Consider the following 72,089-nt stretch of genomic DNA (forward strand, 5'->3'; position numbering starts at 1 on the left):
GTCAGTTCAATAATAGAGTATGTAATAAAATTCTTAAGGGGCCGTCTTGTCCCTCCTACTACACTTCTAAAGGTTTACGCGACTAAAGTAATTTTGCGAAATAAATTAACAGTAGACCGACCAATAATTAAATCGCCTTCAAATCGACATTCTACCAGTTAATATTCTGAAATACCATCACTCCTTCTCTCTCTCTCTCTCTTTCTCTCTCTCTCTCTCTCTCTCGCTCTCTCTTTCTAACGCACACACACACACACGCTTGCCCCATTCTCTTAATGTCTCGTCATCACATTCTTACATGCGTTTAATTCTCCTCAAAGAGTAAAACTTCCATTACATCGTCACTAACTTTTACTAAAAATTTTTTAGGAACGAATTTACAAACTTTTACAAAAATCTGTGATTATTACTTAAATTTTGTCTTTTCATACAAACAATTTTTGTTTTTTTTTTTTTTTTTATCAAATAATTTTTCTCTAATGACTATAATTTCATTTAACTTGCTTATGAGTATTTACAAGTTTATTCTTTGTTTCAGCTCAAGTCTTTTATTTTTATATATACAAAATAAAGAAAAAATAAAAATAAACAAATAAATTCATACATTCTTTTGTTTCATATTAAACTCGTTTTGGAGTTCATTTTATTTTTCTTTAGTTTTAGGGAATAAGACAAATGATTATTTTTACTGAGTTCGTAGAAAAACCTAAAAACTTTACGGTCAGATATAATTTTAATTTCAAGAACCTACTATATGTGAATTTGTAGTTGAGAACTAGAATAAAACTAAATAAATAACTTGAAAAGTTTCTTTAAAACTATTTTTTAACAGATTGTTTGAATGTGAAATTTAGAAAAATAATGTTAACTTTAAATAAACATTGTTTTTTCTTTAGATATTACAAACAAATTTTTTTTTTACATACTTAAATAAAAACATAATGATGGCGTTAATATAAATATTTTTTATGAACGGAAAGCTAAAAATAAACTCAAAAAAAAATCACCGCAGGAATTTATGACAAACGGAAATATAAAAGATAAGATTGTTGAATAAAAAATTTTGATATTGAGTTAAGCTTGAATATTTTTATTTAGTTTCATTTCCCTTGTGCATGAGTATCAGACTGCATTTTCTCAATAAATATTTTTTTATGCTGTACAGCAGGAACCAGTCATTATTGATACTGCTGCTGAGGTTTCGTGTTCTCTTCTTCTGTTCACTATTGTTGTCTTCACAAGGCGTTATATAGAGAATAAAAAAATCAGAGAACCAGAAAAGAAGATAAACGAGCATTACTATGCGACATTCAAAATTTTAAGACTACACAAGTATTTTTAGATATTTTCTTAAAGTTATACAATTTATCTATAGTTATTTTTGGGTATTAAGGTTTGTTCTATGCATAGTTTTTCTACGAATCTTCCAGTAATTACATGTCCATACTTAAATTGGGGTAGAGGAGGGGGCAAAAGGGGTCAGGTAGGTAAAACGGGGTACTCCGAAAATTTTATAAAAAAAAATTTTATTTTTTAAATGTCTTTCAAACATTCCAAAATCACTTTTGTAAATATAATTAAGTATTATTTTGAATATTTTTTCTTAAACTTTTTCAAAAATCGAGTTTTAGTCAAAAAATGTGGATGGCTTTTAATTTATGATAAAAACCAGTAAAATTTTTTTTCTTCTTTTGCATCCAATAATTATGTAAAATGTAATGTTTCTTTATGTAAATTGCTCACAAAAAAATTTAATTAGATCGATTTTACTTACTATGCAGAAATTTTTTTTTTTGTTTTTTTTTAGAGTATACCCCATTTTATCCACGAAAGTGAAAATTTTTTTGTTCCAACGGCAGCTGAAATTTTTGTTTATTTACTTCGCATAAAATAAAAAACAAGAAGATATAGCATATTTGAGTCTTCGGAACCATAGTATTTCCTTAAGTACCCCGCTTTGCCCCCCCCCCTTCCCCTATATAAGGTAAAAGACCTGGTTACTGACCTTTTCAACTCTTTTCTAATTTACCTAAAAAACTATAACTTTAATAAAAAAATCAATCTTTTCTTAATTTATATTCACTTAATTTGAGTCTAATTAATGGAAATTTGATAAATATAAAAAATATTAACTGAATGAAAAAAAAATATTTTAGCTATAAGTGGCTGAGGAAGCCTCTTTTTAAAGTCGATAGTTTAAAAAAGACAACGAGCTACGGTGAAAAACAATGAGAATAGGCGCTAGTCAAAGTGACTTTAACTATTTATATTTTAAATATTGACTAACTATGTTTTTGTGACAATAAATATTTAATTTATTTATCTAAATAATAATTTTAGTTTAATCAAACTCAGTAAGTGCTTCATAACCTAATCATGGTTTATGTAATTTGAGGCCCAGAAACTAGGCCACTGTGAGGTCCAGAAACTGTGACCTAAAAAATTCTGAGGGTCAGAAACTGGGTCTCTGAATGTAAATTTTTAAAACATCAATTAAAATTATCAATTCAATTTAAATAATTATGTTACGGACGTGACTTTATTTGTCAAATTCTAAACTAGTCGATAAAATTATTATTTTTCTCATTAAGATAAATCTTACATTAATTATTACAATATAGTATCAACCGGCACTCTAAGAAAGCCAGAAACTGGGCCTCTTACCTTATAATTTGAATGAGAAGGGATAAAGGATTCTAAAATTTAATTTTTTACGAATTTTGTATTTTTAAATTCTAATTAAAAATTTTACTTGCTACATTTTTATTTCTTTCCAACATCTCCGGTTATTTTTAAGGTCCGAAATAATTATTATTATTCTTATAAACAGAAAAATAAGCAAAAATTGAATTACAAATTTTTTTAAAATTTGTGCCATGAGTTCAACTTGCTCTTTATAAACCCATGCAGGAGCTGCCAGAGTTGAGCGAAGGGCCCCTACTTGGCCCAGCATTGAGCAACCTAGCTTTGGCACACCTATATTAGCCCATGCTTGGCTCGAGATAAGGCACTTAGTCCTGACCGTTACAATAAATACCTGGGCTAAGGCCAAGACTGGGTAACCTAGCCTTGGCCATCCAATCGCAAGCCAGACTTGAGCCAAGGTAGGATTACCCAAGTTTGGTTATACTTATAGTTTAATAAGTAGATCACATTAATGTAGCAGTTCAACATTAGTAAGTTCGTCCAGTAGCTATCGTTCGGACCCAGCAATCGGACGGTCGGCAGTTCGCGCCCGAAACACAGTAGAATTTTCACCGAGTTGTTTTCACATCGTTTACCTCCTTTAGATAGTTTAAACATTAATTATCATAAATTCTGCGAGGTTAATAATAATCAAATTTTTTTTTAATTAAATTTATCTGTTTCCTCAATGCATGGGCAAGGTCTGGCAACAAAGTCTGGGCCAAGGCTGGCTTTCAAGCTTGGGCCAAGCCTGGTTGTACTTTCCTCTCTGGGAACATGAAAATGATAAAATAAAATGTTTTTTAGATTATGTATTTTGGAAGAGGAGCATTTCGCCCCTTCGGTCCTATTTTATTTCAACTGCGGCAAATGATTTAATGGTAAAAGATATATTTTCATAAAGTAATTTCTTTTTCATTATTTTTAAAAATATTATTTTCTTGTTCTGTATAAACGTTATAAAATAAAAAAGTAACGAGTATGACTTGGAGACGAGTTATAAATGATATGAGCCAATATGAATGATAATTTAAAAATGAAAAATTTTGCAGTAGATTAATATTTTTTCCTGTTATTGTATTTTTGTTATTGTAAGGTGAAATATAAACAAAGATGTTCATTCTTTAGTAAAAGCTCATTACTCTCTGGTAATGTGTATGGGGAGAGACGTTCATTCAGTGTTGTGAATTCTTGCATCACAACAAAATATTTGCTTTCTCGAGACGAGGTTGTTTGTATAGGTGCACAGGGTCCCAAGGTCTCTTACTTCTTTTCTTCTCAACTCCACGAGTTCTTCTTTCTCCCGGCGCGGATCTTTCATCTCCGGTCGGCGTCCTCCTCCTACTGGCATTCCTAAAAACGTTCGCCCAAAACAACACGTGGTCTTTTACTCTATAGAATTCATGCTGTTGCCAGCTACGCAATCTTATGCATTTATTCTTTGTCCCATTCTTTGTTTTTCCTCTATACATTCATATCTACATACATATTCGGGTATATAAATACTAGAGTGTATCGATGAAACTTTTATTTTTCACAGTCTTTAGAACAAAAACTTCTCATTCAATCATTTTGAGGTATTTCATATCACTATACACTTTTCCATCAAAATAATTTTAAAAAAATTAATTGATAAGGATTTTAGAACAGTATTAATTCCATACAAATATCTTTTTTTCTCTTGTGCAATGCCGATGTTTGTATCGTTTTCTGTTAGCGTATAAAGAGTATTCAGTAAGTTTTTTTCCGTATGCATTTTTATAAAAAACGAGGAAATACAACGATAGATCTTTGAAATAAGAGCTCTTGAGTTAAAACATTTTTTTTTTTTTTTTTTTGTAATAGTATATCAGCATTTTTTTTTTTTTCACACAAAGAAAATAATTAAGCACTTTACAAACGACGGGAAGGGCACTTGTTTTGTGTTGTTTTTCACTTAAAATTGAATCTGATAATAAGATCTTTATATATTAATAACAAAATACAATTGAATTTCTTCTGTACAAATAAGGACTCCAAATTGTAATAAAATTGATGAAACAAAAATTAATAAAAACAAGGATTTAATATTTTTCTTGTTAAGGTTAGTCGGACATAAACTGCGTACTTATGAAAGAGAAATTTTTTAAGTGGAAAGAAAAGGCGCCAAAACACGATCGCTCATATAAGGAAATAATAGATTATAGTAGATTTGAATATACGTTGAATCTTTGTTTTTTTTTTTTTGACGTTAATTTGACCAAATGGTTATCAAACTAAATTTCTAGCTGCTATAGAGAAATTTTTTTTTTCCCGGATAGGCCAAATGGACCGCCCCTAAGAATCAGTATTTTTTTTATTTAAAAAAAAAATGACTATAATACAATTGTTTTTATCTAAACAATGATAAAAGCCGTAAATGACCATAAGCACTTTTGGAAAAAAAAATTAATTACTATATTTTTTGAGACGGCCGATTTCGTCCATCCTTGCCCTACAGATATTTATTATTGATCTCAAAAGATCTAACAAAAAGTTATCACTAACTAAGATTAATTATTTAAAGTTATCATTTATTCAAGATTATTTTTAAAATTTATTAGAACTCAAAAATAAATAAAATGAAAAGACCTTTATTTTTACTATTTTTCAAGTGACTATATTGTCCCAATTCACTCGATAATTTAGTAATAATTATTTGTATTAAAGTAAATGCTTTGCATGATAAATTGAGACTTACCTAAGAAACGGTTAACAATTGTCGGAACAAAAGAGACTTTGAAACTAAATTGTTAGATGAAAGCTACAAGAAGAAACATGTGCTCCCACGTGGTGAGGGTAAAAGTGCAACAGTCGTAACACCGTGTGTGGTTTGTTAACACACGTGGAAAACCATCAGCTATTGATCTTTAATTCGGGTTCAAGGAAAAGGGGTCCAAGTGTTATAAAGTAATTCACCTCAAATCACATTAAAAGCGACATGTAATTTTTTTTCGTCACATTCGCGACTATGGGGCGGTAACCTGTAATTTATTTTTTCACCCTGTACGAAGGGTGTGTCTCTTGTGACGTTGGATGAAAAGAAAAAGAGTTGGATAAAAAGAACTACCAGAATTTACCCCTGAGATATTGGAAACTCTAAGGAACAAGAAACATCTTGTTACAATTTTTTATTTATATATATATAACATTTATGACAAATACATGATTCACAACCATCAAATGATTTTTTTTTCATTCACTAAAATAAAAATTAATATTTTATTATTAAAAATATGACATCAAAAATGGGGACAATTGAAATAATTATAAGAACTTAGAAATAAAAGCTAGTATTAAAATATATTTAATGATAATTTATTGCACACCTCAAGCGCGAAAGCGCTGTACTTTATATGATCGCTCTAAATTTTTTGACTCATTCACTCACATTAAATTTTCTCTATACTCTTTTGATTACAATGAAATTGGTCAAATTGTATATTAACATGAAGACGATTTATTAAATAATAATTTCGACCCAATCTTAAGTCGATTGATTATACCATTAATTAAATATAAATTATTTTAATCCCAGTGACACGAGTCGTCAATTTTCCTGTATGAAACTTAGTAAACCAAATAACTCTCGATAGACATAATTAATCGGCCTAACCTTTTTATTTTCTTTGTATTATTGACCACAAGAACCCTATTGAAAATCATCATCTAAATCCGTCTAGTTTAATTGTAATTAAGTAAAATAATAAAACTCATTTTTCACGGAAAATTTAGCTGCCATTTTTATTTTTAATATTGTTATTGTTACAAAAGTTAATTTTTTTTTCTCCTTATCAACTACTGGGAGCAGCACTAGCGTAAAACAGTAGGATTGAAAAAAATATCGACATCTACAACAAAAATGCGGGATATTTAGAAAAAATTTAAATAAATAAAATTAAACTGGAATTAAGAAATAAAAAAATCAAGTTAATAATTTAAAAGTCGAATAAAAATTCATAATGAAAAAAAAATCAACGTAATGATTAAAAATAAAATGAGCGATTGAGGTGTGCAATTTTGAATTTTCTAACATTTTTTAATTAAATGGTTAATTAAAAACATTAATTATTTATTCGATCAGTATGATTTTTAAATTAAATTGATTAAAAAAAAAAAAATCCGGGCGTCGGTTGGCCCTGCGGGCTAGCCCCAAAACTTCCCGCTGTTTTTGAGCTCAAGGAGCTTGAAAATATTAATGTGACTATATTTTCGAGCTCGAAAATCTTATTGCATGTGACAGTTTTTTTATGAGCTTTTCAAACTCTTACAAGTTACGCTCTATGCTAAAGTTTAAAAGTTCAAGAATCGAAAATCATTAATGAACAAGCGGTTTTTAAATTTTAATTTCCGATTATGCTCAATAAACTAAATAAATTGAGGCAGAAATCAATGTCAGTGATCGAAATCAAGATTTGAATGAGTTTTGGCTTAGGTCAGAGCAATAATATGTAAAATATAAGAGAAAATTATTAAAATCTGTGTTTTTCCGATTTTTTCGTTGATAATATGGTTGAAACTAAAGAACAAGTTTGATGGCATTATATGATGATCAAATTATATGAAAGCGATCGATTCAGCCGTCTTAAAGATATTTGAAAAAAACGGTCGTTTACCATTTCTTTCTCCAACGATATCTCTCGAACAAATTAACCGATTGAAATGGTTAAGGCGGTATTTGACGCGTTTTATTGATTTCTAGAGCTGATTAGATTTTGGCGTCGATCGTTCAATTCGTTTCTGAGAAATTAATGAAAAACTAAAAAAAAAAAATTGTTTTTTTTTCGTAATTCGCCAATATTTTCGAGTCTACTCGATCAAATCATCTGAAATCTTCAAGAAAGTTGATGGGCAACAAGCTCTTTCGATTGCCGCCTTAAACATCCAAATCGATTTATTAGTTAAAAAGTTATAGACCATTCACACACATACATACGTACATACATACACACACGCACATCATTCTGAAAATAGTCAGAATAGCTTCCTAGGATCCCAAAACTTCGATATCTGATGAACACTCGATTTTCGAAAATCGGTGTGAAAACAATAACTTTCCGAAATTTTTGAAAATCATCGATTTTCTGAACGGGAAGTTAAAAAAAAAGTTATTCAACTCCACACCCATGAGATACAATCATTGTCAGTATATGCTAAGCAATTATTAATGGAATAATTCAAAATATAAATAATAATTTCATATTCATCTCTATATATCATATATATCTCTATATATCATCTCTATAGAAATGATATAAAAAACCAACAAATAAATATTAAGCTCAAAATTGTCTGATAGTTATAGACATAGAATATATTACGACTGTGTGAGACTACCGTATATAATTTGTTCGTCTTTACATCACAATAAAAAAAAAAAGAATATATATGGGGCATTCCATAGCAAATCACTGGATTTCAAAAATGATATTTTTTTATTTAGCTGAATTTTTGACATCTTTTCGTATTCATCTCAAGACCATTATCCGTAAATTTTTAGCCGGTAACCTGCGGTAATCTTCTTAAGATATGAATTTTTGAAAATTTCCAAAAAAATATTGGTATGGCAAGTTTAAAAAATTCAGTACTCTTGATCAGTCTATTGTAATCTAAAAGTAATGGGGGCAATTTTTTTGTCTTGAAATGCAGTTTTCGAAAAAAAATATGAAAAAATCAAACTTTTATTTTTTCAACTTTCTTTTTTCATTTGACACTCGAATTTTGAGTTTTTTTGAAGAGCGACATTTTTAATTTTTTTTTTTTTTTGTAAAAAGATATGTTATACTAGACTAAAAAAAATAATTTTTTTAGCTGTTAGTCAAGATGAGATTCGAATAGCTTCGATTTTTTAACCCACTTTTTATTATTTATTTTTTTTTTTTTTTCGAAAGTCCGCGATTTTTGCTAATACATAAATATTTCGCGAAAATTTATGTTTAAAAAATTATAATTAATACCAATAGTGCCAATTATCCAAAGTACTTAAATTACTCGATATGTTTATTGCGAAAATATTATTTTTTTCTACTTTTTAACAGTTTTGATTAGTTTTGCTATGGTATTTCATCTAAATGTCAAATTCACGGATACAATAAACAAAATATGTTTCTAGTGAGTAAAAAAAACAAAAAAAAAAAAACATTTGATATGAATTATATGATAAGAAGGATGTTGTAAATTAAAATAGATAGAATTACAGAAAATAAATAACATGCATCAGTGAGAATTTAAATGCTATAACAATTCCTATAGGAATCTTGAAAAAAAATTTCAGAAGTATCCAGTGTTCAGCGATCAAGCAACCAATACATATGTTAGTAGTGAAATAATTTAAAGGAGTAGGAGCGGTCAAAATAAAAAACGAGGAAAGAAAGAGGGATAATTCAAGTGAGTTACCCCGATTGGACGACGCTCGCCGATGTAGATTTTTCGGGGGTGTAAGACAGGTTCAGTATTTTCAACTTGTTTTTCAAGCCAAAAGGCAACTGAAAGAAAGAAAAAAGAATAGAGAAGAATTCTTGGAAGCGAAGATTTATTTTTCTGAAGATACTCTAATAGTACACCTAACCAGAGAAACTCGCCTTGTGTCTTTTAAAGTAGCTGAGTTATGAGCTTGTAAGGGTGGCTCCAATGACTCGAGGGTCGATTACTTTTTTTTTATTTTTTCAGTACTCCTTCATTCGTTTTTTTTTCTTTTTTTTTTTCTTACTGAAAATCCAAAAGGGTTGTGAATTTCCAATAACTCAAATTATTTCCATATTTATTAATTATACAGCTGTAACGTAAATTTCTAATTTTTTAAATATGTTATCGACGTACATATCACGGTATATATAATAGTATGACGCAGAGATAAGCGTGGGAAGGAAACGTGAAACTGCCTTGTAATTTTGAGAGGAAAGGAAGAAAACCGGTTTCCCGCAAAACATTCGACGCTGATGCTTCTTACCAAACGTCTTTCTACTTCTTCTACTCGAATAGGACCTCATAGTAGTGGGGGGGACAAAAATACACGATTCGAAGCACTATGTCGTCGACTAGTAAAGAAAAACTAATGTTTTCGGAAAAGTCCATATAGACTAACAGTAGTAGATTTGGGTGGCGTGGCTCATGTCGGGGATGGAAACCTGTTGCCAAAGCTTCTCTCTTGCCCCGTCGACAGTACATCCTCTTTTTTTTTATCTCAATCTATCCCATTTATTTTCTTTTTTCATTTTACTTTATTTTTTTTTTTTCTTTTAAATCATTTTCATAAACTCAAACAACGCGATTCAACAACATGGAAAACTTTCAACATATAAATCATTTAGTTTTTGAAAAGAAAATGGAAGTATATAATGGTATGGAATGTAAATTGAACGAGCGAGATAATTACTGGATCGTTATACAAATGTATATATGAACTATAAATGCGTTTTACGAGCAATGATTATATGCTATGGAAATATCGATAAAGTATTTTTTTTTTATTAATAACTGAAATCGAAATAATGAATCGGCATCGAATAAAACATCTTTTCAATGTACACGCGAGATCTTGACAACACGATTGCAGTCCGAGAGTATATGTGTTACCTGTTATATGTCTTTTATATCTCTGAAGGTCATCCAGAAACTTTAATTATAATCGATTTTATTATTTATAGGATTTCATAATCACAAGTAAATCTTTAACACTGTGAAAAAATGCCGATGTGTGTCTAACCAGAGTATAGTGTATTAATCCGTGCAAAAAAAATTCGACTGGTCAAACTTCGAAATTTGAGACTATTTTAAACTTGTGTAAATAAACCTCAATATTAAAAATAATACAGCAATAAATAAATTATGAGATAGAATTTTAGGGTAAAGTCAAAAATTTTACAACGACGTTTCAAAAAAATGTAAGGGAAGGGGGGGGCCAACATGGGCCTCCTAAAATTTTAGATGCCTCGAAATATATGAGGGCCACATGAGCCCCCCAACATTTTTAACACGAAAACTGTTTGGGGGAGGGGGAGGGTAATATGAGCTGCCTAGACTTTGAAAACCGACGAATATTTTTTAGCCAAACGGGTTCCTAAAATTTTTTGAATTAATCGAATAGTAATTCAACAGAAAACTTTGAATTGAGATATTTTAAGATCCAAATCTACACTATCAACTCTTTTATACTAAATAACTAGCAACAAGTTTCAAAACATAAAACAAGTGAGAAACATACATTGAGTTTTGTTGGGGGCCCGTTTTACCCAATTTTTCAGGATTTTTTAATTTTGATAGACATAGCAAATTGACACCAAAAACTCAGCAGAAAGAAAAAAGAGAGAAATAAGCTGAAAAACTCACATTATAAAAATTTATTGAGAGCCCATTTTACCCCACATTTAAAAATTTTTTATTTTGAATGGAAAGAACAAATTAAGGTCAAATATTTGGCAAGAGAGCACTTATTCAATCAGAGGTATACTTGGGACTGTTTATGCAGTGAATATTCACTGACTGCAGCACTTTTCACTGATTCATTTTAAGAGAGAATTAAGTAATTTGTTTTTTATAGTTTAAATAATTTTTGTATTTAAATAAGAAATGTACTTTTCCATTCTGGGTAAGGCTGGATAGCTCTTTTTTTTAACCGGTAAATTTTTCGGTGTATTATACAATTTAATTAACTTCACATTCTGCTCTTTTGCGGGAAAATACGGAACAGAAAAAATTTTCATTTAAAAATTATGCTCCAATGTTATTATATTTTTTTCGTTACACTGTGAAAAATTTCCTACAAATTTTACTATGGGTGCATTGTAACCCCGGACCATAAGAAAACTGGTACAGAATTTACAATTGTCCCATAGTAAACGGTATGCGCAGACGACACGATTGGGACCTATGCGCATACGTTTACTACGGGACACTTGTAAATTTTGTACCAGTTTTCTTATGGTCCGGGGTTACAATGCACCCATAGTAAAATTTAATGGGAATTTTTCACAGTGTAGAAGAACTTAGTTGTTATAATTATTAATAACATAAGAAAAAATGTATAGTTGATAAGTAAATATCATTAAAATTTATCTGATTAAAAGTAATAGTGATTAAATAACTTCGTGTTAACTTGGAAATTTTTGTATAATTTAAAATTGCGTATACGCAACTTATTATTGAATTCAAGGAAAGCAATTAAGCTTTCACTTGATTTATTTAAGACATAAATAATTTGGTGAAGTAGTAATTATCGCCCTGAGGCTCAACAGAATCTATCTCTGCGCATTTCTCCCTTTATATACTCACGTGCTTTGCCCAAGAGATGAAAGCATCCGCTCTCTTCGGCGCAACTAAACTTCCCGTGAAGCGATAAATTCTAGAAACAATAGGAAATTCTCATGCTAGACAATAGAAGAAATATACTAGTACCGTCGCGCGTAGACGGAAGTTATTTTTTTTAGATTATTTTTAAAAGTAACCCAAATTTTATTTTTTAGCATAAATAACAAACAATTTTTTTTTTTGTTAATATATTGTTGTACCATTACATATTACGAAATCTGTTCAGGTAAAAGGAAACGCTACTAGCACGAAATTTAATACTAATATTGTGTACTATTTATATATAAATATACATATGTATTTTTAGATTTGATCTTTCGCACTTTTAAATGAATCCCTCCAATAAAATCCTGTTTTGCACCAAACAAAGTTTTAATATTTTTTTTAAAGGTGATTCTATTCTTATGACGCGAATAACAGTGCAGATTACTGACAGTTGAATGAAATTAGATTTTTTAATATGACCTTTTAAATATAATTATTTTAGAATTGAGCAAAAATTACTTTTAAAAAAATATTTACGTAGCGTTGTTTATTGTATAGGGTAGAATTTGTGGCCACTGCTCTTTTTTGTGCATTTAATACTTTCTTTTAGTTAATGAAAGAGTATAAAAAAAAAAAACATTCATTGTATGATGAAAGTATTTTCAAACACATTTAAAAATTAATTATGGTATCGTGTATTTTACAAATTATTTCAATTAATTTTATGAAGTGTCTAAAACTGGCTTAAGACAATATCTCTATCCTATATTCAAAATGATACTATTTCAAATTTTATTTTTTGACTTTGTACATGTTTGAATTGAATTGTGAACGCTTTTGAAATGAAAAAACATATCTTATATACATTAATGCAAAAAATGAAAGGAACAGAAAAATCGTAGAAATTTTTATTGATTTTTGAAAGACTGTAAAGCTTTATAGAAATCTCTAGTTACTTGATCTTTTGATCCGAACTTTCTTAGATTTACGGTTATCGTACAACTATGAAAAAAAACGCGAGTTAAAAATTTTCCAAATTTTTTTTTTCTATCATAGGATTGAAGGACCAGAAAAATTTTTTTTCAGCCAAACCAATCCGTCATTTAGAAAATCTATTTAGCTTCAATTTACTTTTTCATCGAGCTTTGTACGACATTTTGTCACTGAGACATCACCCTTTACATGAAAATAAGTCCTTTTCATCAAAATTTACTGAAGAAATAAGTAAAAATTATAATCAAATTAAAGTTTAAAAAAAATTTGGATTAGGTTTGCTACAACCATAACTTTTTTTATTTATTGTCCAAAAAATGATTAAGTCAAGATTTATAATAAATTGTTGAAAATGTATTAAATCAATCATTATCCAAGATAACCTTGAAACCAATATAGAAGAAAAACTTGATGTATTTAACATCTAAAGTAGTAAATAGTATATAGATTTGTTCTTATTTATAATAATTGAGAATGTTTGTCGGACGTCAATCAACGTCAGCCATACCAATGTTTAGTTTTCGATCCATCTTTTTAGTATACGGATAAAATTCAAGAAAAACGACAAGTTGTCTATCTCGGTGCTTGTAATACCTGAACCGACAATGGTCGCGTGAAACCAGTCTATGAGACTTAATTACCCTAGAGACCCTGGCGCTTGTTTAAGAGTCCAACTATTTCTCTCTAGGCTATAGAGCAAGAGGCGTGTCTGTTTCTTGGAGAAGACACGTTACTTGGTAACGCTAGACATCCATTCTACATATGTATATATCTATATATATATATATATACTTTTTTTTTTTTACACAAAATTATTTCTTCTATTAATGGCAATCTTTTGTTCTGATAGAAATTTTCGACAAGTAGGTGGAGCGTGAATTTACTCCAGATGCTACAATAACATTTGGTCTAATAAATTTTCTCAGAAATTTATAATTAAAATAATAAATTTATTTATACATACATAATTTGAGATACTCGGTCACTCGTATACAAAAGGAATATTATAGATATAAATATGAAAAAAAAAAAAATAATAATAATACTCACGTCCCTCGGGATAAAACTTGGAAAGGGTCAAATTTATTAGAAAACGTCTATCAGTACAACGTTTCGGATATTTGCAATAAAACTATTAAAGTATCTGTTTTTTATGTGTCCTTTCATTGAGACTGATAATTTAGGTTTTAGTCTAGAAAATAATGAATAAAAAATATTAAAAAAAAGTTTGCCTTCAAATTAAATTATTTAAAAAATTTTTTTGGGCTTATGAATTGTAAAGAAAACTCAATTAACCGAGCAATCAATCGTAATTATTTAGTATTATAAAAAACTCCATTTGTTAAATCTATCCTGTCATTACTTATCCAGTCAAGTATAAATCATTGTATCACATATGACTCTGTTTGGATCAAAGAACAGGTTGTATTTATAGACCCAATCACACACTTTGACGTCGATGCAACTTTTTGCTTCCATTCGTTTACTTGCAATCCAACACAACCTTTTAACTCAAATAAATTTTTATCAATTAAATAAAGTCTATTGAGACAGAAATAAATTTCTCAGAATTAAGTTATTAGTTTTTTTTTACTGAAATAAAAAAAACGTAAATTTTTTTTATGCTCAGTGTACTCAGTTAATCTTATATTTTTATCAGCTTTTAAGGTGAACATTGTCTCGGTGAAATTACGCTTTTTTATGTTTTTTTCTTACCTATAGATGGTGCTTGATAAGATATTTACTTGTTTGTAAAATCTAATAAGCTCAACAAAATATTTTCAAAATAATAGATAATATTTCTTATCTCATATTTAACTTAAAAAATATATATTTTTAGTACAAAAACGATTTTAAACTTTTAATTCACTTGTATGTATTTTGTTTATATTTATATGAATTTTCCGGAATAGATTTTTTACATCTAACAAGATCTGATTAAATCAATGTAGATCTAATTTTCTAGAATTAAGGAAGCAGGGGCAAAACGTAGTAGGGGCGGCAAAATAATAGGGTGCCCCCAAAATTTTTTTGAAAAAACTTTGTTTTCTAAAATGTTTTTAGACATTCCAAAATTACTTTTATAAATATAATTGGACATTATTTTGAATTTTTGCACGCCTCAAATAAAAATCACTTAACTCAAAAGATTATTGATTGTGTGATTATGAATGATTTTTGGAAACTGTAAAATTTGACTAATACGATAGTCGATATTTTTATTAAATGCATTTGTTCATAATTAAAGAACATTTAAGTTAAAAAGTTAATTATTGTGACGCCCTTTAGGATGTGGATCTGTGAGGCACGCCTGGATTTAAGCCGTTACGAACAATAAATCGGCCGAATTTTTTTTATAGTTGTCATTCATCCTTGGGATGAGCCCTATTGAGTATCACCGACCAGCTCTTTTCCATTTAAAAGATATTAGTAAAAATCGATGAATTTTCCGCGATTTTTTCTTGAAAATTATCGTTCGCTTTTTTGTCTTTTCTGTCCACATTTACGTTCGTATACATTTCGCTCTGTTTTTTATACGTATACCATTTATCTATTTTACTCATGTATGTACTACTGACGCTCTCTATAAACAAAATAAACTACCTGTCAGTTTATTTTATTTTATTTTTTTAAATTTATTTTGTTTTAAAAGTTAGCTTGTATATTACAACATGATCATTGAAGGCGTGCACTTTTGAACTTTTCAAACTTTTTTAACTTCCTGCTAAGAAAATTGAAAATTAAAAAAAAAAAATTCTTGAACGAATGAACCAATTTTGATCTCCAAGGTGGCATTTGACACTGCTTATAAATTCCTACAAAATTTAAAAAGTTGAACTTGGTCGGTATGGTGCATTCGAAGATATTCCAAAAATAAAATTTTTGCAAAAATGTTTTTTTTGAATAACTTTTATTGGGCCCAATGAATTGATACCAAAATCTAATCAGCTCTAAAACTTTATAAACCGCATCGAATGCCACCCCAACTATGAAAATTGGTTTATTCGTTCAAGAGAAACCGTTAACGAAAGAATAAAAAAAAAAAAATTGTTTCTAGTTTTTTTTTTAATTAATAAATTTAAAATTTATCTCAGATTTATGTCATATAGGACTTTAAATGAACTTCACATCGTCTCATTCGTCTCTCATACTGAATGTTGCTTTTCGCCACCATGAACGCTAATGTCAAATAACTAAGATGACGCAGATCCTCTATATAAAAAAATCTGGAAGACGGTTGATCTTGCGGACCAGCCCTCAAACTTCCCGCTATTTTTGAGATTTTTGAGCTCAAAAATATCCTTCCGTAGACTGGTTTTTTTAAGGTTTAGAGCTCTGAAAAAGTTATTTTATGACTTGACCTACAAAAATTCAAGAAACTAAAAATACATGATTCGAAAAATTAGATCAATGATATTTTTTCTATAACGATATCTCTAGAACAAATGATCTGATTTTATTGGCTGCTGCGACATTCGATGCGGATTTTTGAGTTTTAAAGTTGATTAGATTTCGGAATCAATCTACACGGACAGAAAATTATGGGGATGATTCCAATAATTTTGTGAAATTCTTTCCTATATCAGTAAAGGAATTACGACCATAAATTATGGGAGCGGTTCCTATAATTATAGGAATGTTTCCCATAATTATTGGAATAGTTCCTATAATTATGGGAATGCTACCCATACTATTGTAGGAAAGGTCCCTCTAATTATAGGAATGGTTCCTATAATTTATAGGAAGACTTCCTTTAATCCCGGGGAAAATGGTTCAGATCTGACCAGATATAATTATATCTGATCAGATCTAATATTTAAACATGATCAGATCTCATTGTATCTGGCCAACCACCGTTTACATCCGGTCAGATCTAATCAGATATAATTAGATCTGGGCTAGATACAATATCAGACAGGATTATAGTTAGTCAGATCTGCTTATATCTCGTAAGATCTGATCAGATATAACTAAATCTGAACTAAATACAACATTTGACACAATCAGATCTTATTAAATTTGCTCAGATATAATAATGTATCCTCTTAATTTTATGGAAAATTGTTCATATCTGGTCAGATCTGCGTGTATCTCGTAAGATCTGACCAGATATTACTACATCTGAATTAAATACATTTTAAATAATCAGATCTTATTATATCTGCTCAGATATAATCATGTATACATTGTATTATTATTGAAAATTGTTCATATCTAGTTATTTACACTCACGCGGTCACATACGTTGGTCAACGCATCTTCGATAGTAATAGTTAATATAATAGAATGAGAATCATTAAAATGTAAGGATAGGAGTAGTTACTTCGTTAAAATAGCAAGTATAACCACTTTGTTTTCAGCGTGTAGCCATACCATTATGGGGACTATTCCCATGATGCTATGGAAAACTTCCCATAATTTTCTTTCCGTGCACAGAGTATGATAAAAGTTAAACGAAAAAAATATTTTTTTTTAAATTATATTTTTGGAATACCTCAAAATGTACTTTACCAGTCAGCTTATATCTGATCAATATATGTACTCTATTGACGTATTCTAAACTATATAAAATTTTTTATATTGAAAGTCACATAAAATACATTAAATACAAAAATTAGTATTAATAGTAATACTAATTTAGTGTCCATCTATTTAATACCAACACTGATAAAAAATTGATATCATATAGTATTATTAAAGTATAATTGTTTTTCCTGTATAATGTATTATAAATAAAGTTTCGTAGAAAATAATAATAGTAAAAAACATTGTTTGAAAATGATTTTAACTTTCATTTACTCCAATTATAACTGGGTTTTCATCTATAATAATACGTTTTGATCACGAGAGATGCTCAACGAAGCTAGAAATTAAATTCATACTTCAACCTTGAAGCCAGCTCATCAGCTTGATGGATCATCAGCGGCCTGGCGGAAAAAGAAAAAAAATTAAGAATATATGAGAGGAAGAATAAGTCCAGAGAGATGGACCAACTAAAATAGTGGCAGAGGTCATCGTCAGTTTTGAGACGTGGATGAACGTAATGGAATGAGTATGAGATAGGAGACATACAAGTTAAGTCTGTATATATGCATGTATATATATGTATATGAATCGTCATACATATATAAAATGAAAATATTGAAGAATGAGATAAAAGAAGAACAAGCAAATTATGGCGATCGAGACAACAGCACGAAGATCGTGCAGTCTTGGGACATAAGATTAGGTAGAGGTTGATGCAGGGTCAGATTCGTGTTCATGTATACTGACGACGACTAGCTTTAGCTAGTTAAGTGATAAGCTAATACAATTTTTACATGTTTTAGTTAAATATTTGTAATTTACGACTCATTGGCGTACTAATTTTTTTGTTGTTCTTAATTGTGAATTATTGATATATTTATTAAATTGATGATTGAAATCTGATAATATATTAGAACTTAAAAATATAATTCATATTATTTTTCGACAGTCAGAACCTGTGACTTGCAACTGCATTCCTCGCAGAAGAGTATAGACAACAGACAAAATAAAATGATAGAGAGAACTAAAAGAGAAGAAGAAGAAGACGAAGGAGAAGAAGAAGAAGGAGAGGAAGAAAAAGAAAAAGTTTACCGCTAATGTGTTTCCTTAATGAACGTTTTCTTTGTTTCGAACAAACACCAAGGTCCTTACAGACTGATCTGCGTGGAAGCCAAGCCGCAATATAATTTTGTACTCGACGACATGGAATTTCTCATCGACTACTCCCTTGTAGTGTAACATTGTCTTAATTCACTATAATATCACTGTATATAATTAAAATTTATAGCAATTATCGTGGAAGATAGTTTTTACAGACATAAAAAAAAATAATTTTTGAAAATTACTAATGAAACATCCAGAAATCTATTTAAAAATTTTTGACATTCGAATCAGAATATTTTACAATGACTGTATAGATTGTAAACTTTACAAGCAGATAATTTTATGGTGAAAATTACCCAAAGATTGTAGGAAATGAAGAAACAAATTAATACTCTGAGAAATTAGACAGAAAAAAAGGATTTCTTCGCTCAAAAAATTTTTACCCGTCCCAAGAAAATTTTTACTTCCCTTAAGAAATTTTTTGCATTATGAATTGAAAACAAAAATTTTGTTGGTGCGAGAAAGAATTTCTTAAGTCAAGAAATTTTTCTCGTTATAAGAAAATTTTTGTTTTCATTTTATAATGCAAAATTTTTTTTGCCCCAATACATCCTTTTTTATTGTGTATACTTTTCCTCAAATAATTTTGAACGAAATATAACGAAAAAAATAAATATTTTCACTATACTGCCAGTATTTGTCAATAATTTCAATACTTTATTTTAATATTATCAATAAAGAATATAACAAAAAAGTCTAGAAAACGGTTGACGAAAATAACTTTCGATTCTCATACGCATGCTGTGGTCGAGCGCTCTAAGTGCCAGGGACTGGACTCTGTTCGCGAAAGGTTGGCGGTTCGAGCCCGAGAGTAGGCTGAAATTTATCTGATAATTTTTCATATAGAAATTCGAACAAATACATACTGTACCCGACTGAATCCATAAGTTATTCATGATACAAACAAGGATACAATCAATTAGATGCACAACGATGAGAAAACAGACAATGGAAGAAGGTAGAAGGAGGGGGTGAAATCAGAAACCCGAATAGAACTTTGTACTACGAGAGCAAACGGTAAAAACCGGAAATAAATAATTCAAAATAGAAAAATATAAAATAGAAGAAAAAAAATATATAAATTTTTATTATTCGAAGCAATAAAAATGAGGGTTTAGAGCAAAAATTACTACTACGATAGCATAAGAAAAAGTAACAATCGACTATGAAATTATGTATATCGACTTGGAGATTTTTATTGTTTGAAACTTTAAAATTGATGGTTTAAGTTTTAATTTTTACTATCGTCAGTCTAAAACATATCATCCTGTCATAGAAACTATACAATTCAAAATAATAATTTTTACTATTTGAAATTTTAAAAACTATATCTTTACTCTATACTTTTTTTCGTTGAGCATAAGTATATTATAGCAGATCGCTCATATATTTTAACCTTATACTTTATATTAAACAACAAAATCGCACCCGGGCGCCGCATTACTATTTGAAACAATAAAAAGTATTGATAATTCGGGTGAATTTTCACTTTTTTTTTTCCGTGTACTGTTGTTGCGACTTAATAGTAAAATATAGTTGCACAGTAAAAAATTTTGCGTCATTGCGTCAAAAAACTTAGTGTTAAAAATATCTTCGGAACAAATCAACTTGCGCAAAGCACGTGATTTGCGCCAATCCGAAACATTTGTTGTGACTTAGATTTTATCAAACTTAGAAATAAATCTCGAGCGATTTACGAGTTTTGCAACAAAAACTTAAAATTTTTTTTTGTTATTTTTACTTTTCGTATAACTTGTAAACTACTCGACCGATTGACTCTTAAATCTAATAAGTTCTAAGTCTTAATGAGCTCTTTCATTTGCTGCCTATTTCGTTCAGTCGGTTGATTCGTTCGAAAGATATCGTCGGACAAAAATTACGTTTTTTCTGCGAAATATATTTTTTTTTAGTTAAAGTTTATATAAATTTTTCATATAAAAAATACTTGAAATTTCTCTGAATATAGCATTTAGCTATAACTCATTGTGGATTTGTGGCATTCAAAAATAATGAATAGTCCTCACTTACATTTCATATTACTCGCTCTACGATTATATTGAAAAGTATTAATTTCTGTTTCAACATAAAAAAATTACTTTATTTTAATAGCAGTCGAGAAGAATAAGATGCATGAATCAACCAAATAACCTTAAGTTTTTTGTTATAGTAATTTAAATCATTAGGGTACCTGTTAAAATATTCAAAAGTAACCACTGCTATAGTCACGTCTGACTTTGGTGCTATTGAAAATAAATGGAGACTATTCTCTCAACCAGGGAGCTTTAATACTTGCGCTAGTTAAATTTTAATTATATCCGTCAGGTGCGACACCGAAGCTTCTAACGACATTAAATAGATACCCATGCCATCTTCTCTTTATCTCATCTTCTTTTCTCGCTTCACTTACCCTTTTTTCTACCTTCTTTAGTAGTGGCACACTGACACAGAAGAGTTTGTATTATTAATGAGTGCCATGGACTAACTATTGTTGCTGGGTAAAAATACTCGAGAGAAAAGAAACAACGGCAAACTGAATTGCTCTATATCTATAATATACAAGACTCGTGAAAAAAATAAACTTAATTTTAGTCAACTGTGAAATCATTTCTCCCTATTTTTTTTTTTATTAGAAAAATTTCAAAAGTGTTGTCTTGTAAGTTATATTATTTTAGATATTTCCAAAATATTTGTATTGAATTTTTATTTTACATTGTGTTAATGTGAATTATTTTCGAGCTTATCGCTAATAAAATTTAATACATCGTAAATAAGTATTTTTTCAAGACACAGTCGTAGCTCATTATGAGAAATCGTTCCAAATTTTAATTATAATTTCATTAATTTAGCATCGTTTAAGTCGTGGACGAATATAATTAAGGATTTTCTTCATTATTTTTTAAAAATAAGAATACTATTTTTTACTTAATTATGTTCGTTATTGCCATTGTTCATTGAAGTATATAACACAGTTAAAATAACTATGATATCATCGTACATTTTACAACTACATATTAGTTATCTGAATTGAGGGTAATAGTGGAGGCTTCATTGAACTATGTTTTTCATAGTTCAGAAAACCAGTTTTATCTCTCAGTGTCAGACAATTAATCAGCAAAATATTCACCACTGTTTTTTTTTTAACTTTAATAGCAGTAAAGTTAGCGAAAAATTTTTGACGCTGATAGATATGCAGTTGTCAGTGAACTTCTGGCAATTTGACCGAGCATAAAAATGGCAGTTATTTTGCATCACTAATTTGATTTCTCTTTCTTTGTCAGCGATAATACTGATGAATTGATAAAAAACATTTCTAACAGTCAAATCATCTACACTATTTTTCATTTATCTTTATATTAATCTCAGGTGATCAAACATTTGATTAGCGTGCATTCAATGATGATATAAAAGGAATATAAATGTATCCTAGCTAGGTAGCGTGATTAAAAAACGTAGGCTGATCAGTGCAAAGTTGAGTCAACCGCTATCTTTATAGCTGATTCTTCCAGATATACATATTGCGGCTAATGCTGAAAAATTTATAATCTAGTATAAAATATAGAAATTATAATAACACAACAATTAGTTTTGAACTTCATTTGCATAAACGACGATGTAACTTTCAATTCTTAATCTAACTCTTGGCGAATTTTGAATTTTTAATCTGCAATGAGTGTTTTAAAGTGGAGTGAACACTTAAATGATTTCATTTTAATTACAAACACTAGTGATTTACAAATAGAAGATAACAGCAATAAAATTCTACAATCTCGATTATTAGAAATACATAATTTTCAAAACGAATTCGTTAGATTGGGATATTTTATGGTAAAAGACCCTTTAAAATCCTGCTGATTACATGAGGAACGAAAAATTTTTTATTTATTTAACCCTCTCAGGGTGAACTCTGCTTCGACCGAGAATTTTATTCATATGTAAAAAAAAATTAGTCTACGGAGTGAACTACTAGAAGTAAAAAATAATTAATCCTTAAAGAAATAATTTACTTATGATTATTACGTAAAAAATGTTTTTATGAAATTTCAATACATTCCATCTTTAAAGCTCTATAACTAAAATAATTAATGATTAAAATAAAATTTCCTAATATTTATTACGACATCACTCCGCTGACAAAAGTTCTCTATTTACTCTGAACGTGGAATAATTTTTTTTTAAGTTCCGAGTGTCAGAATAAATGCGGACATTAAAAAATCACATCTGAATTGTTACAATATATGAAAACTGACTTGATTTGCAATTTGCTTAATTTTTTAAATGCTGTAATTTATGTTATACTAATCTAAAGGTCTTACGGTTTTGATGCAATATTAAACATTTCAACAAATTGATTTATAGCTTGTACTCTGAGAATTATTCCTATATTACAACACCCCGAGTCGAAAAATAATTCCGGATTTTGGCCTCAACAGTGAATTTTGGACTCATTTAGGTCTCATTCGGAAGTTTTTGTTGGATAAGTCTCAACTTAGCCTCAACAGCTTAACTAATTGATTAAGTCTCATTTTGCCCTCAACGTGAATATGATTATATGAAGACAAAATCTGTTCAAAATAGGGACTTAGAAATAATTTTAGCTTCATTTACTATTGAAGGCAATATGAGTTTGAAATGGAACATAGAAAAAATTATGTTTCATTTTTAGATGAGAATAAACTGTTAAAATTTCAACTTAGTAAACTTTTTCTATTCTCCGAAAAGGTTGGCCACATGGGCAAGAACATGATATTTATATTTTTTTTTTAAATAGAGTTTTAAAGGCACGCAAAAAAATAAATTATAAATTTTATTAGGATTTTCAATTCATTTTTATTGTTTGAACAATAAACTCGTATCAAAAAAGGTAATTCATAAATAATATAATATTGAAAGCGAAAAAGTATAAAAATGATTCTCTAAAATATATTGATATGAAAAAAAAAAATAGTCACTTTTGGTCTTTAAAATTTATTGTTTGAAATGATAAAATACGTTATCTTGCCATATAGATATAGCCGCGCATCAGTAATACTTTAGGTTAATTCTGTCACATACATTAAAAGCTTACAAACACAAGTAAAATTTCATTGTTTCAAACTATAAAAACTGATGCGCTTGAAATATACTTTTTGACAATTTGAGGAAAGTAATAATTATATACCGCACTGATAGAAGGATTTCTTAGTATTAAAAAATATTTGTTAATATTTAACAAATTATTTCTTAACGGAGCTTTATTTAAGAAATATTTATTAATATTTAACAAATCATTTCTTAAACATCATTTTTTTGTATTTAATAAATATTTCTTAGCATCTAATAAACGATTTGTTAATATTTAATAAACGATTTCTTTCCATTTAAAAAATGATTTATTAGTATTTAATAAATCACTTTTTAACATTTAATGAATCACTTTTTAATAATTAATAAATGAATATTTTATATTTAATATATTTTTTATTATTTGAACAAATTTTTTTTTTATATTTAAGAAATTATCTATTAAAATTTAATTCATAAAATCACACAGTTCAAGAATATATATCTATATATGTTTTTGCATGCAGCTACACACATTCATTAATATTTGTATTTATAAACAAAAATAACTAAAACAACCATCGTATAAAATTTTCTGTTCTTATAATTTCAAAATACAATTTCATAGTAATTAACACTATAACTAGAATAAACAAATTAAAATTTCTTATATTAAGAAGATGTTGGAGGGTTTTTCGTCGATAAAAAGGGTCCTTACCGACAGTAGCGAGCACCATCTAGTGGTGAGAAGTAGATATACATATGACAAACTATTCTATCGACTTAGAGGGAATGGTAGAACAGTGACATCTACAAATTTTTAATTCCCCTTCTTTGACAAAGATAGTGATTGCCAAAATATTTATATATAAGAATTTACTCAATTTAAATTACAGAAGTCGGAATTTACGTATTGTAAAAGTGATGTCATCACTGTTTATATAAAAATATGACATGACTTACAATATTGGCCATAAATTCACGATGGGTGGCGTTCAAATCGGTAAAATAAACTAAAGATAAATAAACATTTAGAAAATTAAATTTAAATAGATTTGATTTCAAAATAAATATTTATAAAATTAATCTGCTGGGCTTGGAATCTGTGTCCTTCCGATAACAAGTATATTTATTTTGAAATCAAATCTTTTGTGCAATTGTTTATTTATCTATATGTTTAAATATAGATAATTATATTCATCCAAATGTTTAAAAATTGGTGTGTTTTTTTTACAATTATATATTTATTCTTTTATTTATTTATCTATATTATATTAATTCTTATTTATATTTATCCGCAATTTTTTTTACTCAGGAAATTGATTATTTTTTTTTTTTTTCATCTATATTTTTAATTATACAGAATTTTTTTTATCAATTTATATAATTATAAATTTTTGTTTTTGCAATTTTTTATAATTATTAGCTTAATCGAATAGATTAATGTATATTTATCTTTTTTTTTATTTGTAAATTTTTTTTTTTCTTAAATTAAATTATCCGTTTTTTTGTTTACCATATGTTTTTTTTTATTATGTATTTTTTTTATTGTTTTTTTCATATATCAATATTTATAATTATACCAATTTTTTGTTAGCCGATTTTAAAAATGCGCGCTATTTTTTTATCCTCAGTTTTAATTGGCTAATTTTTTTTTTTTAGAGTAGTTTTCATTTTTCTGTTATTTTTATTACCGATATATTTTTTTATCCATTTAAATTATTACCTAAGTATTTTTTTACTGTTTGTTTTTTTTATAAAATTTTTATATTATCTACTTTTTTATCTATTTAAATTTAATTTTTCTAAATGTTTATTTATCTTTAGTTTATTTTACCGATTTGAACGCCACCCGTCGTGAATTTATGGCCAATATTGTACATTATGTAGACATATAACTACAAGCAGAAATTCATTAAAAACCAGGCTCTTTTCAAACATGTCGTTTTCACCTAGATTCTATAGTAATTGCCTAAAAAATAGCAAAAAATGAAATTCTGCAAAGCCATCAAATTATTAGTGCTTTGAAGTTAGAAAAATGTTAAGAACGGCATTTCAGACGAATCTTGAAGATTCTTATGAAAATGCACTTTTAGTTTCCTAAAAGGTGTTCAATTAACAATTTTATAAATAAAATAATAAATCTAAGCAACCGTTAAATAGTTTCTAATTATTAAAACGTCAATGCTCCTAGCATAAGACGCATTCTTATGTTCGAATGGAAATCATCCCTGACTTACAAAATTATTTACAACCACATTTCAGACGAATCGTGCCCTGTATAGAAAAACTCATGGAATTCAATAGATTCTCATATATTATCATAGAGATTTCTTAGGAATAATTAAGTTCTATGAGAAGTGCCATAGTTAAGTATAAGGCCTTATGTATACAACTATAAGAATCTAACGAATTTTTTAAGCGGGGTTGTGATTCTTATCGAAACGACCTTTTAGTTTCCTAAAAGGTGTACAGTAAAAAATTTTGTAAGTAAGATAGTAAAACTAAGCAACATTTAAATAATTTTTAATCATTAAAAAGCCAATGCTCCTGGCGTAAGACGCATTCGTAAGTTCGAATAGAAATCATCAAAACTTACAAAATTAATAATAATCACGATTCGAACAAATCGCTGTAATTCTTATCAAAACGCATTTTTAGTATCTCAAAAAGTGCTCGGTAAAAAATTTAGTAAGTAAAAGAATAAAACTAAGCAGCAGTTAGATGATTTCTAGCTACAAGCAAATAAGCATGTCAAAAAACTAAAAATTATTAATAATAAAAAACGATTTATAGATGAATATTAACGATTTCAATTTAACCAAATTGTAATATTGCTCTATTCGAACGATTTTTACCAATATTTTCCCATCATGTATTTTTTAGAGATAATTCATCACCAGAAACGAGCCAATATCGTTGTACAATATTCACTCACACTTTTTCACAATACAAATTCTTCCAAATTAATTAATTTTTTTTTTTAGCCACTAAATTATAGCAATTAATTTGTTAATAAATTTCTCAAATATTTTTTTATCAGCAGAACCAGCCCTTCATCCCTATACAATGTCGCTCTCACTTTTTCACAGTACAGATTATTAAAAATAAATAATTTTTTTTTTTCGGCCATAAATTTAAAAACATTAATTTGTTAATAAATTTCTCAAATATTTTTTTATCAGCAGAACCGGCCCTTAATCCCTACACAATGTGGCTCTCACTTTTTTATAATACAGATTCTTAGAAATAAATAAATTTTTTTTTTTGGCCATCAAATTATAGCAATTGATTTGTAAAACATTATCAAATATGATTTTATCAGCAGTCTTGACCCCTTATCCCTTTACAATGCCGCTCTCACTTTTTCACAATACAGATTATTAAAAATAAATTAATTTTTTTTTTGGCCATCAATTTAACACCATTAATTTGTAAATAAATTTCTCAAATATTTTGTTATCAGCAGTACCGGCCGCTTATCCCTATACAATTTCACTTAGGTTATTTCACAATACAAATTCTTCGAAATTAATTAATTTTTTTTTGGCCATCAAATTATAGCGATTTATTTGTAAAAACATTTTTCAAATATTTTTTTATCAGTAGTACTGACCCCTCATCCCTATACAATGTCGCTCTCACTTTTTCACAATACAAATTTTTTCAAATAAATTAATTTTGTTTTTGGCCATAAAATTATAGAAATTAATTTGTAAATAAATTTCTCAAATATTTTTTTATCAACAATACCGGCTCCTCATCCCTATACAATTTCGCTTATGCTTTTTCACAATACAAATTCTACAAAAAAAGGTATTTGCGAAATAGTATAGGGATGAGGAGCCAGTATTTTTGATAAAAAAATATTTAAGAAATTTATTTACAAATCAATTGCTATAATTTGATGGCCAAAAAAAATATTAATTAATTTTTAACAATTTGTATTGCGAAAAAGTGTAAGCGAAGTTGTATAGGGATGAGGGGCCGCTACTGCTGATAAAAAAATATTTGAAAAAGTTTTTTACAAATAAATTGCTATAATTTGATGGCCGAAAAAAAAAATTAGTTAATTTTGACGAATTTGTATTGTGAAAAAGTGAGAGCTACATTGGGTATTAATTTATAAATGAATTACTCAAATATTTTTTCCTCAGCAGTACCGGCCCGTCATCCCTATACGGGGTTTTCACAATACAAATTCTTTAAAATAAATTAATTTTTTTTTTGGCCATCAAATTATAGCGATTAATATGTAAAAAAATTTTTCAAATATTTTTTTATCAGCAGTACTGACCCCTCATCCCTATACAATGTCGCTCTCACTTTTTCACAATACAGATTCTTAAAAATAAATAAATTTTTTTTTTGGCCATCAATTTAAAAACATTAATTTGTTAATAAATTTCTCAAATATTTTTTTATCAGCAGAACCGGCCCTTAATCCCTACACAATGTCGCTCTCACTTTTTCACAATACAGATTCTTAAAAATAAATAAATTTTTTTTTTTAGCCATCAAACTATAGCAATTAATTTGTAAAAAAATTTCTCAAATATTTTTTTATCAGCAGAACCGGCCCTTAATCCCTACACAATGTCGCTCTCACTTTTTCACAATACAGATTCTTAAAAATAAATAAATTTTTTTTTTTAGCCATCAAACTATAGCAATTAATTTGTAAAAAAATTTTTCAAATATTTTTTTATCAGCAGTACCAGCCTCTTATCCCTCAACAATTTCACTTAGGTTATTTCACAATACAAATTCTTAGAAATTAATTAATTTTTTTGTTGGCCATCAAATTATAGCGATTAATTTGTAAAAAAATTTTTCAAATATTTTTTTATCAGCAGTACCAGCCTCTTATCCCTCAACAATTTCACTTAGGTTATTTCACAATACAAATTCTTAGAAATTAATTAATTTTTTTGTTGGCCATCAAATTATAGCGATTAATTTGTAAAAAAATTTTTCAAATATTTTTTTATCAGCAGTACTAACCCCTCATCCCTTTACAATGTCGCTCTCACTTTTTCACAATACAGATTATCAAAAATAAATTAATTTTTTTTTTTGGCCATCACTTTAAGAGCATCAATTTGTAAATAAATTTTTCAAATATTTTTTTATCAGCAGTACCGGCTCCTCATTCCTATACAATTTCGCTTATGCTTTTTTACAATACAAATTCTACAAAAAAAGGTATTTGCGAAATAGTATAGGGATGAGGAGCCAGTATTTTTGATAAAAAAATATTTAAGAAATTTATTTACAAATCAATTGCTATAATTTGATGGCCAAAAAAAATATTAATTAATTTTTAACAATTTGTATTGCGAAAAAGTGTAAGCGAAGTTGTATAGGGATGAGGGGCCGCTACTGCTGATAAAAAAATATTTGAAAAAGTTTTTTACAAATAAATTGCTATAATTTGATGGCCGAAAAAAAAAATTAGTTAATTTTGACGAATTTGTATTGTGAAAAAGTGAGAGCTACATTGGGTATTAATTTATAAATGAATTACTCAAATATTTTTTCCTCAGCAGTACCGGCCCGTCATCCCTATACGGGGTTTTCACAATACAAATTCTTTAAAATAAATTAATTTTTTTTTTGGCCATCAAATTATAGCGATTAATATGTAAAAAAATTTTTCAAATATTTTTTTATCAGCAGTACTGACCCCTCATCCCTATACAATGTCGCTCTCACTTTTTCACAATACAGATTCTTAAAAATAAATAAATTTTTTTTTTGGCCATCAATTTAAAAACATTAATTTGTTAATAAATTTCTCAAATATTTTTTTATCAGCAGAACCGGCCCTTAATCCCTACACAATGTCGCTCTCACTTTTTCACAATACAGATTCTTAAAAATAAATAAATTTTTTTTTTTTAGCCATCAAACTATAGCAATTAATTTGTAAAAAAATTTCTCAAATATTTTTTTATCAGCAGAACCGGCCCTTAATCCCTACACAATGTCGCTCTCACTTTTTCACAATACAGATTCTTAAAAATAAATAAATTTTTTTTTTTTAGCCATCAAACTATAGCAATTAATTTGTAAAAAAATTTTTCAAATATTTTTTTATCAGCAGTACCAGCCTCTTATCCCTCAACAATTTCACTTAGGTTATTTCACAATACAAATTCTTAGAAATTAATTAATTTTTTTGTTGGCCATCAAATTATAGCGATTAATTTGTAAAAAAATTTTTCAAATATTTTTTTATCAGCAGTACCAGCCTCTTATCCCTCAACAATTTCACTTAGGTTATTTCACAATACAAATTCTTAGAAATTAATTAATTTTTTTGTTGGCCATCAAATTATAGCGATTAATTTGTAAAAAAATTTTTCAAATATTTTTTTATCAGCAGTACTAACCCCTCATCCCTTTACAATGTCGCTCTCACTTTTTCACAATACAGATTATCAAAAATAAATTAATTTTTTTTTTTGGCCATCACTTTAAGAGCATCAATTTGTAAATAAATTTTTCAAATATTTTTTTATCAGCAGTACCGGCTCCTCATTCCTATACAATTTCGCTTATGCTTTTTTACAATACAAATTCTACAAAAAAAGGTATTTGCGAAATAGTATAGGGATGAGGAGCCAGTATTTTTGATAAAAAAATATTTAAGAAATTTATTTACAAATCAATTGCTATAATTTGATGGCCAAAAAAAATATTAATTAATTTTTAACAATTTGTATTGCGAAAAAGTGTAAGCGAAGTTGTATAGGGATGAGGGGCCGCTACTGCTGATAAAAAAATATTTGAAAAAGTTTTTTACAAATAAATTGCTATAATTTGATGGCCGAAAAAAAAAATTAGTTAATTTTGACGAATTTGTATTGTGAAAAAGTGAGAGCTACATTGGGTATTAATTTATAAATGAATTACTCAAATATTTTTTCCTCAGCAGTACCGGCCCGTCATCCCTATACGGGGTTTTCACAATACAAATTCTTTAAAATAAATTAATTTTTTTTTTGGCCATCAAATTATAGCGATTAATATGTAAAAAAATTTTTCAAATATTTTTTTATCAGCAGTACTGACCCCTCATCCCTATACAATGTCGCTCTCACTTTTTCACAATACAGATTCTTAAAAATAAATAAATTTTTTTTTTGGCCATCAATTTAAAAACATTAATTTGTTAATAAATTTCTCAAATATTTTTTTATCAGCAGAACCGGCCCTTAATCCCTACACAATGTCGCTCTCACTTTTTCACAATACAGATTCTTAAAAATAAATAAATTTTTTTTTTTTAGCCATCAAACTATAGCAATTAATTTGTAAAAAAATTTCTCAAATATTTTTTTATCAGCAGAACCGGCCCTTAATCCCTACACAATGTCGCTCTCACTTTTTCACAATACAGATTCTTAAAAATAAATAAATTTTTTTTTTTTAGCCATCAAACTATAGCAATTAATTTGTAAAAAAATTTTTCAAATATTTTTTTATCAGCAGTACCAGCCTCTTATCCCTCAACAATTTCGCTTAGGTTATTTCACAATACAAATTCTTAGAAATTAATTAATTTTTTTGTTGGCCATCAAATTATAGCGATTAATTTGTAAAAAAATTTTTCAAATATTTTTTTATCAGCAGTACCAGCCTCTTATCCCTCAACAATTTCACTTAGGTTATTTCACAATACAAATTCTTAGAAATTAATTAATTTTTTTGTTGGCCATCAAATTATAGCGATTAATTTGTAAAAAAATTTTTCAAATATTTTTTTATCAGCAGTACCAGCCTCTTATCCCTCAACAATTTCACTTAGGTTATTTCACAATACAAATTCTTAGAAATTAATTAATTTTTTTGTTGGCCATCAAATTATAGCGATTAATTTGTAAAAAAATTTTTCAAATATTTTTTTATCAGCAGTACTAACCCCTCATCCCTTTACAATGTCGCTCTCACTTTTTCACAATACAGATTATCAAAAATAAATTAATTTTTTTTTTTGGCCATCACTTTAAGAGCATCAATTTGTAAATAAATTTTTCAAATATTTTTTTATCAGCAGTACCGGCTCCTCATTCCTATACAATTTCGCTTATGCTTTTTTACAATACAAATTCTACAAAAAAAGGTATTTGCGAAATAGTATAGGGATGAGGAGCCAGTATTTTTGATAAAAAAATATTTAAGAAATTTATTTACAAATCAATTGCTATAATTTGATGGCCAAAAAAAATATTAATTAATTTTTAACAATTTGTATTGCGAAAAAGTGTAAGCGAAGTTGTATAGGGATGAGGGGCCGCTACTGCTGATAAAAAAATATTTGAAAAAGTTTTTTACAAATAAATTGCTATAATTTGATGGCCGAAAAAAAAAATTAGTTAATTTTGACGAATTTGTATTGTGAAAAAGTGAGAGCTACATTGGGTATTAATTTATAAATGAATTACTCAAATATTTTTTCCTCAGCAGTACCGGCCCGTCATCCCTATACGGGGTTTTCACAATACAAATTCTTTAAAATAAATTAATTTTTTTTTTGGCCATCAAATTATAGCGATTAATATGTAAAAAAATTTTTCAAATATTTTTTTATCAGCAGTACTGACCCCTCATCCCTATACAATGTCGCTCTCACTTTTTCACAATACAGATTCTTAAAAATAAATAAATTTTTTTTTTGGCCATCAATTTAAAAACATTAATTTGTTAATAAATTTCTCAAATATTTTTTTATCAGCAGAACCGGCCCTTAATCCCTACACAATGTCGCTCTCACTTTTTCACAATACAGATTCTTAAAAATAAATAAATTTTTTTTTTTTAGCCATCAAACTATAGCAATTAATTTGTAAAAAAATTTCTCAAATATTTTTTTATCAGCAGAACCGGCCCTTAATCCCTACACAATGTCGCTCTCACTTTTTCACAATACAGATTCTTAAAAATAAATAAATTTTTTTTTTTTAGCCATCAAACTATAGCAATTAATTTGTAAAAAAATTTTTCAAATATTTTTTTATCAGCAGTACCAGCCTCTTATCCCTCAACAATTTCACTTAGGTTATTTCACAATACAAATTCTTAGAAATTAATTAATTTTTTTGTTGGCCATCAAATTATAGCGATTAATTTGTAAAAAAATTTTTCAAATATTTTTTTATCAGCAGTACCAGCCTCTTATCCCTCAACAATTTCACTTAGGTTATTTCACAATACAAATTCTTAGAAATTAATTAATTTTTTTGTTGGCCATCAAATTATAGCGATTAATTTGTAAAAAAAATTTTCAAATATTTTTTTATCAGCAGTACTAACCCCTCATCCCTTTACAATGTCGCTCTCACTTTTTCACAATACAGATTATCAAAAATAAATTAATTTTTTTTTTTGGCCATCACTTTAAGAGCATCAATTTGTAAATAAATTTTTCAAATATTTTTTTATCAGCAGTACCGGCTCCTCATTCCTATACAATTTCGCTTATGCTTTTTTACAATACAAATTCTACAAAAAAAGGTATTTGCGAAATAGTATAGGGATGAGGAGCCAGTATTTTTGATAAAAAAATATTTAAGAAATTTATTTACAAATCAATTGCTATAATTTGATGGCCAAAAAAAATATTAATTAATTTTTAACAATTTGTATTGCGAAAAAGTGTAAGCGAAGTTGTATAGGGATGAGGGGCCGCTACTGCTGATAAAAAAATATTTGAAAAAGTTTTTTACAAATAAATTGCTATAATTTGATGGCCGAAAAAAAAAATTAGTTAATTTTGACGAATTTGTATTGTGAAAAAGTGAGAGCTACATTGGGTATTAATTTATAAATGAATTACTCAAATATTTTTTCCTCAGCAGTACCGGCCCGTCATCCCTATACGGGGTTTTCACAATACAAATTCTTTAAAATAAATTAATTTTTTTTTTGGCCATCAAATTATAGCGATTAATATGTAAAAAAATTTTTCAAATATTTTTTTATCAGCAGTACTGACCCCTCATCCCTATACAATGTCGCTCTCACTTTTTCACAATACAGATTCTTAAAAATAAATAAATTTTTTTTTTGGCCATCAATTTAAAAACATTAATTTGTTAATAAATTTCTCAAATATTTTTTTATCAGCAGAACCGGCCCTTAATCCCTACACAATGTCGCTCTCACTTTTTCACAATACAGATTCTTAAAAATAAATAAATTTTTTTTTTTTAGCCATCAAACTATAGCAATTAATTTGTAAAAAAATTTCTCAAATATTTTTTTATCAGCAGAACCGGCCCTTAATCCCTACACAATGTCGCTCTCACTTTTTCACAATACAGATTCTTAAAAATAAATAAATTTTTTTTTTTTAGCCATCAAATTATAGCGATTAATTTGTAAAAAAATTTTTCAAATATTTTTTTATCAGCAGTACTAACCCCTCATCCCTTTACAATGTCGCTCTCACTTTTTCACAATACAGATTATCAAAAATAAATTAATTTTTTTTTTGGCCATCACTTTAAGAGCATCAATTTGTAAATAAATTTTTCAAATATTTTTTTATCAGCAGTACCGGCTCCTCATTCCTATACAATTTCGCTTATGCTTTTTTACAATACAAATTCTACAAAAAAAGTATTTGCGAAATAGTATAGGGATGAGGAGCCAGTATTTTTGATAAAAAAATATTTGAGAAATTTATTTACAAATCAATTGCTATAATTTGATGGTCAAAAAAAAATTAATTTATTTTTAAGAATTTGTATTGTGAATAAGTGATTGCGAAATTGTATACGGATAAGGGGCCGGTACTGCTGATGAAAAAATATTAAAAAAATTTATTTACAAATTAATTGCTATAACCTGATGGCCAAAAAGAAAAATTAGTTAATTTTGAAGAATTTGTATTGTGAAAAAGCGAGAGCTACATTATGTATTAATTTATAAACAAATTACTCAAATATTTTTTCATCAGCAGTACCGGTCCCTCATCCCTATACAATTTCGCAATCACTTTTTCACAAGACAAATTTTTTCAAATAAATTAATTTTTTTTTTTGCCATCAGATTATAGCGATTAATATGTAAAAAAATTTCTCAAATATTTTTTTTATCCGCAGTACCGGCCCGTCATCCCTATACGATTTCACAAACACTTTTTCACAATACTAATTCTTTAAAATAAATTAATTTTTTTTTTGCCATTAGATTATAGCGATTAATATGTAAAAAAATTTCTCAAATATTTTTTTTTCAGCAGTACCGGCCCCTCATCTCTATACGATTTTGCAAACAGTTTCTCACAATACAAATTCTCAAAAATAAATTAATTTTTTTTTTGCCTTCAAATTATAGCAATTAATTTGAAAATAAATTTTTCAAATATTCTTTCATCAGCAGTTCCGGCCCCTCATCTTTATACAATTTCGCTCGCACTGTTTCACAATGCAAATTGTTAAAAATTGATTAATTTTTTTTCTTGGCCTTCAAATTATAGCAATTGATTTGTAAATAAATTTCTCAAATATTTTTTTATCAACAATACCGGCTCCTCATCCCTATACAATTTCGCTTATGCTTTTCCATAATACAAATTCTACAAAAAAAGTGATTGCAAAATTTTATGGGGATGAGGGGCCGATACTGCTGATAAAAAAATTTTTGAAAAATTTATTTACAAATTAATTGCTATAATTTGATGGTCAACAAAAAAAATTAGTTAATTTTCAAGAATTTGAATTGTAAAAAAGTGAGCGATATTGTGTATTAATTTATAAATGAATTTCTCAAATATTTTTTTATCAGCAGTACCGGCCCCTCATCCCCATACAATTTCGCAATCACTTTTTTACAATACAAATTCTTAAAAATAAATTAATTTTTTTGGCCATCAAATTATAGCGATTAGTTTGTAAAAAAATGTTTCAAATATTTTTTCATCAGCAGTACCGGCCCGTCATCCCTATACGATTTCACAAACACTTTTTCACAATACAAATTCTTAAAAATAAATTAATTTCTTTTTTGGCCATCAGATTATAGCGATTAATTTGTAAATAAATTTCTCAAATATTTTTTTATCAGCAGTACCGGCCCTTTCATCCGTATACAATTTCACTTATGCTTTTTTACAATACAAATTCTTCGAAATTAGGTAATTTTTTTGTTTGGCCATCAAATTTTAGCGATCAAATTGTTAATACATTTTTCAAATATTTTTTTTGTCAGCAGTACCGGCCCCTCATTCCTATACAATTTTGCAATCACTTTTTCACTTTTTAGTTTATATTTTCAGACCATAAATAATTATGGTAATTGTCGTGTTTCCAAATATGCCAATTTATCTTTTATTCATTGCTGAAATTAATTTATGTAGTGTTAAAATATTTGCCTCTTTCATGTTTGTTGTATCGAATAAAATTTACCTGTTTTTGTAAGTATTGTAAAATAATCAATCATGTCCCTAGTATTATAAAATTCACATCTTCAGTATGTAAGCGATGACAAAATTCCATTATTCCTTCCGTAGTATTATCATTTCCTCATGATTATTATGCTTGTACCTTTCATCGTTGTATTCTTCTTTGTATTCTAACCTTCAAATCATTTAAGTGAAGATTATTGTTGATCATTTCTGATATTTTATTTATTTATCCATTAATCAAGATTAAATTAATTCTTCTAATCTCCAAACATATTTACCTTATTTAGTTGTCCAATTAAATTTTTTTAGATATACATCGTAATTTAATTACGTTAATTGACGTTTACTATCTAAGGAGGCTTTAGTGAATCCAATAAAAAACAACATATTATTAACGCTAATATTTGTAAAATTACATTAAAACAATATAGCGTCACTTTTGAATTATTAAAATAATTAAAGTTGAACCATTGTTTCCATCTCGATCATCGATAGAGATGAATATTATCAAAGGGTACGGAACGACCGGAGGCAGCTGAGAGCAAAGACAAGATAGAAATATGTTAAAAAGAGAAACGAGGCAAGAAATGAATTTTTTTTTTTTAATAATTATTGATTCCTTAATTTTTTATTTTATTATAAATGTAAATAATTAATTTTTATGTACGAAAATTAAGTAAACAAAATAATTCAGACATTACTTTGACTCACTACTTTCACTTAAACCTTTTAACGTCAACAACCCATAGGTTAATGTCGGCCATTTTGTTTTATAAAATGAGAGCGAAAATTTGAATTCTGAGTGTTATAGTTAAAAGAAATTTTTTTTTTTTAAATTATTTATATTTTTTGACTATAATTTTTAAACTAAACACATGGATAGAATAAATCACAGTTTTTTTTTCAAGAATAATATTATTAATAACTTAATACATTTTTATAAATTGTTGATTTATTATTTTTTTTTTTTTGGAAAAACGTACAGCTTTTTAAAAAAGTGAATAATTATTATAATTTTAATTATTAATGATATCAATATTGTTATGATTATTATTATTTTTTTTATTAAAATTTATGTTATAAATATTTTTTTTAATAATATTATTATTATTATTATAACATAATGTAAAAGACCCAGTACCTAACCATTCATGTATTTGTATATTTATATTTACTAGATTTTACTAAATATAGATATACAAATACGAGAAGTATACTGTAGACGGATACTGTCTTTGAATATATTGTTAAAGAATATTTTTTTTCTCAGTAAACTCTAAGGACGAGCGTATTGATTAGGAAGGCAGAAGTACGGATAGAAAAGAGTAGAGAAATTCGGTGGATGATTAGGAAAATTAAATGGAGGATAAATGTGCTGATGGGCTAAATTAGGAGGAAGTAAGATCCCAGGTTGCTGTTGAAGAAGTGGCTGCTGTTGCGGTAACAATTGCAGCTGGTGTGGTAGCAACGGCTGCTGCTGTAGGAGCAATTGTTGCTGCTGAGGTAGCACTTGCTGCTGCAGTAGTAAGAATTGCTGCTGCTGTGATAGCCATTGCTGCTGCTGTAGTTGCAGTTGCTGCTGCTGTGGTTGTGATTGCTGCTGCTGTGGTTGCAATTGCTGCTGCTGTGGTTGCAATTGCTGCTGCTGTAGTTGCAGTTGCTGCTGCTGTGGTTGTGATTGCTGCTGCTGTGGTTGCAATTGCTGCTGCTGTGGTTGCAATTGCTGCTGCTGTGGTTGCAAATGCTGCTGCTGTGGTTGCAATTGCTGCTGCATCAGTTGCTGCTGCTGCAGTTGCAATTGCTGCTTCTGTGGTTGCAATCGTTGCTGCTGCAGTTGATTCCATCCTGACAACTCTTGGGATTGCTGCTGATTTTTTCCAACCTGTTCCAAGAGCTTCGAGTAATTGCGGTTGAACTTTTGAATGGCTTTCATTGTGCGCTTTGATGGCAGATGGGGCTCGATAGAAGACGGTCGCTGCGCAATCTTTGGAGGTGGTATGCTAAAATTTGGCAGCATTAAGGATCTTGATAACTGGTTAGCATTGCCAATCAGTTGCTGAGCATTTGGCAGCTGTGAGTTGTTTACAATCCCCGGTTCCTGATGTCTCGGCATCTGGTTGACATTGTTAGCTAGTTGCTGAGCATTTGGCAGCTGTGGGTTGTTAACAGCCCCCGGTTCCTGATGTCTCGGCATCTGGTTGACATTGTTAGCTAGTTGCTGAGCATTTGGCAGCTGTGGGTTGTTAACAGCCCCCGGTTCCTGATGTCTCAGCATCTGGTTGACATTGTTAGCTAGTTGCTGAGCATTTGGCAGCTGTGGGTTGTTTACAGCCCCCGGTTCCTGATGTCTCGGCCTCTGGTTGACATTGTTAGCTAGTTGCTGAGCATTTGGCAGCTGTGGGTTGTTAACAGCCCCCGGTTCCTGATGTCTCGGCATCTGGTTGACATTGTTAGCTAGTTGCTGAGCATTTGGCAGCTGTGGGTTGTTTACAGCCCCCGGTTCCTGATGTCTCGGCCTCTGGTTGACATTGTTAGCTAGTTGCTGAGCATTTGGCAGCTGTGGGTTGTTAACAGCCCCCGGTTCCTGATGTCTCAGCATCTGGTTGACATTGTTAGCTAGTTGCTGAGCATTTGGCAGCTGTGGGTTGTTTACAGCCCCCGGTTCCTGATGTCTCGGCCTCTGGTTGACATTGTTAGCTAGTTGCTGAGCATTTGGCAGCTGTGGGTTGTTAACAGCCCCCGGTTCCTGATGTCTCGGCATCTGGTTGACATTGTTAGCTAGTTGCTGAGCATTTGGCAGCTGTGGGTTGTTAACAGCCCCCGGTTCCTGATGTCTCGGCATCTGGTTGACATTGTTAGCTAGTTGCTGAGCATTTGGCAGCTGTGGGTTGTTAACAGCCCCCGGTTCCTGATGTCTCGGCATCTGGTTGACATTGTTAGCTAGTTGCTGAGCATTTGGCAGCTGTGGGTTGTTAACAGCCCCCGGTTCCTGATGTCTCGGCATCTGGTTGACATTGTTAGCTAGTTGCTGAGCATTTGGCAGCTGTGGGTTGTTAACAGCCCCTGGTTCCTGATGTCTCGGCATCTGGTTGACATTGTCATCTAGTTGCTGAGCATTTGGCAGCTGTGGGTTGTTAACAGCCCCCGGTTCCTGATGTCTTGGCATCTGGTTGACATTGTCATCTAGTTGCTGAGCATTTGGCAGCTGCGGGTTGTTTACAGCCCCTGGCTCCTGGTGTCGTTGAAGCTGGTTGGCATTGCCTGCCGGATGCTGAGCTCCGGGCAGCTGCGGGTTGTTGAGAGTGCCCGCTTCGTTGGTTGGTCCACCTCGGTCAGTTCTAAGTCGAGTTCGTGGTCCGTTTGGCGCGATGGCATCGCGTTGTAGTGCTGGGCGGGCACGCGTTTCTTTCATTCTTCTTCCTCTCCCTGTAAGATTCAGAAAATTAAATTTTATTTAACTTTAAAGATTTAACTTAAACTTATCAAATAAAATCATACTGCAATTAACATCGTACTCGTTTTCTTTATTATTGTCCAAATAAAGCTAACAACTGAAAAATTTATATCATTTTTTTTGTACCCATTATTCATTATCATAATATACATTTTAATATTATATTTTCTCATTCACCTTTAGTTTTGCCTCGAAACCCATTCATTGTTTGGCTTATACTGTTGTGAGATATTGGATGAATCTGCAAAAGATAGATATTGTTTTTTTTTAGCAATAGAACTGGACCTACATCCTTATGTAATATTTACAGCCTTTTTTTTGCGAATCTAATGTTTCAAAGTGGAAAAATTTTTCCCCACCGATAATGTTTTAATCACTTTTTAATTACCAAGTTATTTTTTAATTTTTTTTTATCAATAAAACCGGACTTACATTCCTAAATATTATTCCCTTTACTTTTTTTACAACGCTATATTTTGAAAATAAATAAATTTTTTGTTTCCGATAATTTGTAACCCAATTTTTAATTACCAAATTTTTTTTTTATTTTTTTTTTTTATCAATAGAACCGCACTGACGTTGCTAGATAATATTCGCTTGACTTTTTTTACAACGCTATATTTTAAAAATAAATAAATTTCTTTTTCGCCGATGATTTTTAACTTAATTTTTAATTACCAAATTTTTTTTTATTTTTTTTTCATCAATAGAACCGGACATACATTGCTAAATAACATTCGCTTGACTTTTTTTACAACGCTATATTTTAAAAATAAATAAATTTTTTTTTGCCGATAATTTTTAACGTAATTTTTAATTAACAAATTTTTTTTTAATTTTTTTTTTTTCACAATAGAACCGGACATACATTGCTAAATAACATTCGCTTGACTTTTTTTACAACGCTATATTTTAAAAATAAAAAAATTTCTTTTTCGCCGATAATTTTTAACTTAATTTTTAATTACCAAATTTTTTTTTATTTTTTTTTCATCAATAGAACCGGACATACATTGCTAAATAACATTCGCTTGACTTTTTTTACAACGCTATATTTTAAAAATAAATAAATTTTTTTTTGCCGATAATTTTTAACTTAATTTTTAATTATCAAATTTTTTTTTTATTTTTTTTTATCCATAGAACCGGTTATACATTCCTAAATAATATTCCCTGTACCTTTCTTAAAACGCTAATTTTTAAAAAGAAATAAGTTTTTTTTTGCCGATAATTTTTAACCTAATTTTTAATTATCAAATTTTAAAAAAATTTTTTTTTTTTCGACAGAACCGAACTTACATTGCTAAATAATATTCGCTATACCTTTCTTAAAACGCTAATTTTTAAAAATAAATAAGTTTTATTTTGCTGATAATTTTTAACTTAATTTTTAATTACCAAATTTTTTTTTATTTTTTTTTCATCAATAGAACCGGACATACATTGCTAAATAATAACCGCTGCTATATTCTTACAAAGTTTAATTTTATAAATAAATAAAATTTTTTTGACAATAATTTTTAATTTGAGTTTTTTTTCCCTATTTTCGTTTTCTTTTTTTTTTTTATTAATATAACCAGACTTACATTTCCAAATAATATTGTCCGCGACTTTCATTTCCCGATTTATATAAAACTTAACGAACAATATTATGCATTCAAGTATAAAAAAAAATTTTCGTACTTACTTAGGATACTTTTTTTTGATGAAGTGTTCACCGCAACGATTATCCACCAAGTGAGATACGATTTTACACAATGACTCGATGTTTTTTTTTTTTTTTTATTTTACTAATTGTCGCCACAGATTGTCGATTATTTCACTAGTATCTTATGATAGAAAGAGAAGAACCTACAGGTAGCATACTGTCACACACTTTTAAGTGTAATTTTACAACGCTCTCTGTCTCACAAATTCATAAATGTTCTAAGAATGATATTTCTAAGAAATACGACATTATGAACGACAAATATTATTAATAGTTTAAATTAAATTAAGAAAAAAAAAAATTATTTTAGGTAATATTTAAACTGGAAATCAACAATATGTTTAAAATGACTTTAAAAATACATTTTTTTTTATCAATAGAACCGGACTTACATTCCTAAATAATATTCCCTGTACCTTTCGTAAAACGCTAATTTTTAAAAATAAATAAGTTTTTTTTTGCTGATAATTTTTAACTTAATTTTTAATTACCAAATTTTTTTTTTATTTTTTTTTTTATCAATAGAACCGCACTGACGTTGCTAAATAATATTCGCTTGAATTTTTTTACAACGCTATATTTTAAAAATAAATAAATATTTTTTTTGCCGATAATTTTTAACCCAATTTTTAATTCACAAATTTTTTTTTTATTTTTTTTTGCAATAGAACCGGACTAACATTGCTAAATAATATTCGTTGTACCTTTCTTAAAACGCTAATTTTTAAAAATAAATAAATTTTTTTTCGCCGATAATTTTTAACTTAATTTTTAATTATCAAATTTTTTTTTATTTTTTTTTATCCATAGAACCGGTTATACATTCCTAAATAATATTCCCTGTACCTTTCTTAAAACGCTAATTTTTAAAAATAAATAAATTTTTTTTTGCCGATAATTTTTAACCTAATTTTTAATTAACAAATTTTTAAAAAATTTTTTTTTTTGCGATAGAACCGAACTTACATTGCTAAATAATATTCGCTATACCTTTCTTAAAACGCTAATTTTTAAAAATAAATAAGTTTTATTTTGCTGATAATTTTTAACTTAATTTTTAATTACCAAATTTTTTTTTATTTTTTTTTCATCAATAGAACCGGACATACATTGCTAAATAACATTCGCTTGACTTTTTTTACAACGCTATATTTTAAAAATAAATAAATTTTTTTTTGCCGATTATTTTTAACGTAATTTTTAATTAACAAATTTTTTTTTAATTTTTTTTTTTTCACAATAGAACCGAACTTACATTGCTAAATAATATTGCTGTACCTTTCTTAAAACGCTAATTTTTAAAAATAAATTAATTTTTTTTTTGCCGATTATTTTCAACCCAATTTTTAATTATCAAATTTTTTTTTTATTTTTTTTTCATCAATAGAACCGGACATACATTGCTAAATAACATTCGCTTGACTTTTTTTACAACGCTATATTTTAAAAATAAATAAATTTTTTTTTGCCGATTATTTTTAACGTAATTTTTAATTAACAAATTTTTTTTTAATTTTTTTTTTTTCACAATAGAACCGAACTTACATTGCTAAATAATATTGCTGTACCTTTCTTAAAACGCTAATTTTTAAAAATAAATTAATTTTTTTTTTGCCGATTATTTTCAACCCAATTTTTAATTATCAAATTTTTTTTTTATTTTTTTTTTTATCAATAGAACCGCACTGACGTTGCTAGATAATATTCGCTTGACTTTTTTTACAACGCTATATTTTAAAAATAAATAAATTTCTTTTTCGCCGATAATTTTTAACTTAATTTTTAATTACCAAATTTTTTTTTATTTTTTTTTCATCAATAGAACCGGACATACATTGCTAAATAATATTCGCTTGACTTTTTTTACAACGCTATATTTTAAAAATAAATAAATTTTTTTTTGCCGATTATTTTTAACGTAATTTTTAATTAACAAATTTTTTTTTAATTTTTTTTTTTTCACAATAGAACCGAACTTACATTGCTAAATAATATTGCTGTACCTTTCTTAAAACGCTAATTTTTAAAAATAAATTAATTTTTTTTTTGCCGATTATTTTCAACCCAATTTTTAATTATCAAATTTTTTTTTTATTTTTTTTTTTATCAATAGAACCGCTCTGACGTTGCTAGATAATATTCGCTTGACTTTTTTTACAACGCTATATTTTAAAAATAAATAAATTTCTTTTTCGCCGATAATTTTTAACTTAATTTTTTAATACCAAATTTTTTTTTATTTTTTTTTCATCAATAGAACCGGACATACATTGCTAAATAATATTCGCTTGACTTTTTTTACAACGCTATATTTAAAAATAAATAAATTTTTTTTTGCCGATTATTTTTAACGTAATTTTTAATTAACAAATTTTTTTTTAATTTTTTTTTTTTCACAATAGAACCGAACTTACATTGCTAAATAATATTGCTGTACCTTTCTTAAAACGCTAATTTTTAAAAATAAATTAATTTTTTTTTTGCCGATTATTTTCAACCCAATTTTTAATTATCAAATTTTTTTTTTATTTTTTTTTTTATCAATAGAACCGCACTGACGTTGCTAGATAATATTCGCTTGACTTTTTTTACAACGCTATATTTTAAAAATAAATAAATTTCTTTTTCGCCGATAATTTTTAACTTAATTTTTAATTACCAAATTTTTTTTTATTTTTTTTTCATCAATAGAACCGGACATACATTGCTAAATAACATTCGCTTGACTTTTTTTACAACGCTATATTTTAAAAATAAATAAATTTTTTTTTGCCGATTATTTTTAACGTAATTTTTAATTAACAAATTTTTTTTTAATTTTTTTTTTTTTCACAATAGAACCGAACTTACATTGCTAAATAATATTGCTGTACCTTTCTTAAAACGCTAATTTTTAAAAATAAATTAATTTTTTTTTTGCCGATTATTTTCAACCCAATTTTTAATTATCAAATTTTTTTTTTATTTTTTTTTTTATCAATAGAACCGCACTGACGTTGCTAGATAATATTCGCTTGACTTTTTTTACAACGCTATATTTTAAAAATAAATAAATTTCTTTTTCGCCGATAATTTTTAACTTAATTTTTAATTACCAAATTTTTTTTTATTTTTTTTTCATCAATAGAACCGGACATACATTGCTAAATAATATTCGCTTGACTTTTTTTACAACGCTATATTTTAAAAATAAATAAATTTTTTTTTGCCGATTATTTTTAACGTAATTTTTAATTAACAAATTTTTTTTTAATTTTTTTTTTTTCACAATAGAACCGAACTTACATTGCTAAATAATATTGCTGTACCTTTCTTAAAACGCTAATTTTTAAAAATAAATTAATTTTTTTTTTGCCGATTATTTTCAACCCAATTTTTAATTATCAAATTTTTTTTTTATTTTTTTTTTTATCAATAGAACCGCTCTGACGTTGCTAGATAATATTCGCTTGACTTTTTTTACAACGCTATATTTTAAAAATAAATAAATTTCTTTTTCGCCGATAATTTTTAACTTAATTTTTTAATACCAAATTTTTTTTTATTTTTTTTTCATCAATAGAACCGGACATACATTGCTAAATAATATTCGCTTGACTTTTTTTACAACGCTATATTTTAAAAATAAATAAATTTTTTTTTGCCGATTATTTTTAACGTAATTTTTAATTAACAAATTTTTTTTTAATTTTTTTTTTTTCACAATAGAACCGAACTTACATTGCTAAATAATATTGCTGTACCTTTCTTAAAACGCTAATTTTTAAAAATAAATTAATTTTTTTTTTGCCGATTATTTTCAACCCAATTTTTAATTATCAAATTTTTTTTTTATTTTTTTTTTTATCAATAGAACCGCACTGACGTTGCTAGATAATATTCGCTTGACTTTTTTTACAACGCTATATTTTAAAAATAAATAAATTTCTTTTTCGCCAATAATTATTAACTTAATATTTAATTATCAAATTTTTTTTTTAATTTTTTTTTTCAATAGTACCGGACTAACATTGTTAAATAATATTCGCTGTACGTTTCTTAAAATGCTAATTTTTAAAAATGAATAAATTTTGGTTTGGCTGAAATTTTTAACCCAATTTTCAATCATCAAATTTTTTTCATCAATAGAACCGGACATACATTGCTAAATAATAACCGCTGCTATATTCTTACAAAGTTTAATTTTATAAATAAATAAAATTTTTTTGACAATAATTTTTAATTTGATTTTTTTTTTCCCTATTTTCGTTTTCTTTTTTTTTTTTTATTAATATAACCAGACTTACATTTCCAAATAATATTGTCCGCGGCTTTCATTTCCCGATTTATATAAAACTTAACGAACAATATTATGCATTCAAGTATAAAAAAAAATTTTCGTACTTACTTAGGATACTTTTTTTTGATGAAGTGTTCACCGCAACGATTATCCACCAAGTGAGATACGATTTTACACAATGACTCGATGTTTTTTTTTTTTTTTTATTTTACTAATTGTCGCCACAGATTGTCGATTATTTCACTAGTATCTTATGATAGAAAGAGAAGAACCTACAGGTAGCACACTGTCACATACTTTTAAGTGTAATTTTACAACGCTCTCTGTTTCACAAATGCATAAATGTTCTAAGAATGATATTTCTAAGAAATACAATATTATAAACGATAAATATTATAAATAGTTTAAATTAAATTAAGAAAAATAAAATATTATTCTAGGTAATATTCAAACAGTAAATCAACGATATGTTTAAAATGACTTTAGGAATACATTTGTTTTTATTAATAGAAACTTATTAAATTTATAAATTTGTTATTTGTAATTTGGTTATATTGTAACTTTTGCTGTCAAGTATAACTTAAGTAAAATTATAATCGATACTTAAGAAAAGAAAAAAAATTCAGTTGGTTTTTCTTTAATTATAATTTTAAACTTTTAAGATTTGGTAAATTTATAATTTTTATGATCAAATTATTACATTGGTAAGATCATTACGTTTTTGTAGTTAGAAGCCTTTTTTCTCAACACTAAGAAAGGAAAGTCTAATCTCTTTGAATTCCAAGGAATCAAGCGTGAACCGATCGATCGTTTCCGATATTTACAATTAATTTTATTTTAATATCATTTATGTAGAAATTTTTATGAAAATCAAGTTGACGTGAAAAAACATAATTGTTGATAAATATCGAAGACTCGATGTAGTCCTTCGAATGAAAAGGAGAGCCTGTATACATTTTGTTGGTCAAGGCTGCTCTCAACCGTTCCCTAATTATTTTAGAACAGGGATCACAAAATTTGAGTCCCTGTTGTTGAAACGAATTGTAAAAAAAATTTGGAAAATCCGAAAGTGCACGACTCATAATGCTCATTTATTATGAAATAATAAAAAAATAATGAAAAAATGGCGGGAAGCAGAAATAAATATAAAATATTTAAAATTTTCGTTCATTAAAATTTGTTGTTTTTTTTTTTTTTTTTTTTTTATAATTATATTAGTATTTATTTTATAATCATAAAAGAATCTACTTAAAATATCTCGATTGATAACAAAAAAATTGATATAAATAAAAAAAAAATTGAATTGAAAAAATTCAGGCTTACCAATTAGCAAAAAAAAACAGCTGTACTAGGATGGTAATGCGCAAGCGCCTCTAGTGAAATAAATGTAACTAAAAAACTATCAGACCTATTATAGTCTAAGAGCCGGACCTACTTCGACCTTCACCGATCCTGCAACCTAATGAAATATATTTTTTAAAACGCTTAGATAATAGATAAATACGCCTATAATAGATTTCCTATCAAAATCCTGACCAAGCTATTTTTAAATAAATTAATAAAAATTAAATTTTTTTAAATTTTTTACCGTACTCGCAACCTGCCAAATTATACTCTAACCGACAGCAAATAATGCATAGAATATGCCACGGTAGCCTTGCTTAACCATTTTTTGACTAAACTGGCAAGCGGGTATAAACAGGTAAGTCAATATAAAAAAACTCCACCGATCTATGGACCGCTTTAATTTTACACCAAAATGTAGTTAATTTTATAACAATCACGATGGTATAAGATTGCCTACGAAAACCCGGTCATTAATATCCATTGTCAGGCTTTGAAGTTTAAAAATCGGAGCAAACAGTGATGCGCGAGAGAGAAAGTCGAGCGGCAAAAGTCTGTGCGTTAGAAGAAGACATACCATGACAGTTGTGCGCGCTATATTCCCGAGATATAGGCTACTGCGCATGCTCTGTCTCATACCTCTTATGATTACTCGGAATTATTTTGGAGCAATCGACAATAAAATTTATTTATTTTATAATTATAGATTATTATACTTATATTTATAGATTATTTTACTCATATTTATAATTATATTAATTATATCTATAATTATAATAATGTTAGTATATGCATAATAAAAAATATATCCTAATTATAAATGAGAATATATATATTCATTTTTTATAATTTAACTTTTAACTAAGAAAACTTAAGTATAAGCAAAGGAAATAGAAAATTAATGAAAAAAAAAAAAAAAAAAATAAAATAATATTTAATAAATATTTTTACAAATTACAAATGTAATAAATATTAATATTTTTTTTTTTTTTTCATTAATTTTCAATTTCCTTTGCTTATACTTAAGTTTTCTTAGTTAAAAGTTAAATTATAAGAAATGAATGTATATATTCTCATTTATAATTAGGATATATTTTTTATTATGCATATACTAACATTATTATAATTATAGATATAATTAATATAATTATAAATATAAGTAAAATAATCTATAAATATATGTATAATAATCTATAATTATAAAATAAATAAATTTTATTGTCGATTGCTCCAAAATAATTCCGAGTAATAATAAGAGGTATGATACAGAGCATGCGTAGTAGCCTACATCTCGGGAATATAGCGCGCATAACTGTCATGTTATGTCTTCTTCTAACGCACAGACTTTTGCCGCTCGACTTTCTCTCTCGCGCATCACTGTTTGCTCCGATTTTTAAACTTCAAAGCCTGACAATGGATATTAATGACCGGGTTTTCGTAGGCAATCCTATACCATCGTGATTGTTATAAAATTAACTACATTTTGGTGTAAAATTAAAGCGTTCCATAGATCGGTGGAGTTTTTTTATGTTGACTTACCTGTTTATACCTGCTTGCCAGGTAGTTTGGTCAAAAAATGGATAGGCAAGACTACCGCGGCATATTCTATGCATTATTTGCTGTCGGTTAAAGTATAATTTGGCAGGTTGCAAGTACGGTAAAAAATTAAAAAAAATTTAATTTTTATTAATTTATTTAAAAATAGCTTGGTCAGGATTTTGATAGGAAAGCTATTATAGGCGTATTTATCTATTATCTAAGCGTTCTAAAAAATATATCTCAATAGGCAGGAATGGTAGAGGTCGAAGTAGGTCCGGCTCTTAGACTATTACAAAATATCGTGGGACCTTTTTTGGAGACAATTTTATTCCCTAGAAGTTATTCGTATAAAGTTTTTTTCGAATTCCACATTGTTTTCTAGTTATTTTTATTTTATTGTCAAGCTCATAAAAGAAATAGTTTTCTGATCGATTTTAAAAGCTTGACATTAAAATAAAAATAACTAGAAAACAATGCGGAATTCGGAAAACCTTTATAAGAATAACTTCTAGGGAATAAAATTGTCTACAAAAAAGATCCCATGATATTCTGTAATATGTCTGATAGTTTTGCCGGAAATGTAAAAAGATCTTAAAATTTAATATGAATTCGACTTCAACCTCAAATACCTTTTGAACAAATAGATTTATCAAAAAATGATAAGAAACTTTTTTTGTAGAGCATTCAATTACCTACAAAAATATACCTGCCAATTATTCCTATGACGCATCGTTAGTTACTTATAAAAATTAGAAGACGAAAAAAAATTTTTTTTCATGTTATTCATATGGAAAATGGAAAAGTGCAATGCGAAACCTCTCAATGTTAATATTAAGAGCTCTAATTTTTACAGGCGTCTTTTTTTTTATCTAAATGAAACTTTTGAACCTGTTTGCGAAAAAAAAATTTTATTATTTTTTAATCACCCTTATATATATATATATATATATATATATATATATATATATATATATATATATATATATATATATATATATATATATATATATATATATATATATATATATATATATATATATATATATATATATATATATATATATATATATATATATATATATATATATATATATATATATATATATATATATATATATATATATATACTAGCTGACCCGGCAGACTTCGTACTGCCTCAATCGATTGTAGAGCAAAATAAAAAAAATCAACTCTGCTTAGGTTTCCACTATATAAAATTGGTGTATTATCGTACCATGGACGGGGTAGCTCTATAAGTTATAGATCAAATTAAAAGAAATATAATACAGTGCCAAATATTTCAGCTGGTAGAGCACTCGGCGCGATATCGACATAATCTGGGTTCGATTCCCAATTCGGGCTATCTATGAGGCGTTCCACGCCAAATCAGACACCATTTAGCTTTTAAACCTCGGATTTTTTTGTAACTTTCTTAACTTTTAGCAAAGGTTGAAATAGGCCTTCATGATTTTTTTCTAATTTTTTCCTCTAATCGTTTTCGAAATATCGAATTTTTAAAAAGGAAGAGATTTTTCTTTTAAATGTCTGTAACTTTGCGAAAAGTGGTTTAAACAAAATTTTCAAAGAGTCAAAAAATGTTTGTCTTTAGTTATCTTTTCGATAAAAAATATCAAAAACACTTTTAGAACCACGCTTTTGTTGAAATTTCAACTTTTAAGAATAAATGGTCGATTTACAAAAAACACGTACTAATCGATTTTCCTTATAATTTTTCACAGCAAACTGTCACCTAATCTACAACTTTTCCAGCTATGCTCATAACGGGACAACGATGGGATCTATTTTCTTTTAATTTTTTAAATTTCATATTCCAGTTTTTTTTTAAGAAAAATGTCTTAAAATAATAGCATGCTCAGGATATACTGTTAATTATTATCCGACACACAACTATCATCAAAATTTTCTTCCACAGAAAAATTATTACTAATTAATTAATAAATAATCATTTTAATTAATAGTAATAATAATAATTATTAGAAAACGATTAGAGGAAAAAATTAGAAAAAAATCATGAAGGCCTCTTTCAACCTTTACTAAAAGTTAAAAAAATTACAAAAAAATCCAGTCGCGATGGAAAAGTAGGGGTTAATAGTAGAGGATTGAAAATTTAGGGTTGTATGTATTTTTGTAGGCTGTGTCATAAAAAAATAAAAACAAAAAATTTTGCCTAAAAAATAAAAACAAAAATTTAGGGGTGGACTACCCTTAACATTTAGGGGGATGAAAAATAGATGTTGGCCGATTCTCCACCCTGGCCGATAATCACGCTAAAGATCACAAAAATCGGTCGAGCCGTTTCGGAGGAGTTCAAGTTCGAACACCGTGACACGAGAATTTTATATATTAGATATATATATATATAGTTATACAGGCTTTTTTTTATCTTATTAATTGTAATTAAACGGCACTGAGTTATCTAGCCATTCGCAATAGGAGACCTACAAATATTTCGAAGAATTTAAAAAAACAAAATTTAATTAAATTACTGGATTTTTTCGCAAGTTACAATGTATACGGGTTTCATACTTGACGGACAGGAAATTTTTTTAAACTATTTTGATGTTTGTTCCGTTTTTATTGAACTAAATAAATTTTTTAAAAGTATGAAATTAATCTCCATTAAATTATCTCCAAAATGGTATGAAAAATATCTTAATTTCATGATTTAACAAAGGTATAATAATTGAAATAGTTGCCGAAGTGAGGCGAAAAAAATTTTTCGATCGTAAAGCACTCTCTGATGCTTCGCATCATGAGTCGTGCGAAATTGTTAATAACAATTTCATTGTTTCAGTGTAAATAACTCCCGAATCGCTAATCATATAGGAAAGTTTATTTAAAAGAAACTTTTCAAAATAAAAAAAATACAAAAAAAAGATATCATAGTGTTTTTTCATATATTAAAAATTTTGCGAGAAATGGCGAAAAAACAAGCCAGGCGCTCGGACCTCTCCGTCTCGCACAAGCAGCTGCCTATCACGCGCGCTCTCTCTTCGCCAAATCGCGTCAGACACTCGATAAGCCAGCGTTTTTTACGTTAAAAATTTATGAGAAAAAAAAATCGGTGAAATGTCGATACTACCGATTGACAGCATTTTTTCTGAAACAAATTTCCGTCGTATCGTCCAGAGACGTTTTTTTTTATTTTAACTAAAATCATAAACAAATAGATTTTTTAAAGTCCAAGACTGTTAAAAAAAATCGATAAAATGTCGATACCACCAATCGGCAGCGTTCGCCGTTTTTAACTTCCCACTAAGAAAATTGAAAATTTTCAAAAATTCGGGAAGTCTCTGGTTTCGGTCCGATTTTCGAAAACCAAATTCCTATCAGATTTTGACGATTCAAAGTTCTAGGAAGCTATCCTTACTAATTTCACGATGATGTCCGAGTGTACGTATGTGTGTATGTACGTACGTATGTATGTAAATATCTATAACTCTTAAACGGATGAACTGATTTTGATCTTTAAGGTGTCATCCGACGCGGCTTTTTTAGATAACTTTTAATTCGCTCGATGGATTGATTCCAAAATGTAAGTAGCTCTAAAACTTTATAAGCCTCGTCTAATGCCACCTCAACCATTAAAATCAGTTTATTTGTTCAAGAGAAATCGTCGACGAAAGAATTACAATAAAATATTTTTTTTTTAGTTTTTTTGAAATTTCTCAAAAACGACTAGATTAATCAATTTCCAAAGGTGATCAGCTCTAGAACTCAATAAAACGCATCGATTGTCACCTCAACTGTCTGAATCGGTCGATTCGTTTGAGAGATATCGTTGGAGAAAAATGGTAAAAAATGTTTTTTTTTTTTTTTTTTTTGAAAACAACTGCACATAAAAGTATTTTCGAGCTTGAAGGGCTCGAAAATGTATTTACAACAATTTTTTCGAGCTCATCGAGCTCGCAAACAGCGAGAAGTTTTGGGGCTGGCCCGCGGGGTCAACTGACAGACCGACTTTTTTTTGAGATAAATAAATTTTCTTCCATCAACAATTTTAAACACAACTTCCTCTTACACATTTAAAAAAAAAATTTTCTTTTATCAATACAACCTAACTCACATTCCTCAATAATATTCACTGCCACACCTTTACAACGCTAATTTCATAAAATAACTAAATTCTTTTCCACCCATAATTTCTAACCCAATTTTTTAACTTCCCGCTAAGAAAATTGAAAATTTTAAAAAATTCGGGAAGTTATTGGTTTTAGTCCAATTTTCGCAAATCGAATTTTTAACAGGTGTTGACATTTTGAGGTTCTAGGAAGCTATCCTGTCTAATTTCACGATGATGTCCGAGTGTATGTATGTATGTATGTATGTATGTACATACGTACGTATGTAAATATCTATAACTTTTGAACGGATAAACCGATCGTCAAGGTGTCATTCGACGCGGATTGCCAATATTTAAAAGCTGAAAAGAAAATTGAGCTTGATCAGTGGGACTCGTTCAGAGATATTCCAAAAATAAACTTTTTTCAAAAATGTTTTTTCCCAATAACTTGTAATGTGCTCGAGGGATTGATTCCAAAATCAACTGGGCTGTGAAGCTTCATAAGCCACGTCGAATGCCACCTCAACCATCAAAATCAGTTCATTCTTTCAAGAGAAGCCGTTATCGAAAGAATTAAAAAAAAAATTTTTTTTGGTATTTTCGAAATTTCTCAAAATCGATTTAATAAATCGATTTCAAAATCTGAGCAGTTGTAGAACCCAATAAAACTCATCGAATGCCCCCTTAACCGCCTCAATCGGTTTATTCGTTCGAGAGATATCGTTTGAGAAAAAATCGTAAAAAATGTTTTTTTTCGAAAACAAAGGCATAAAAAAGTATTTTTGAGCTCAAAGAGCTCGAAAATGTATCCACGACAATTTTTCGAGCTCCTTGAGCTCGAAAACAGCGGGAAGTTTCGGGGCTGGCCCGCAGGGTCAACTGACAAACCGATTTTTTTTTTACACATTTAAAAAAAAAAATATTTTTTTTCAATAAAAAAAAAAAAAATTTAAGCTTTTTTTGGAGAGAGGCCGTCGTGCCCCAGAAGAAAAAAAATTTGTTTTTTTTTTTGGAGTTTTAGTAAACATCTTAATGATTTGCTTAATAAAGGGCAAAATTAGGTTGACCTACAGATTAAAAGCCATATAAAATAATTACCGGCTTAAGGGGGCCGTCGTGCCCCAGTCTCTCCTACAACATAACTTACGTCTCAAAGAATATTTACTGCCACTTTTTTAAAATAAATAAATTTTTGTCGGCGGTAATAAATTTTAACCCAACTTTTTTTTTTAAATTCGTGTTCATCAATCGAACCGGACTTACATTCCCAAATAATATTGGCTGCCACTTTTACTAACCCATTCAAATTAAATTTTATTAATAATATTAATTATTTAAAAAAAAAAAAATTTTCGTACTTACTTGGGATATTTCTTTTTGATGGTGCTCACCGCAACGATTGTCAACCAAGTGAGATGAGATTCTGTACGCGGAGAAAAATGTTGGCTCGAAATCTACCAATTTTTATTATGCTGTCAACTAAACTTGAAACAGGAAGGGAAGCATCCAAAAAATGATTATGCTCATACGAAAATTTATTATGCTGTATCACAATACTTACTACGCGCGAGAAACTTATCGATGAGATTTAATTACAATTACTTTGATACATTATAATAATTATGATGCAGCATAATAATTTTTCGTATGAGCATAATGATTTTTCTTACGAGCATAATAATCTTTCGTATGAACATAAGAATTTTTTGGATGCTTTCCTTCCTGTTTCAAGTTTAGTCGACAGCATAATAGAAATCGGTAAGTTTTGAGCCAACATTTTTCTCCGTGTACAATGACTCGATGTTTTTTTTTTGACCTGACATTTCATCGATTTTTTCTATCGGTTTTGAACTTTGAAACATCCATTTGTTTATAACTTTAGTTAACATAAAAAAAAAAACGTATCTGGACGTTACGGCCGAAATTCGTTTCAGAAAAAGTGCTGTCGATTGGTGGTATCGACATTTTATCGATTTTTTTTTTTTTTTTTTTCATTCATTTTTCGTTTTTTTGTCATATCTCGCGAAATATTTCAGAAACGCAAATACACTGCGTTACCTTTCTCGTGTATTTTTTTATTCTCAACAGTTTTTATTAAATAAACTTCAGCATCAAATCAGCGAATCAGGAGTTATTTCAATTAAAACAATGTAGTCGTTGCTAACAATCGTTTGAATCAGTTTTATACTAAACGGCCTAGAATTTCGTGATACCTGGCCTTAAATACGTAAGAAACTTTTGAGAACAGTCTTTGCCCACAAAATGTGATAGGAGCACGCTTCTTCTGCCAAAAGACTAAATTAGTCGATTTTGACGTTTATTGGACCAATCGACGCGGTTTATGGAGTTTTATATCTGATTAAATGTAGGAACACCTGTTAGAAATTCGATTTACGAAAATTGTACTGAAACCAATAACTTCCCGAATTTATGAAAATTTTCAGTTTTGTCGGCGGAGAGTAAATAACTTTAAAAGTTTTCAATTTTGAATTAAAAATTAGGTACAGAGTTTCTATGTTTTTTCCCATTCAAAATAAGAGTTTAAAGGTCTTAATTTAGTAAATAGTTTTTATTTTAGAACCGTTTACTTACACGGTCAGGCCATAAAACGCATTTTTAATTTATAAAAAAACAGTCGCAGAGAAATATCTTTCGTTAAATTTTTTTTTTCGTTGTTGATGTGGTTTTAAACAACTCCACGAAATTTCAAGAAGTTTAAAATTTTTCGACCTCACCGCTTTTCTAAGGCTGTTCTGTCGATTTAGAATCGAGCATGATTTATTTATTTTCAAATGGACAAGTGGAAATTTAAATTATGTACAAAATACCATCAAAGGTATGAGAGATGTATCAAGTCAGTGATAATTAATTTTTATTCTATATATATAAATAAGTGTTTTAATGATCTCGGTACTAAATGGTTTCGTCCCGAATGTGACTTATGAGATGTATTTAACTTCTATTCTTCAGTCACGTTCTGCCTCAGACCACAAATATGTATTTATAATTTACAGAGACTTGTACTTTATAATGTACATGAAAAGAAATCTCTATATAACACAGAAAAACTCTTGAGTAGAATATTTTATGAGGTACTATATAAAAAAAAAAAAAACAAAAAAAAAATTGCAGAAAATCTGCTCGTCACTGCGATATTCAAAGCACACAGTATAATTACTCATAATTCATAATTCAATATCATTTAACTATATTATTAAAAGTGACGAACAATTTAAACCAAGATATAGTAATCTCAAATAAACTTTTTCTGTGTTCAACTATAAAAGATATCACTTGACTAAAAAATTACAAAAATGTAAAGTGCTTAACTTAGAAAAGTATTCGGAGTTTCACAAAAAAAAATATGTTAATGATTGGACCCAATAAACATAATGTACAGGACTCATCAGTAAGGCTTAAGCATCATGTTTAGGTCAATTTTTATTTTCGTCATTAAAAAGTTAGAGTGCGAAATTATATGAAAATTAAACACAACTCATGTTGCAGTATAGTCCAATAAAAACAAAAAATTTAATTTTTACACCCATTAAGCATACAAGTTCAGATGGAAAAATTCTGTTCATTTCTATCGGTAACAACTTTTAATTCTTAGGACTACTTGGAAACTGCACTAATTGATTATTTGCAATTATTTCATAAAAAAGATGGTGTCGCATTTCCGCCGCATTCCGTGAATAATCCAACTTAGTTGGATCACCACCCAGTGCAATTGTTGTGGCATATGCAGCTGCATACACTCCGCAACTACTTCCGTCAGGCTGTTGAGTAACATTATGAAAAGTTATTGGACTTTTCGGATATAGAATTTTCAAAAAATCTTGCTCAACATCAGACATTTGAACGAAGTTATCGCGATTCAAACTATCATATATAGCCACATATTGGCCATTAAAATGTGAACAGCACCAATGAGGATTACTGTGATAACCACCTAAAATCAATATTTCATTATTTGAAGTTGATTCTCCCAGTGGTTCTAAAATAGTGATTGGCAACTGAATCGTAAAACCTTGATCCTCAACTAATAATAAGAAACGTGAAATTGAAATATCATCCAAATAGCTACCGTTCATCACGATATTCTCTTGATAATCTTCAAGTGTTTGATTCAAAACGGTTTCTCGATAAACATTAATGAATTCTTGATAATCATCATTCATAGAAGAATCTACTGGTTGATTTAAATCACTATTTTGTTGATGGGCTTTCTTTGCTAATTTATCAGCATCTTTTTGAGCTTTTTCAGCTCTAGCTTCAATCGTGAATGCTGCTTCACGAACAGGCATACTTCGCTTTATTCTACTATCAATTACTTCATCAACTAAAGCGAAATGATAAAATCTATTAAGCTTTTCTTTCATATGACGATTCCAAAAATTGTCATTTTTTTTAATTATTTCAGCTATTTTCATATCATTTGGAGTATAAACAGCAAAGTAACAAAACTCCTTGCCAGTGACATGAAGCTGCCCTTGGATCATGTAATACAGAGCATGATTGTCGTTAATCTGATTTGACGCAGTTTTTAAAAATAAATTTTTTAAATTTCTATTACTACTTAATACTTGATCAACATTTGTTTGTTCATCATCTGAAATACAGTTAAGAATCACTATAGAATCATCATTAACGAGACCGTCAGGTCTAGCACACAAGTAAAAGCTTTCTTCATCATTGGAAATGAATATACCGCATGATGAAATACTATAGTTAATTTTAGATTCCAAATGTCGGAGAGATTTTTCTCTATGATTGTTCATAGTCTCTAAAATGTCATCATCAAAAATAAATGGATTGCATATATCATTGATGACTGGCACACATGAAGTTGTTTCTAACATCCGACATATTTTTCCAGTTATAGAAGTAGGAATCATATCAAGTTCAAAACAATGTGGTTTTCCAAAGAATAATTCTTTCCGAGTTTCGGTTTCATGGAAAATTCGATTTCTTTGGCGATCGCGAAGCTTTTCATGATGATCTTGTTTTTTTTGTTGATAAATGTTAGGATAGGTTTCAGCTAAATCGGGTTGAGCTGCATTTGGACCGTAATCTTTATCAGGACCGAAATTCTGGCGCCTTCCTCTCGGTTTGTTTTTATTAACGAGTCGACATTTTTTGTTAATTTGTCTTTGTAAATCTTTTTCCTTCTCTAATTTTTCAATTGTTGGAGGAACATTTTTTTTACAAAATTTAATAAGTGTTGACAATGGAACTCCTGATGTCGTTTGATCGAGAGCACCCATGTATATTCTGTCGTGAAATTCATCTGCACCGTTATAAAAAATTCTTTTACCAGAGAGATACTTGGCTAAAATCGCATGATATTGTTCTATCCGATTGCTCGTTTCTTTATGCAGTAAATGATCTGCGTTAGAACTTAAATCATCCATGATTTTTTCGATTCGTGAATACAAGCCAAATTCTTTTATTGTAATAAAATAGTTAGGCTTAGATGTGTCGCAAGTCCATTCAGAAGGGCATTCATCATGATCACCGAAAACATGACGAGCTGCGATGGGAATATTTTTTCGCAAAATTTCAGTATTTTTTTCGAAAATATGCTGTTTTTCATCTTTCGATAGATTGTCGTTGTCAAGTTCTTTTCTTAAACGATCAATCTCAATGGTTATAACTCTACGAATTTTTAATCCGCTAGCTTTAATTTTTGATCGAATAAGGCCAACACCGCGTCTATGTGAAACGGTATTATCAGTAAATCCAGCAGCTCCTTTAATTTTTGTCCCCATTCTACGAAACAAATGATTTATACATTTTATTCTCTCTACAGTGATATTATAATCACGATATGGGTTCGAATCGAGAACTGCCTTATACGTACTACTATCATCATCGGAAACTAATGTTTTAATAATTAGTCCATGTAATTTAAGACTACGATTAAAAATTGTAGTGGTAGCAATCGATTCCATACTTGAGGAGCTATTTTTGCGATCAAAATTCATAAAACATTCATGTTCTGGTGGCTCCATATCACGATTTTGATAATAAACACATTTACTACAAAACTTATTTAAGACTTCAATATCAATTACTTTCTGGGTAGCACAGCCAATGAGTGCAACTGAACCACCAAGAGAATTATATTTACCTCCAACATAACTTCTTTTTCCAAAGAAGCCATCAGTCATACCCTTTATCAAAGGAATACCGCAAGGAGTAACGTCACCGTTTTGTATAGCAATTTCTGCTTCTTTCAGTGCATTTAAATGCATTTCCTTAGCAAGAGAATCTTGTATAGGCTTAATTATGTGGTCACGATACTTTCGATAAGATTTATACGAAATATATGGCACGTCAAATACAGCTAAAGTAGTTTGAAAAGCGGCGAAAGAACTAGCGGAACCTAAAACACTTATGACAGCTGTTTGATTGATATGAAAATCGTTTTCAGGCTTTGGTGGGTTTGTATATAACTTACCAATCATTTGACATTGAAGGCACTTAACATAGCATAAAGTATTTAAGCCTATGTTTGTACAGGCAAAAAAATCTACGTCTTCCAAACGTCGGGTACATAGAGGTTGATGATTTTTGGCATCACCAAAATTTTGAACTTCTTTTAAGAAGTAAGCCATATCAACAATGCGACGTCCAGAAATAACAGAAGAAATATCAGTCCGTTTATTGCAACTAGATGATCGGTTGTGATTTTGGCCAAAACTGCTTGAAAAATGGTTGTCTGATTTATCAGAAACTCTTTCTTGCGAGAGATTTTGAAAGGGTTCATTAATAGTTTCCGTAAATTCTAATTCATCATCACTTTCATACGATGAATTCAATATTAAATTTGAAAAATTCAAATGAGATTTATTGCCATAAAAATGATTAAGGTCTGAGTCATTTGACACTTCTGACCGCAGAGAATATAAATCATCGCTGGAATCATCAAATTCATCAAGTTCGGAGTCATCAAAAATCGTAGATTCTCGATTTTCACCATCCTCTGATTGCTCAGAGTATACTTGACCATTATTATTAATATTAGAATAAGAAATACTGTTACTAACAATGATTCTAGGTTTATCAACAATATTTAAATTAGAAATATCAAGATCGGAGTCATCAAAAACTGTAGGTTTTTGGTGGATCCTGTTCTCTGATTGCTCAGAGTGTACTTGATCATCATTAATAAAATTAGAATTAGTAATACTGTCACTAACTATATTTCTAGGTTGCTGAACACTATTAGCACTGGAAATACCAAGTTCGAATTTATCGAGAGTTCTAATATCTCGATTAATCCTTTCCTCTGATTGCTCAGAGTATACTTGGCCATCATTAATAATAAGAGAATTAGCAGTACTACTGTTACTTAGAATGTTACTAGGATTATTAACACTGTTAGCATTGGAAATACCAAGTTCGAATTTATCGAGAGTTTTAATATCTCGATTAATCCTTTCCTCTGATTGCTCAGAGTATACTTGGCTTTCATTCAATACATCATAATCAGTGATACTACTATTACTGGTAATGAAATCATCACAAACTGCAGTACTTGAATTATCAAAAAAATTATTTACAATTACCGTTCCTTCATCGTTATTATTGTCTGCTTCCATTTGTTCTTCAGCTTCTGATACTTCAACTTCTACGTACAGTTCTTCTAATATCTCCATTTCTTGTTCATGTGCTTCGTCGTTTCTGTCGTCAGCTTTGCTATGATCTTCTAATATCACTTCCGTTGCTTCTTCTTCTTCGTTTTGAAGTTGAATTTCTTCTATACGTTTTCTTTTCCGGCTATCAAATAAATGTTAACACATAATTTTAAAAGTAATTTTAAAAATCTCTAACATGCGAGAGCTAAACGCAACCACACAAATACATACCAATCAGACACACAATCTAATATATATATCTATATATATATATATTAGATTGTGTCAGAAAAAAAAATTAATTTTTTATTTCAATTAAATACATCTAAGAAGTTACTTTAATGAAAAAAAAAATCTCCTAAAATTTCAGCTTTATATCTTAAAAATAGAGCTGGTTCAGGGGGGTGGGGGGGGGGGCTTTCCGATTTAATATACATTGACAAAAATTTGTTTTTTCTATTTTCTAAATAACTATGTCAAAAAAATTTTTTTCCGATTCTTGAATTTAAGTCTTGTAGAAAATTAAACTCTCTACAAAAAAGCTCTCTTATGTCATACGCTCAAAGTTAAGAGAAAAAAAATTATGGAGCTTGAAACTTACACGGAGAAAAAAATATTGTTCCGAGAAGTATACTGTATAGTTACAGTAACAATACGCAATAGTTATCTACTAGATTGTTACTGCAACAATCTACTGTATCGTTCTAACAACAATACGGTAGATAGCTCTGAGACCTATACCGTATCGTTCTGAGCCCTATCTGGCACACGTTTGGAAATCTTTATGATTAATAAATAAATGATTGATAAATAATTTTGATTAAACACAATAATTTATTAAACAGATTTATCATTTGCAGTCTAAATAAATTTAAAATATAAATATAAATATATCTTAATTTTTGAAGTTATCCATATATAAATATTTAAATATAAATTTAATAAATTAAATTAATATAAATTGATTTTTACATAATTTTGACAATTGAAATATATAGCAGTTTTATTAGATTGATCATTAGGTAAATAATCAGTAAGGTTATAGATAGTTGACAAGTTTTTAAAAAAATAAACTCGAATTGTTATATTTGAAAATAGGCGCCAAAATGGATGTTTAATTAAGTTAGACAGTGGCGTGTGACATGACAATTACAGAAAGTCGTATAGGGCTCACAGCTATCTCATAGATAGTTACAGAAACGATACGATATTTTTCCCATAAGTATACGTATCGTTGTAGTAACAATATACGAGTTGCTATACTTTAGATCGTTTGAGGAACAATATTTTTTTTTTCCGCGTAGGGAAAAAAGTCGAATTTTAAAGATGGAAAAAAATTAGTTTTTTATTCGATAACGTAGGATTTTTTTTTTATTATTTTGCAATTAAAGTTCTTATAGAGAATGAATTAATTATGAAAATGGTCCTTAAAGTTGTTTTAGTAGAGCTCATAGAAAGGAAGTTACAGAGCTGAGTTCTGAAATTGAGACTAATTTAATTATTTAGAAAAAATTTTGTAGTCTAATATTATTTTGAAGGATTATAAACCTTAAGAACATAAATAGAAGAAATCTTGATTATCAATTTTAATTACAAAGGAATTTTGTAGAATTAAAGAAAAAATAAAAAATAAATTCTCTTTTTCCCATCCTAAAAATTCGACTTTTTCCCTTTAAGTTTGAACCTCCATAATTTTTTTTTCTATTAACTTTGAGCGTATGGACACAATAGATCTTTTTTTTAGAGAATTTAATTTTCTATAAGACTGTTAAACTCAAAAAGCGGAAAAAAAATTTTTTGACATAGTTTTTTTAGAAAATAGAAAAAACAAATTGTTTTCAATGTGTTTTGAACGGGAAAGGGGAGCCTCCCGTGTGCCAGCTTAATTTTTGAGATATAGAGCTAAAATTTTATAACTGTACGACTTATGATGCGAAGCATCAGAGTGTGTTTACGATCAAAGAATTTTTTTCTCCTCACTTCGGCATCTATTTCAATTATTATACCTTTGTTAAATCACGAAATTAAGATATTTTTCATACCATTTTGAAGATAATTTAATGGAAATTAATTTCATACTTTTCAAAAATTTATTTAGTTCAATAAAAACGGAACAAACATAAAAATAGTTTAAAAAATTTTCTGTCCTTCAAGTATGAAACTCGTATACATGATAACTTGCGAAAAAATCAAGTAACTGAATCAAATTTTTTTTTTTAATTCTTTAAAAGATTTGTAGGTCCCCTATTGCGAATGGCTAGGTAACTCAGCGTCGTTCAATTACAATTAATAAAAAAATAAAAAAAGCTATATAACTATATCTATATATATCTGTGTAAAATTAACATGGATGGTGAAATATCTATACATCATAAGTACATTTATTCCACCAGGGACGCTTGCGCATTAGCATCCTAGTATAGCTGTTTTTTTTTTTTTTGCTAATTGGTAAGCCTGAATTTTTTCAATTCAATTTTGTTAATTTTTTTTTTCATGTACATATATTTTTTTTTTGTTATTAATCGAGGTATTTTAAGTAGGTTCTTTTATAATTATAAAAAAAATACTAATATAATTAAAACAAAAAAAAAAAAAAAAAAAAAAAAAAAAAAAAATTAATAAACGAAAATTGTATATATTTTAACTTTATTTTTTATTCGTGCTTCCCGCTATTATTTTATTATTATTTTTAAAGTATCTTTTGAGATGTATTTAATTAAAATAAAAAATAAATTATTTTATTTGAAACAGTCTAATATATGTATATATTAGGGTGGGCCAAAAAAAAGAACTAATTTTTTTGTCTTTAGTTACGATGAAAATATCGTTAAAGATAATGAAAAAAAAATTCTGGTAAAGTTTGAGCTCTTAATATTAATCTTAAGAGGTAACGCTTTGTGATTTTTGATTTCCCATTTAAATAACATGGAAAAAAAAAACTTTTTTAATTTGGAATTTTTCACCTTGGCAATAGCTTATTGTACGAATAAGCCCAACATGAATATTTGTAGGGAATTTAACGCTCTACCAAAAAACTTTCTTATCATTTTCCGAAAAATCTATTTGTTCAAAGGTTATTAGAGCTCGAAGTCAAGTTAGAGTAAATTTCGAGATCTTTTCACTTTTCCGGCGAAACTATCGGACTCATAAAAAAATGTCGTACAATTTTTTTTATAGACAATTTTATTTTCTACAAATTATCATTGATAAATTTTTTTCAAATTCTACATTGTTTTCTAGTTATTCCCATTTCAAAGCCAAGTTCTTAAAATCGATCAGAACACTATTTTTTTAGGAGCTTGGCATTAAAATGTAAATAACTAATAAAAAAAAAGGGATTTCGAAAAAATTCATCAGAGATAATTTTTAGGAGGAGGGAGGACTTCTTTTTGAGTATATAAAAAATAGTTGTCGAGAGAAAGAAATACATTTTTAATGTTGAAAACAATTTAAAAATAAAAAAAAAAAATTTATCATTTTTTAGAAGGGGGCCTTTCTGCCCCATAAAAAAAAAATTTTCTGCCTTCGTATCCACCAATGATGTGAAATGTAATTTATCTTGAGATAGATTACATCAAAAAAATTAATTAATTTAATGAAATTTGATCAACTTTTAGAAATTTTTTTTTCAACTTTTTTTAAGGTTACCCCATTTTGCCCGCCAAAAGTAAAAATTTTATTTCTGAACGGCAATTAAAAATTTTGTCTATTTACCTTGAATATCATTAAAAACAAAAAGATTTAGCGTATTTTAGTCCTCAAAACCTTAGTATTTCCTTAGGTACCCCCTTTTGCCCCCCTCCCCTCCTATATAAAAAAAAATCCTGTGAAAAAGATAGTTTTTTATTTCAACTGTAAAATGTGGCGGTCGCTTTTCGAATTTTCCCGTGCTACTAGCATGGGAATTTTTTTTTTTTATAAAAAAATCCTATAGCTTCATTTGACGTTGAGAACAAAATTGGAGTCATAAATATTTTTGTAGGGAATTTTATGCTCTACAAAATTCCTCGTTAGCTCATAAGCTCTAAAAGGTACGGTTCAAAAGTTACAGCTATTTGAAGATCATAACTTTTAAAAATCAATAAAAAAATAAGTGAAAAATAATTATTTAAAAATAAGTGAAAAATGTTATAACAGTTTTATAAATATGTTAAAATATTAATTTTGATTGTACCTGAGTTTCATTCAAAGTAAAATTAGTAAAAACATTTATTACTTGTGTATTACACTAGCAGAATATAATAATTTCCATGAAAAAGTGTTTATTAAGCATATTAATTAATCATTACGTACAAAATTTATACTGATGTTTTTGAAACCTTTCTGTAATAAATGAAATTCGTTATGAAGCCTTTATTTGATACTTTCCGTGAGAGTAGCAGTTTTGATGTAAATACCGTTTGACCGGGGATTTTTAAAACGTCATCAACTTTAAATACCTGTAACTTATGAACCGTACATTTTAGAGCTTTCAAGCTCATGAACAAATTTGTAGAGTCTAAAATTTCTTACAAAACTATTTATGTCTATGACTCAAATTTTTTCCTCCACATCAAATAGTTATATAATTTTATATATAAAAAAAAAAATACCCATGATTTAGCATGGGAAATTCGAAGATCGAGTACTATCTTTTAAATTTGAAATAAAAAACTGTCCGTTTGACAGAATTTTGTTTCATTACATCGAAACTTTTATTACAACAGTCAAAAGACTATTTTTTTTTCGATCTCGCATGAAAATTTGTTAGTTTACGATGTTTTAAGAAGCCTCTCCAAAAATCAGCTCGATAAAAAATTTTCAAGAGGTCACTCACGAATTTTGAGAATATTAAAAATGATCGAAATTCGAATTTTTTATTTGAAAATTTTTTCTTTCTCGTGGCAGCAATAGTTTATATTTGTAAAATCATGACTATGCTGAAGATTTGAGCCCAAAATTTAAATATTTGAACCTCGCTTAAGAATTTTGAATGTTTCCGAGTGCTGTCTTTTAGACGTTTTCGAGCGACCTTTAAATATTAAATATAAAGCTTCTCGATTTGGGCTTAAATTTTCAGCGCAGTCATGATTTCAAAAATGACAACTATTGCTGCCACGAGAAAGAAAGAATTTTGAAATGAAAAATTCGAATTTCGATCATTTTTGATATTTTCAAAATTCGTGAGCGACCTTTTACAAATTTTTTATCGAGCTGATTTTTAGAGAGGCTTCTTAAAACATCGTAAACCAACAAATTTTCATAAGAGACTCGAAAAAAAAAATAGTCTGTTTTTTTTCGCCACCATAATAAATATATATATATATATATATATATATATATATATATATATATATATATATATATTTGACTGATTTATAAAAATCGACTACTTCTTTTTTTTTTTAAATTCTGCATTGAAATATCTTCAAGTACCGAAAAAAGACGCCTGTGAAAAGCCAAGCTCTTAATTTTAATACTTAGAGATTTCCATTTTCCATAAAAATAACACAAGAAAATATTGTTTTTTATTTGAATTCTGTAGCTCATAAACCAATCGATGAATTTTTATGTACGATAAATTTTTTTGTAGAAATTGAACGGTCTTCAAAAAATGGCTCTTATTACCCATACAAAGTTTGGAAAGCGGCCCTATATCCGGCCATTACTGGGCCAAGAATGTCGACTAATGGCTCAGCAATGGCAATTAACGTTTAAACTATTCAAGTGGGGTAAATGATGTGAAAAAAACTCGATGAAAATTCTGCTGGGCTCTGGACACGAACTGCCGTCCTTCCGATTGCGGGGCTGAACGCTGGCAACTGGACAAACCTACGAATGTTGAGCGGATAATTTTAAATGATCTACTTATTTATTTTACTACAACCACTCGGTTTTATGAAAAGAGCAATTTAATTAATATTATCAATTACTTAGAAAAAAAAAAAAATTTCGTACTATTTTTATTATAATTACATAATTTTTTAAGATAAAACTTATTAAATTTAATTAATTATTTATTAAGGACCTAGTTGAATTATCTTGCTCTACCACCATTATTAAAAATGACATTTATTTTTAAAATATATGTCTTATTTTTCAATTAAAGTAATTTTAATAAGTAAAGTTATAAAATCGCGGTTGTTGATTGCAAATTATAACGAACTTAAAAATATTTTAATTGTTGCAGCGTCGTATTACTGTCGTTTCTGGTACGGGAAGTCATATTCCGATATGAAATCAGTAATACCATAAGATATACATTCAAAAATTTTAATAAAAACTTCGAATTGACTACGCTATCTTGATGAAAAATAACACGACTGCTGGTAATTAACCAGGTTTAGAATATTACTAATTCCCAATGCTTGGCCGAGCGACTGGAGTCAGACATCGACCACAAATTAATCTGTTCAAAAGTTATTTGAGCTTGAACTCAAATTTATATTAAATTTTGAGATCTTTTCATTTTACCGGCGAAACTATGAGACTTATCGCAAAATCTCTGAAGAACTTTTTTGTAGGTAATTTAATTCTCGACAAATTATTCGCAATAAAATTTTTCGAAATTCCGCATTATTCTCTAGCTTTGTCCATTTTAATGTAAAGTTCTTGAAATCAAATAAAAAATTACTTGAAGAGCTTGACATTGGAATGAAAATAACTAGAAAACTATTCGGAATATCGTAAAACTATAGTCGTAATAATTTTTCAAGAATAAAATCGTCTACAAAAAATTTCTCATGGCATTTTATAATAAGTCCGATAGTTTAGCCGGTAAAGTAAAAATATTTCAAAATAATGTAAATTTGACTTCAAGCTCAATTAACTTTTGAACAGATGGAATTATCAAAAAATAATAAGAGACACTTTTCGTAGAGCATTAAATTTCCTACAAAAATATTTATTGCATATCGATATCCGCTAATTGGTTTGTGAGCTAGAAAATTCTAAAAAAAAAAATTTTTATCCTGTGTTATTTAAATGGAAAATAAAAATCTGCGATGCATTCCTCTCTTTTGACTAGTAGCCTACTGCGTGCGCTTTCTCTCTCCGCCGAAACGCATCGAACTAGTTTCGCATCGAAGTTTCTTACATTAAAAATCAAAGAAAATTTTAAAAAAACGAAAAATGTCGATACCTGCAATCGACAGCAACTTTTCTGAATCTGATTTCTGTCGCATCGGTTGGATATTTTGAAAAAATCCATTTGATTATAAAATTAGTTAATAAAAAAAAAAAAAAAAATTGACAATGCAACATAAATTCGTTTTGCGAAAAATTCAGTCAGTTGGAAATATCGTCATTTTATCGAGTGTTTTTTTTAATTTTATTTGTTTTTATCATAAAAAACTCAGAAATATTTCATTTATGTCCAGATGTATTTTGGCGGAGAGAACACAGGCTTGAGGTGAATTAAAAAAAAAACGTACCTTTGTCTACAAGCAAATTTTCTTGATTTTGGACGTGGCCTCTTTCTTCTATAATCACTTTTAACTTGATTGCTATTACTATTCATAGTTAATTTTATCGTTCACTCTCACAAATCGTGATAAAAAACAAACTTTTAAATGTCACAAAACACTGATCTTGGATCACTAAAAAAACAACGTATGTTTAATTAGGAACCCCACCATATAAATTAGCGTTGATATTAAAATTTGTAAATAATGACAAAGGATTTAGCCAATAGTTTTGAAATTTCTTCACAAAAAAAATGTATTAAATAATATGCGTGAATACGTAGGTTATTAATTATAGTAAGCAATGCAGTCTTTTATTTTAACATAGCGGGAGTGCTTGTACAATCAACCGTTAATTAGGCGCGCATTTTTTTGTTTCACTAACACTATGAAAGCGGTGTAAAAATTAACTAATGTTATGTATCATTTCTGTCAATAATCTTTAGATGGTAAAGGAGTTGCGAAATATATAAATTAAATAAAAATATATATCTCAGTCGATAAGTAAAAAAAAAAAAAATTAATGCAAAGAAATGCGTGTAAATAAACAAACGTATACTTAATAAATAAATGTATGAGATTTATATATATATATATATATATATATTAGACTGTGTCAAAAAAAATTCATTTATTTTTTATTTTAATTAAATACATCTCTAAAGTTATTTTAATACAAAAAAAATTTCTCTCGAAATTTCAGCTTGATATTTCAAAAATTGGGCTGGTGTACGGGAGGGGGGTTCCTTTTCTCATTTAAAATATATTGAAAACAATTTGTTTTTTCTATTTTGAAAATATCTACACCAAAAAAAAAATTTTATTCCGATTTTGGAATTCAGACCTTGTAGGAAATTGAATTTTCTACAAAAAAAATCTCAAAAAGGTTTTGTCATACGCTTAAAGTTGATAGAAGAAAAGTTATGGAAGTTGAAACTTTGGAGGAAAAAATTGAATTTTTAGAATAAAAAAATTTTTGTTTCTTATTCGATAACGTAGGATTTTTTTTTATAGTAGAGCTCATAGAAAGAAAGTTACAGAGCTGAGTTCTGAAGTTGAGAATAATTTAATTATTTAGGAAAAATTTTGTAGTCTAATATTATTTTGAAGGATTATAAACCTTAAGAACATAAATAAAAGAAATCTTAATTATCGATTTTAATTACAATGGAATTTTTTAGAATTAAACAAAAAATGAAAAATAAATTCTCTTTTTCCCATCCTAAAAATTCGATTTTTTCCCTTCAAGTTACAACCTCCATAATTTTTTTTTTCTATTAATTTTGAGCGTATGACATAATAGACCTTTTTTTAGAGAATTTAATATTCTATAAGATTACTGAATTCAAAAATCGGAAAAAAAAAATTTTTTTTGCATAGTTATTTTGAAAATAGAAAAAAAAATTATCTTCAATGTATTTTAAAGGGAAAAGGGGACCCCCCCCCCCGTGGCCAGCTCAATTTTTGAGATATAGAGCTGAAATTTCGGGAGATATTTTTTTTTTTATTAAAATTATTTTCGAGATGTATTTAATTAAAATAAAAAATAATTTTTTTTTCTGACGCAGTCTAATATATATATTGATTAAAATATTCTATTTATTTGTATAATTTCAGAAGTAAGAATTGAAAAGTTCGTAATAAGTACTTATTTATATTTATTAAAATAAATATTTACCAAGTAAAGTAAATAATAATAATTAATTGTAATAAATAATAATTTCTTTTTTTAATTTTTTTCCATGCATATCAGTATTTATTTGTTATCAATATGTATCGGTATTTATTACATACTAGAAACATTGAATCTTGTTTTATTTAAATCAAGAACTAAATAAAATTCAGCAATAATTTAAAAATAAAAAATTAAAAATTATTATTACTTTTGATTTGGCTCAAAGGCAGTGGGGGGCCTTACGGCTGACTCGCAGGATCAAAGAATTCTGTTTTTTTTTTAATTTTTATAATTTGTCAATAAATAAACAGCCCTGTTTAGAAAATCTCATAGAATCCGTAAGATTCTCATGAATCCCTATAGAAATTTAATAAGAATGAATGAGTTCTATGAGAAGTGCTATAGTAAAGTATAGGGCCTTAAACATACAGCTATAAGAGTTTATCATATTTTTTAAGCCGGGAAAGTACAAATAAAAAATGCGCAAATCTAGCAAGAATGACATAAAAAAATTTTTTTTTTACATTTTAAAAAATTACAAACTAATTAGCCCGTAGAGATTTCTTTATTATTATTGTTATTTTCAATTAGTTATTTGAATAAATTAGATAGTTTATTTTTATTCAAATACATATGACTATATGTGCGTTCTCGCCTAATCATAATGACAGTACATCTACTCGTTTGTAGGCAGTGCGCATGCGCGCTATATTCATAATTACTCCAAATTTATAATTAAAATTTGTATTTTTTATCATTACAAAAATTTGGTTTGATATAATTGATAAAATTAATCATTCATAAATATTTTTATAACAATCATTTTATCTATGATACATATCGTGTATGGTTAATGAACGACGTTTATCGGTGATAAAAATATCGCATGAGAAAAATGTAATCTAGTAAAATTATACTCATAAATAAAAAATTGCAAAAAAAAATTGTAATGTACCTTTTATATTGGATATAATTAATTTGGAATAATTATACATAATATTATTTGATTATCTTCAATCGAAAAATCTTTATTAATTTAACTACTTGATCAAAATGAATGATATAAACTATGAAGATGATAATGAGATAAAATTATGAAACTATACAAAATTATATATCTGATATTATATAATGACGTAAAATACGGTGGTGTAAATGAGATAAAATTATGAATAAATGTATGTAAATATATAAGTTGATATATCAAATTATAAAACTATATCAGATTTTATATTTTTACATACAATAATGAATGATTTTATGTAAAAAGTTATGCATATATATTAGTAATAACTATATAAAAATATATTCATTCATATATAAAATTAAATAAAAATATCTCAAATTATACAAAACTTAATATGATTACATAAAATTTTTTTTTCTGGAAGTGGTGGGAAAATATGACTATATATATATATATATATGCATATGTGCATGTGTTCCGAGTGAGGTCTTACTCCTGTGACAGACACTGCTGTCAGAACGCGGACGAAAAGTTCCCCTTCTCAAGTACTGGTTAGATTGTGTGTGATGCTTAGGAAGGGGAACTTTTCGTCCGCGTTCTGACAGCAGTGGAGACAGATCATTGACATACATGGATTTATTAGAGACATCTAACGTCGGAAATTTGAAGGAAAATTGACATTCAATGACATCTTGTAATAGAATTTTAATCTCATTGATTACTAATTTTTATCTATTTACTATTTGTATGATCTAACCCCATAATTATTTCACATTTTGACAGATTATTCAGCTCGAATTTTTATCATAAGGAAAAATAAAAATATGGAAATGATTCTTCAAATATTTCTTTATAAAGTGGTTCTAAGTTTTTCTGCAAGAAGTTTCGCCCAATATATATATAAAGGATTTTATGTGGGAGCATTCGGTCTGTCAATTCGACTTAGCCGAAATTATTTAAATACATATTTTTTTTATAATTTTGTAGACGATTATAGTTTGAATCAGACAAATCTATATACTTATTTGAACACACCTGCAAAATTTCAGATTTTTTGGTTCACTAGTTTTTCAAAAAAACGTGTCAATATAATGATAGTCTCAATCGGACATAGAAGAACATCCAACATCTTCTTAAAAGGTACATCTTCGGTTCAAATAAATGGTTAGTAATTTAAAAATAAATTTGCTTATTTAAATTTGAAGAAAAAAAATACACTCGAGACATTCCTTATTTTGGTCTCATCCTAGAAGTATTGAGACGTGAGGTTAACCTCATCTTGGTCTCATCCACAAGAAATTACGTGAGATCAACCTCATATTGGTCTCATCGATAAAAAATATACACATAAGGTTAACCTTATGTACGTCTAAAAGTTGCAAAAGTCGCACAAAATGAGACTAACCTCATCTGAGATTTATATGAATTTTAAATGGTGAGGACACATTGAGGACACATTGAGGCAAACCTCAAAATTTTCCATTTGAGGTCTAAAACCAAAATTATTTTTTGACTCGGGCCACGGAGAGAAAAAAATGGGAATTTTTCCAACTGTACTTGGAGAAAATTCCTCTGGTGACATTGTAAATTTTACTATGTCAATGGGTGGATTGTAACTATGTCACATGGTAAAGTTTGCTTTGTTACATAGGAATTATTCCTATATAGAAAATGTAAGTTTTCCCATATCAACATTGGAAAAATAACTATGTAATATAGGAACAAATCCAATGTTAACATAGGAATTTTTCCCATATTAACATGGGAGAAATTCCCATGTTGACATTGGGAAAATTCCTATATTAACATTGTTGGAATTCC

The 72,089-nt window shown here is 28.1% G+C and overlaps 2 protein-coding genes and 1 long non-coding RNA gene across 4 annotated transcripts in view; 1 reads left to right on the top strand and 2 right to left on the bottom strand.

Annotated features, from left to right (window-relative positions):
- Positions 1-33,494: 33,494 nt before the first annotated feature.
- Positions 33,495-36,859, bottom strand: LOC128667598 (uncharacterized). Of its 2 annotated transcripts, XR_008403540.1 has the most exons (4): positions 36,835-36,859; positions 36,412-36,668; positions 36,135-36,305; positions 33,495-36,066 (listed from the first exon to the last, which is right to left on the bottom strand). It is a non-coding gene; the product is annotated as an uncharacterized LOC128667598 (long non-coding RNA). The 2 variants fall into 2 exon arrangements; XR_008403538.1 differs by having other exon boundaries at positions 36,412-36,858.
- Positions 36,860-37,409: 550 nt separating this feature from the next.
- LOC128668243 (putative mediator of RNA polymerase II transcription subunit 26) lies at positions 37,410-39,861 on the bottom strand. Its single transcript, XM_053740753.1, has 2 exons — positions 39,765-39,861; positions 37,410-39,559 (listed from the first exon to the last, which is right to left on the bottom strand). Exons 1-2 carry the CDS (start codon positions 39,790-39,792, stop codon positions 37,410-37,412), a joined length of 2,178 nt encoding a protein of 725 aa, XP_053596728.1. The 5' UTR covers positions 39,793-39,861.
- Positions 39,862-70,889: 31,028 nt separating this feature from the next.
- Positions 70,890-72,089, top strand: part of LOC103576060 (uncharacterized) — a 7,620-nt gene continuing 6,420 nt past the window's right edge. The window contains exon 1 of the mRNA XM_014443996.2: positions 70,890-71,432. Coding sequence (XP_014299482.1) covers positions 71,430-71,432 — 3 coding nt within the window. The 5' untranslated portion in view covers positions 70,890-71,429. The remainder of the gene's footprint in view (positions 71,433-72,089) is intronic.

This window comes from Microplitis demolitor, chromosome 1 (assembly GCF_026212275.2).
Source record: "Microplitis demolitor isolate Queensland-Clemson2020A chromosome 1, iyMicDemo2.1a, whole genome shotgun sequence".
Classification (NCBI taxonomy): Eukaryota; Metazoa; Arthropoda; class Insecta; order Hymenoptera; family Braconidae; genus Microplitis; species Microplitis demolitor.

Excerpts from the sequence above, each read along its gene's own strand:
- LOC128668243 (XM_053740753.1), bottom strand. The coding sequence starts at position 39,792 with ATGAATGGGTTTCGAGGCAAAACTAAAG. Across the intron at positions 39,560-39,764 it reads GTTTCGAGGCAAAACTAAAG|GGAGAGGAAGAAGAATGAAA; the intron begins GTGAATGAGAAA and ends TGAATCTTACAG.